At 35.7% G+C, this 64,495-nt stretch overlaps 5 protein-coding genes and 2 long non-coding RNA genes across 7 annotated transcripts; 5 read left to right on the top strand and 2 right to left on the bottom strand.

The window, feature by feature from the left end:
• Window positions 1-21,593: 21,593 nt before the first annotated feature.
• Window positions 21,594-23,858, bottom strand: LOC6643996 (glutamine synthetase 2 cytoplasmic). The gene is made up of 4 exons (XM_002066634.4): window positions 23,554-23,858; window positions 22,604-22,938; window positions 22,354-22,545; window positions 21,594-22,286 (listed from the first exon to the last, which is right to left on the bottom strand). The coding sequence occupies exons 1-4, from the start codon at window positions 23,735-23,737 to the stop codon at window positions 21,894-21,896; spliced, it is 1,104 nt and encodes a 367-aa protein (XP_002066670.1). The 5' UTR covers window positions 23,738-23,858; the 3' UTR covers window positions 21,594-21,893.
• An 89-nt stretch (window positions 23,859-23,947) lies between these two features.
• Window positions 23,948-24,684, top strand: LOC124460266. Its single transcript, XR_006954190.1, has 2 exons — window positions 23,948-24,132; window positions 24,203-24,684. It is a non-coding gene; the product is annotated as an uncharacterized LOC124460266 (long non-coding RNA).
• A 4,278-nt stretch (window positions 24,685-28,962) lies between these two features.
• Window positions 28,963-30,281, top strand: LOC124460293. Its single transcript, XR_006954223.1, has 3 exons — window positions 28,963-28,991; window positions 29,022-29,633; window positions 29,689-30,281. It is a non-coding gene; the product is annotated as an uncharacterized LOC124460293 (long non-coding RNA).
• A 4,610-nt stretch (window positions 30,282-34,891) lies between these two features.
• On the top strand, window positions 34,892-35,923 carry LOC111518816 (ficolin-2-like). The gene is made up of 3 exons (XM_023176684.2): window positions 34,892-35,019; window positions 35,082-35,615; window positions 35,683-35,923. Exons 1-3 carry the CDS (start codon window positions 34,892-34,894, stop codon window positions 35,825-35,827), a joined length of 807 nt encoding a protein of 268 aa, XP_023032452.1. The 3' UTR covers window positions 35,828-35,923.
• A 4,380-nt stretch (window positions 35,924-40,303) lies between these two features.
• LOC6643995 (phenoloxidase-activating factor 2) lies at window positions 40,304-42,797 on the bottom strand. The gene is made up of 5 exons (XM_023176734.2): window positions 42,592-42,797; window positions 42,444-42,491; window positions 41,722-41,808; window positions 41,533-41,634; window positions 40,304-41,397 (listed from the first exon to the last, which is right to left on the bottom strand). Exons 3-5 carry the CDS (start codon window positions 41,761-41,763, stop codon window positions 40,555-40,557), a joined length of 987 nt encoding a protein of 328 aa, XP_023032502.1. The 5' UTR covers window positions 41,764-41,808; window positions 42,444-42,491; window positions 42,592-42,797; the 3' UTR covers window positions 40,304-40,554.
• Window positions 42,798-43,320: 523 nt separating this feature from the next.
• LOC26529594 (phenoloxidase-activating factor 2) lies at window positions 43,321-44,378 on the top strand. The gene is given in 2 exon segments (XM_015178094.3): window positions 43,321-43,476; window positions 43,532-44,378. A coding segment is annotated over 1 exon segment (819 nt). The 5' UTR covers window positions 43,321-43,476; window positions 43,532-43,558; the 3' UTR covers window position 44,378.
• Window positions 44,379-52,424: 8,046 nt separating this feature from the next.
• LOC111518840 (ficolin-2-like) lies at window positions 52,425-53,345 on the top strand. Its single transcript, XM_023176762.2, has 3 exons — window positions 52,425-52,457; window positions 52,519-53,052; window positions 53,119-53,345. The coding sequence occupies exons 2-3, from the start codon at window positions 52,745-52,747 to the stop codon at window positions 53,261-53,263; spliced, it is 453 nt and encodes a 150-aa protein (XP_023032530.1). The 5' UTR covers window positions 52,425-52,457; window positions 52,519-52,744; the 3' UTR covers window positions 53,264-53,345.
• Window positions 53,346-64,495: the final 11,150 nt, after the last annotated feature.

Raw genomic sequence — 64,495 nt, 5'->3', positions numbered from 1 at the left:
GGGGAAAATCCTATTGAATAGCCTTTTGTCTTTTTGTATTTAGTATGGAAATGCTTTTAAAAATCAACAATAAAAAAGAAACCTCAAACATTGCTGTGGAATTACGTTTTTATTTTGTTTTTGGTACTGGCAACTCGGCAACCACTTAGTTTCGCTTATATTTTTTTATTTTCTGGGAAATATGATGGCAAAGTTTTGTTTTATATATATATTTTTTTTCTTGCTGAAATAATTAACGCACAGTCAGTGAATACGGTTTTACGAGTGGAATATTTTTCCGTCTCCAGGGAAGGAGGCAGAGTTGGAGAACTGAAAAGGAGGGCGGAAATAGGCGTCGTGTTCTGAAGTACGTGACGCATCAATAAATCGGAAGAGCAAACCTCGGGACGATAGAGAATGGAGAGAAAGATAGTAGATCATCAGCGAGCTCACAACAGAGGCAAAAAAGTATTGCATGCTTCAGGGCGCAAACAAACTTTGAAAAGTTTGCAACTCTATTATGCGTGTGTGTGTTTCTGTATGTTTGTGTGTGTGTGTGTGTGTGTGTGTGTGCAGTGTGCGTGTCTAGTTAATTAGTGGCCTATTGATAAAGTTGAATTGCAACCTAATGGTGAATTAAGTTGTATACCCTTGTAAGCAGACATATCCTTTACGGCGTGAAGTTTATGATTTTGTCTATAAATCTGGGTTCGCTTCATATACAAATACATATGAGCAAGTCTTTCAAGTTTCATACATTTTAATATGAGTTTATAGTTGATTTTTGGTTCTCAGATCCTTCTTTTCTTACAATTTAAATATTGTTTGATATATTAATAAACCTATTTTTCATTTCATTAATATATAAAAGTAACAATAAATATATATTTGGCAGTAAACTAATTGAATAATTCGTTAGGAAATTGTTTTGTAATATTTTATAGCCAGAAATAAAGTTAGGGTATTCGTTTGTTATACCCTTCTTTTGGGTATTATAAAATTATTCAGTTTTTGTGTTTTTAACGCTGCATAAGTACTTATAGTCTTGAGCGAAATGAGAAGCTGTGTATCTACTGAAATTAAAACTTCATATTTTCACTTGAGATTAATATTGAAAATTGATCGACAACATTGATCAACATTGATCGACAACCAAACTTGACTGAGAAGTATCTTATAAGAAACATATAAAAATATCATTAAGGTAAGCTTAACGACAAATAAGTGTCTCTTTATTTTAAAAAATCATATGACATAAACAAATATTAAATAAACGGAAATTATTTAAATAGATTTATCGAATGATTTCAAATTAGCTCGCAATAATATAAACAAATGGTTGTAACGATGATGTGACATAAAATATATACATTTTTGTTCAAATAATATATCATGAGAAATCGAGTCCCTTTGTCCAATATTTCTGTTAAATTAAATTTAAAGCTTTCAATTTAACAGCTAATGGGATAAGACTTGGGACTCAAGCTATTTATTATTAGCTAAGGTTGATACAACAGATAAACTGTTCGAGCCGTACTACAATAAGATAGAGCGCTGAAGGAAAAACTGTCAAAGTGTTTTACAATATTCTTTACTTGGATGGTTTTTATAGTGAAAATTCATAATTCCCAATTTCAGGAAGATCATACAAACAGAACTGAAGTAATATTAGATTATATTTATTATAGCTTCTTTAGCTTCTTTAATATTTTTTTTTAGCGTTGAAGACATGGTATGGCTATCGCAATTCTGGAGTTCTTTAGGATATACATTATCGATCCGATAAAAAGTTTCCCCTCTTAAACTGCCTACATTACGTGACTTTATCTGTTCAACTTCAACAAGATGTAAAAACTAAAAAATTTTTAGAACATACAAAAATATTACCAACGTCACATTTGCTTTTAAAACTTTAGTGGCAGTTAAAAGTAAGGATGGATTGGAGAATCTTTAAAAAACGAGTTGACGGCTTACCAAGAGAAAGTTTATTGGAAAAATTCAACCTTTGCTTTGGATGTAGTCTCAAATGAGTTTGAGTTATACAAGAAATATTTTGCTTTTATAAAATTCCCATGTTTCAATTTAATGCCATCAAAAATTCTTTTAGATAAGTATTACATGAAAGTATTTCAGTATTAATTCACATCTCTGCCTGTGAGATATAACTAAACGCAAATTTTATTAATTAAAATGCCACAAAAACGCAAAAGCAAACAAATAAACACACTACTACACACACACATGCACACACACACACATACATTTACCTACTGGGATACATAAATATGTGTATATATTGCTCTCATTACCGTTTTGTCAAGTGCTCATCAAAAACAGAAGAAGCGGCAGATAGGAAGGGGTTGAAAGGGCGAGGCCATGAATTGATGGCATAGCCCACCAATACCAATATGGTTGTTAGTTTAATTATGCATTTCAGGACAAGAGTCCTTATGTCTATCCTCTCTGTCTCCCGCTTGGCCATTGTTATCATTGGACCATTTTCCATAATAATTGAAAACAGGCCACAAAACATTAAAGCAAACAAACAAATTTGTCAAATGTTAATTTCAATTATAAATGAAAGTAGTGCAAGTAGTCCCACACAATATTTCATTAAAAATATATCCCTTTAAAAACTATTCAACTCTATTCTCAATATTTACTAATTAACTTGTGTTTTGGGTTAGTTTCCAGACAATATACAAAGTCCAAAAAATAAGTAAAATGAAATAGAAGACAGATGAAAGGCAAAACGCGTCTGCCAGACGCGTCTGAGAGCTCAAGAAAAATGAGGTCTCTGTGTGAAATCCAATCAACTTTTTCCTTTTCTCTTTATTTTATTGCGTTCTAATCAGCCAAAGTATAAAGTAAATTCAATTACGCGGCTACTTTGTAAATCCCCTAGGATCACACACGCCTAGCAAGACGACCATGTTGTCGGTACACTGAAAGAAAATGCGAAATTAGGAATCACAATGTGCCTTTGCTATTCTGTTTTAAAAGAAACTTTGCTTATTTTAAGAAGTTTTTAAAAATATACAAATATTAACCGTATTGGGTTTACTATAATTGTTTATTTCAGAGTTTGTTTTGAATTTGAAGAATATATGTACATATAGTAGGAGGATTTTTATAAACTGGTTTCATATTATAAAAACAATTATTAAACTGTTTTTTGTTTACTTATAAATTTTAAAAATTTCTGTTTTATTTTAGATATTATACAAAATAAAACATAGAACTTAAACTTTCATCCTCCCTTCCTTCTATGGGCTCATAATGTGATAATTACTTTTAACGAACTCATGAGATAATTAGACTGAATCATTTATGATTTTGCTTTAAAATTGAAGTCGATAAATGCTATCATAAGCAGCATAAAAGGGAAGCAGATTGTCTGTGTAGCGATTTCAAACACGGCTTTTACTGTTGAAACATGTTGAGAATTACAGCTAAGTGCAGCGCAAAAAACTTTTCATATTTTACAATAAACAACCTACAAAACCTGTTTAATTTTTGCTAACGAAGTTGGGAAGATATCGTACGGTAGAAGCTACAAAGTGAAAGGGATGAATGAAGTTATTTATTTACAATTTAAATTACAATTTAATTACAATTTATTTTGTATTTGTATTTAATTACAATTTCTTTTTTTAAAAAATACGCAAGTCTTTTAATATTTAACCAATTGTAATCGACAATATTTCATTGGACGCGAAATTTAAATTACTGTCGAAATTTAAATTCTTCAACACGGAAAATTAGCAAATAATTAGTAAAGCTATAAAACATCGTATAAGTAGATGAAGTCAGAATAAAACCTAAATCTTCATGAACTTTCCTAGGGAGGTTTTTCTACTTTTGTTTTTCATAATCATTTTTGTACCTCACAAAGCAATCGGGATAGATAACAGTCATAATTAATTGAAGCATGTGAAAAAGGGACCGTAAAAGAAAGTCCACATATATGTAGATTCTCCACTAAAAAGTAGAGAAAATCAGGTAAAATAGTGAAAATTCGATTTGTTTCCAAATGAGGGTATGGCCAGACCCAGGAGTGCAAAGGGGTTCAATTTAAAAGACTAAGCCATCATCTATTCGACAATACTAAAACTATTAGAAGATTCAGCAAACTTTTAATCGAATTAAATTTTTTTCCAATAGTTTTACAATTATTTATTATTTATATTACTATATTTATAACAGAATCTGTTAGCAGAATACTTTTTTATCGATAGTTTCTGACCCCGGCTGAAGTATTCTAAAACTAACAAGTAATATATTCCGAATCCACACCATAGAAAACGGGACTCAGTATCTAGAATGGTAGAGAAGTTTTATTTAAGGATCTGGCAATCCTATGATATTTTTTATTTTTGGCATAAGTATACATACATGTAAGGTCCGCGAAATAAGTAATTGCTATCTATACCAACTAAACCGATAAAGATATTAAAATAAAATAAATTGATCATTAAACTTCTTAAATTTAAAAAAATTTGTTATTCAAAGTACCAATTTCATGTGCTTATCTAACCAATGACAGCAAAGCAATCGGTCCCATTTACTTATTACGTTCGCAAAACTCAACGTTGGCTTCTAAAAATTAATGTAACTGGAAAACCCTTTGATACTTTGATACTTTTTACAATTTTTTGGTCATCGCTGAAGAACAATACAACTAAAACATAGAAGGAAAAGAGAAGAAGAAAAACTGCATATTTTGGACAAAATAATGTGAAAAAGTCTATGTATGTACATAACAGGAATAATAAACAGCTTGATTATCGATTTGCTCCAATTGGTTTTAGTTTTTATAAAATGAGAAAGGTTGTCACCAACTTAACTAATGCCAGGTTCATAAAATTGTTTGGAAAATATCAATAAAAGTGAATATAGTTTTAAAAGTTTTCTCTCAGTGTACTTATGCACATTTCGACATGCGTGTGTGTATGAGTGCTGGAGAGTGTGTGTGCTAGGGTGTGCGAAATTTTGTCCTAAAAAGTAAATTTTTTGAAAATAAATAGAATTCCGCCAAAGTCAAAGAAAAGTAAACAAGTGCGAAGTGGCGACGTCGGCGCTGGCGGCGGCGGTGGTGACAGGCAGCGCATCCATAGCAACTAATCAGAAATTCCGTCTCATGAAAAAGAAGAGGATGAACAAAAAAAGAAAAAAAAACTTGAAAAAATCCGAGTGAGAACGAGTCAGCGAGTTAGTCAGTCAGCCAGGATGGCTGACAGTCAGGCAACCCGCCCGCGCTTGGGATTATGCAAAATTCAATTTGCAACTTAAATGTGTTTATTTTGCGTTACGCTGGGGCAATTTTTATTTTCACTGAAAATGAGGGATTTACTTACCAAGTACCCAAGACTCGAGAGATTGGAACAGAAGCAGAATGTGAGCCAAAGGGGGGAACGGGTGAACCAAAGCCAATGAGGAGCAATACCGACACCATTGCCAAACACGAACAACAACATCAATTTTCCAATCTTATTGAGCGTTTAAAATGCTGTGGTGCGACAGTTTCACCCTGCACACCCTGCCTCCCTACCCACTCCTTCCACCAATATCTACTTACTCCTACACCCTCCTACTGTGACCGGCTGCAAATAGCTGATTTACAAACAAAATCAGATTTTCACAGAGCCTGAGAGAGTGCCTGTGCCCTTTCCTTTTTCCTTTCTCCTTTCTGCTTTTCTTTTTTTATGGCCAGCATAAACAGTTTGCTTTCCTTTTTGCTGGTTTCTTGCAGCAGAGACAAATTGCCAAATTCAATTTGATAGTGAATTTAGCCAGCCGTTTATTTAATTTTATAAACCCCTTAAAACACCATCCCAAAAGATCGCAATCAGAGTGTGTGCAGATGAAATTGAATTTACTACAAATTCTTAATACAAATCATTCTCTAATACTCAAAACCAGAATTCAATTCGGTCCTAAAAATGATGAGACAATTTAAAGGATAAAGATAATTGTATACCCATTCGGTAAACCATGATTACCATTACTTTCTGAATGAAGTACTCGATGAGAGAATGGAAAACATCTGAGGAATATTTTAGTAGGGGAGAGCGCCCAGTTATGAGCCGGGTTTTGAAAAAACTCAAAATTTTTTCCTCAGTTCCGGGAAATGAAAAATTAAGAAGTTTAACATTTAAATATTAACCTAACGCAACTTTTTTCTAAAGAAAGTATGTTTATTTGAGTTACTCAAAAAATTTTAGAACAGATTTAATCTGAATATCTTTTTTAGGCCGAAAAAAAAGTGGCCCAGTTGTGAGTGACCTTAAGAAATTCACTGAAAATAAGTGAATATGAAAGGAATGTCACACGAATTGTTTTGATTTAATGGTTTATTTATTATGAAGGCCTTCAATGGCAAAAACAATGAAAAACACAAAAGAAACTGGCCTCCAATGGCGATAGATGACAACGATTCTTATTTCTCGTCGTCCATGTCACTTTCGCAGTTTTCAACACGATGTTTGGTACGCGTATATATTATGCGATTGTTAACGTTGGTGTCTGTCTAAAAACTGCAGAACGTCTAACGAACATGATTTACAGGGCTCAAACTGTCATTCAATACAGCATTTCAAAAATTTTTGAGAATGTCATAACTGGGGCACAGCTGGGCCCTCTCCCCTATTAATAAATTTGCAAAAAAATGTGTGATTTCTGCCTTCTGATCAGGCGTTAAAAAATACAATTAATTTTACGTTTTTAAGTAGTTTGATTTTATTTTAAGACGATCATGGGAAATTTTAGAGTTCATAGTGAAGTTTCTGTACAAAAATAATTAAATTTCTTCAACGGAAATAAATTTTGGTTTCAAATCGATTTAATTACTTGTCAATGGGTTTAGGAAATTCTCATTTAAATGTGGCAAAATGACAAAGACCAGATATCGCATTATCATTTGGACAGCCATTTGCTAGGCAAATGACAGTTGAATAACTCTCTCTCTCTCTCTCTCTGTCTCCCTGCTCTCCTTTTGCTGCGTACACAAATTAGCCCAAAGTTTTCGAAAAGAGGTGCTGCGTAAGGAAGGAAAGCGAGGCAAAGTGTGGTGAGTGGGCCAAAGATGTCGTCTTTGAACCCTTGATAGGCCTTAGACTTGACTTAAAGTCTTGAAATGAATATTTGATGGCCAGTGTGGTAGATAGCGAAGAGTGTAAGAGTGGGAGGAATTGAGGGGGTAAAAAGAAATTAAAAGCAAAAAGCTTGTTGCATACTTTATGGCGCTAATTTAGGTAACGAAACGACATACCAAAGAAGACCTCGTTTATGTTGCAATAGTTAAGACCTAACAACCCAACCCAGCTGAACCAGCCAACCAAAAACCACACCACACCACACCCCCTTTTAGCCCGCCCACATTTTGTTTATGCACGCACATTAATTTCAAAGGGTTTTGCAATGACCAAATAATGTGAAAGGCAGAAACAGTTGGTGTGGGGCAGGCAGTTGGTTAGGAGGGGCAGGGTGAAGGCTTCGGGAAGTGAGTAAAGTGGCGGGTGAACCAGAGGGTGTGGAAAAGAGACAGCTACAGAGAGGGAAACCACATTTCAATGTTGCAAAATTTTGTCGCTACAACAAAATGCTTTTAAGTGCATTTCATTGGTCTGCCACGCCCAGGAAGACGAGTAGGAGGCTGACGACAGGCCGCAACATTTTGAATTCACACAAAAAACTTTTAGAAAGTAACGAAAAAACTATTGTTTTCATTTTTTATTTTGTTCCTTTTTTTTTTTTGGTTTTAGGTACTGGAATAAAAATTATACATACAAAAAACTTAAAAAACGGCATATATAAAAATCAAAAAACTTTAGCTTTGCCGAATTTTATATACCCTTGCAGCCATTGACCATTAAATCTTGTAAACGTTAAGTCAACATTTCTTTATCTTAAATGAGATGACGTCACGAAGGTGACTTACAGGTATAAAGTATGTTGGACAAAATCAAGCAAAATTTTGAAGCTGGCAATAAAAAGAAGTTCCGAGGTCGAAGAGAATCTTCGGTTAAATAGAGATTTCTGAATTTAAAGTTCTTTTTCTTTATTACACATTTGCTTTAAAGTATCTGACAAAAAAAATGAGCTTCCGCAGTGTCATTAGATCATATAGATCATTTTTTGACTCTGTCACTTTTAATCCACTTAAAAATTTTTGTACAATTTTTGATCAACTCTTTAGCAAAAGAACTACATTCCATCCTATTCATTTCCTAGTTTCTATTTCGTTGGTTCTAGACGACTTATATTTGGACTTCTTACGACAAAATATAGCCAAAGTTCAAAGTTTTGTTAAAATAGATTAAAATTCAAGACACTAGAATGCAGTATCCGAAATTTCCTAGAAAAGTGTTTTAGTCAATGATATAAAAATCTAAACGTATAACACTAATGAAGTCGTTGTTGTCGTATTTGAACTAAATCCGTTTTTTGTTGCCTTATATATTTTGGTTGAGATATTCGAAAACATTTTATTTGACAATAAGGAGTTGTATTTATTGATTTACATGACGAGACGTGAAGGTATACATCATTTTAAACTTAGTCTCTAGTTAGGGATTTGTTAAATTACATTAGTTAAGACGAATCACTTCCTCACTAGTCCATCCCTGGCCTCGGTTATTAAATTCGAAATTATGGGTTAACAGATTTCTTGATAGTGATTATTGCCTATTGAGGCAACTCTTATATACTCGTTGGATTAGTCATTAAATAGTGAACATCTTAGTCAGATAACATCCAAATAAAATATAAAATTGTCTAATTTTTAGTAAATAAAATAATTTTAACAATTAAAGATTTGTTTTTCCTTTGCTAAAGTGAGTATTAAAGTAAAAATGATTCGTTTGATGTGTTAACGAAAATTTATAATTTAAACAAAATATTTTCATATCTTGATTGAGGTTGGTTCTAAAGAATAACGGTTATTATGGCCAATAGTTTAAGGTTCTAGTTAATGTCTGGTATTTCGATATAATTGCTGTACTTGCTGTCTCGCTTTATTTTCTTGTTTTTTCATGGAAAATTGCTGCTTTAAGTGGCATATGGAATAACTCATTGGGTGCCCCGTTTGTTTGTTGCTGTTGGCCGTTTGGGCTGAGTGGACTCATAAATATTCATTTGCAATTTATGTAAATGCCTCCACATTGTCATTCGTCCTCCCTGGCTTCCTGCAAATACCCAACAATCTCCTGGCACTCTACGTCCCGCATACTTTTGATAATGTGTCGCGTTTTAATTATGAATTAATTGCGAATGATTTCAACATCATGCATTTTAATTGACATGCCATTGTATGGCGATCTATCTGGTGAGGTGTCACTGTCATCCACACAAAAACACACACATACACACACATACACACAGCCATATTGATATATATTTATATAAATGAATGTATATATAGACGAATATACAGCCATAATTTATCAAAGAACGGCAACTCCTCTCCATTGTGTGGTCGATGGTCACTGTCGCCGTTGTTGCTGCTGTCGCCTTTGCTGCTGCCATTTCAATCAATTTCATTTCGTTATCGTTATTGACATTTTGTAATTTAATCGTGTGCTTTGTCGCATGTGCCACGCCTACCCACTCAACCCGTCTGCCGCCCTTCTTCGTGACATGGCTGCTTTTAACTTTATCAGCTATGGTTAAAAATGGGGAAAAAAATGAAGAAAAACCAAAATGAAAGAGCAAACATCAGAAGCGCAAGAACGAAAAGGAGAAGGAGAAATTGGAGGACGGATACGAAGATATCCAATGACACCAAAATGGCAAACAGCAACATTAATAACTGTTTTACCCACAATGGAAACCACCGCCGCCAATATCATTGCCATCGCTATCACCGTCATCCTGCACATCATCCGTTTCGAGAAGAAGCACGAGCTAAAGTTAACTCGCCACTAATTAGTTGTAGCCACAGTTCAATAAGTTTCTCTCGTCGCGACGTATGCAATCGAAACAAATTTTATCTTCTGTCATTTGCAGTTTGCTGCAAGTAGTTCTCTTTTGGTGCAGTGATTTTATCAAGATTTACTTATTCATTTTTATTCAGTATTAATTAAAAATCGACAAACATTTCAGGAAAAGTACCCATAAACCCATGAGACTCAAAATGGAAACTGAATTCCGAACTAAAAATTTTAGCTTAGGGAGACTTGTCATCCAGGTCTAGAATATACACGGTATTATATATTGTTCATAAACAGAGTTGCAAACGAGTCACAATTATAATAAGTGGAAAAATAATTACCTACCTAAAAATGTCAAAAGAAAGCCACAGCAGACTCTCATGACGGTGGGATACAATTCTATTTTGGATACTAAATAGAACCAAACACTCCAAAGAACAGAATAGCTGAAACTCGTAACGAGAACGAGAAAAAGTCTTGTTCATTTCAGAATTTGTGTCCATCTTCTTTGTAGATGATCAAAATAAAGGGTTCCGAAATATTAATTGGTTCCTGTAATAACATAGAACTTTCAGAAATATTCGACGAGGATGAAATGTACATGTTTGACTTGTATTCCTTGGCTAATGTACCCCAATAAGGTAATAGCTGTTACTAGTGTTTTTTCCATATACAGTGACCGCAAAAAATTTGACATATACATTTTTTAACTTTAAATTCTGATTTCATGCGATTTTTATTTAAAGTTAGTAAAAAGTTTTGATGTATTAATTTATAACGTTGAGTTGGTCATTAAGATGATGTACCGTAGATTACGTGGGTGTATCTCTAACGGTTTTTATAAAATGAATTTTGATAAAAAGCCCCAAAATTCGGATCCAGCAAAAAAAAACATTTTCAAAATTTGTAAAAATGATTCTACGCCATTGGACCCTAAGACCCTTAAGATCTACTAAAACTAAGATAACTGTATACCAAAAATGTTCAATTTGGCTCCAGGATCCAATTTGGAGCCAATCGACAAACTCAATTTTCTATGTATTTAAGACATTTAGACATTTATTTAGACATTTGGCGTCATTTTACATAAGAAGTAGCACATTCATGATGTGCTCAAAATTCATGTGTTTACACTATGTCACATATAAACAGCAAAAAAAACACCAGTGTTTTTAAATAACATTCACATTAATGTATTGATGGCAGGAGGACATATTGATGGCAGGAGGACATATGTATATTTGTATTTGAAAAACATTTATTTGTGTGTCCATTTCTGATTCAATCCTTCGAATATGCGTAATTTATCAGTACACAAAACTGAGCTCATTACCAGACGTCTCTGACCACTAAGGTTTAAATGCCTTTCCTTCAAAACTAGAACCAAATGGGAATTAGAACTACATGAAGCAAAATTGCTTCGCTTACTCCATCAAAGTTTAATTTCTGATTTTTGGCAGTCCTCGGTAGATGAGTTGCCTAATTCTAGGCTAGTGTATGGATGTAGTTTTCGTCTAAGCCGAAGGCCTTAGTTGCCAGTTCTTGTAAAATATAGTTAGGTTGATAGTTTACAACTATATCCTATACCTTAATACAATAATACAATACAATTTCTGACTTTTAATTGTTGTAAAAAGAATCGATGAGTCCAACTAATCGTAGTTCTAACAATCGAAGTTTTTTTTGGTCCTTTGGATATTGTCCCTCAAAAACATTCGTAATAAAAAGGATAATGGAAAATAAAGCCGGGGGCGACTTAAAGACGTAACAGGAAAAAGAAGTCGTAGATCCCAAATTAAAAATCGACATTTTTTTCAACCATTTTAAGGTTGCTTGTAAAGTGCTCATATTCGAGAAAATCTGTCATTTATTAAATTAAGACTCCTATGATTAAAATATAGTAAATAAATAACTCGGGTTAGTTCAGTTAGTATCGGGACAGCCAAAAAGCATCTTTACAGATTCTAATATCGTAAATAGTATCACATCGTATAGTATCGTAACCATAAGTTATATGGTCTATAGGTTTTAGTCTTATTCGAAAATAACCAAAATTACCAAACAAATATATAAAATATTCTCTTTTCAAAATGCAATAAATAGTGTAGTTAGACTTATTGTACGAACTCTGGCAGATACTTCCAGTTTGTGTAAAAATTACAAGGAACTTGACAACAAAATTGAACAGCACATTGTAGTATACCCAACACATTAGAGGTATGACGAAGAATTAATATATTGTGACACTTTGTCATGACATAAATATGCAAATACCCAAAATACTTGAACAAATATACACATACATATATATATATATCCGCGCATAATCGGATCATCCGCATATGTACACGCCGATTGCAATGCGCGGGAGTCCTGAATCCATTATCCAGCCCACTATCTATCTAACTATCCAGTGAAAAAAAAGCATAACACATCTAATTGTAAGCCTATTGCAAGTACTAACATCCTACCATCTAAGCCATAAGCCTATGGATACCAAATGTAAAAGAATAAGAATTCAGAATAAAACCGACAGCTAAGATGAGCAGTCGCTCCATCGGCAACTTTATTCAATCTTATTACAAGATGTTTTATTTGAATTACTACTAAAACTGTACTTTAGTTCAGTTTGCTTGGGACAGTTCCTTTGAGAATTCAGGCATATAGTTTTTGTGTAGCATGTGGAAATGATTGGGTCTAAAAATTTTGTTGGTCCAGTAATGGGATAATTAAAGTTGTCCCTCTGACGGGACCCAAGGAACGTGTTGGCTATGCCACAAATTAAATGCTCACTATAAATTGTCTGGGCTGCTGGTGAAGGAGAGCAGATGCGTGGTGGTGCTGTGGTGGAGGCAGGAGTTTGTTTTTTCCTTGGTGCAAAAACCGCAGCCACATGTTGCCCTTTGCCTTGATTTTTGTGGTTTCCTACAAAACACTCGTCCACACTCACGCACATGTGACAAGGAGGCGTTTTGTGGAGTGCTTAAAATCTCATTTAGTGTTTGCAGCACAAGCTGTGTCCTCGCATTTCATATCCTTTGGCCTGGCATTAATATAAAATGTAAATTTACATAAAACTAAATTGTTTTTGTTTTTATTTTCTGTATATTTTTAAGGGATTCTGACTTTCGTGGCACATTTTTTAATCAAAAATTCTGCATCTTTTGCTTCTGTATTGCAAGGTTTTCAATTACTGAAGCAGAAACTGTGACTTTTGGTTTAAATGACCTGAAAATTGAATGTCCTTTTTGTTCTCTCTTTTAGCTAAGGTTGAGGGCGGAGGGAAACAGAGAAAAAGGGCAGATAGGCAGACATGTGTGACATTGTCGCGTTTGCCTTGGCCAAATTAGAAAAATAAAAAAGTAGCAAATTGCCGCAAATACAACGCAATGACAGCGGTAACAGTGAAGTAAAAGAAAAAGGAAAGAAAAAAGGAAAGAACACACAATTGAGGCAAGGCAACAATACAATAATGTTGCAGTAAGAAACAACTGGCAAGGACAACATCTACACGTTTTAAGCTAGGACAAGGGACCAGCTGAACATGGCAGATACGTTAAGTTTCGGTTATGCAGATACCCAAAGGACTCTACAGTCGATATATACGAACAATTTAGCAAAAAGTTCACTTATTAAAAATTAACTAAATATTTAGAATGAAGAAATCTGTGTTTTATCTAGTACAATCATTTTAAAAGTTATTTTCAAACCCGATTTTTAGACAGAACTCACACAACAACCCTTTTACTTTCTTGACTTATTTATTGCTTTCTAATTTGGTTTTCTATTAATTAGAATAACTAATTGCTAAAAAAACAATTACGACAAAAGTTCAGTGAAAAGTCCATAGGTGGATCTATGATTCTGAAATAGGAATAATCAAGAATTCTTTATTTGCAACACATTTATAACTTTTGGTATGCCTTGTACCTTAAAAATTATGTACAAGCAATGTTTGCTTCGAATTTTTCCTGTTTTGATGGAGTATTCCCTTCTTTTTACGTTTCAAAAAGGAAATTCTTGGACTCAATATTATATTCTTTTGGAGGCATATTTAGCTAATTTCCTCCGCCAAGATCCACCAATGGTAAAATCACAACTAGATCAGATATTGCTAGGAAATATATATATTTCCATACCATCAGAACCCACGTCCTTTTAAATTAAAGACTAAATTTCTGTGTGTAAGGTCCACGACAAATGTGATTAGAAGATTCCAATTTAAAGCTTTTTAATATGTATTTATAAAATATTTCTTGAAAACGTGGAAAAACACAATAAACATGGGTTATTTATTAATTTCCCTTTAATACGATTTGTAAATGTTGTTAATAATAAAACGTTTCGATAAATATATACGAAATTGCAAGGTTTGATTTAAATTTCAAATAGGTCGTAATCAAACCAGATATACGAATTTTTGATAAACAATATTGAAAAACGAACAATTTATTTAAAGTTAAAGAAAAAAAATGTTTGAAAATTCATTTGACCTTAGACTTTATTAGTTCATTACTTAAAAAAATGTAAAAACTAAAAATATGTTTTTAAGTTATTATTTTATTGTTCTGAAACCCCAAAAGCTAAGATTTTAGTCTAAAGATTTTTAAATTAACCCACCCAAAAGTAACTATTTACTTTATTAAACTAAGCTCTTAAATTTAATAGTAACGTTTAACTGGAACTGGATCTGAATCGATAGAAAGCATATTTACAGAAATTCTTTTTTAAATGAATATGGCAAAATATTGAAATACTCATAAGCTTCAATTGGAGAGGAGAATACCAACAAATGGTCAACATATTGAGTTGTTTTTTTCAGTGGTTAGTGAAAAATTCAAAAGCCAAGCGAAGCTGAAACTGTACCAAAACAAACACACAACCATACGCCGACATATACACTTACATAGAGAGTAGAGAGGGAAAAACATGGACTAGGATATATTTAGTTTGAGTACAGGACCTGAAGCTGCGGCCAAGGATCAAATGAAGCACACCAATGGCACCCAAGTGGGCTAATCAGCAATGGCAACCACACACACAAACCCACACACACACACACACACACATAAGCAGTGACTATAGCTTGTTCCGTTAGTCATTCAGTCAGTCAGTCAGTTTAGTCCTCTTCAGCTCAGCTCGACAGACTGCAAAAAGCACACAAAATTGCCATTTTTCCTTTCTGCTTTTCACATACGAAACGCAAAAAAACAAGTCTAGAAACTGGGAGAGGGGGAAAAATGGCTGGGATGGGGTGGGGAGTGTGGGAAGAAAGCGTATAAAATGAAGTGGAAAAAACGTAAACTATGAATGTGGCCCATATGTGGGGTTGGGGGTTTGGGGTTTTTGTAAGGGGTTTTTCCGCATTTTTATTTGTTTTCTGTTGTTATTACGACTCCATTGCGTTTAGATGGAGATTAAGTCGCTTTTCCACATGCCACACACCGCCCCCTCCTCCCTCTTTTAGCCCCTTTGCTTGTTTTTTGCAATTTTTGTACATTTCTTTTTGCTTTATGAGCAGTTTATTTGCTCTCTGGCTTCGTCCCAATCGTCCTCGTCTCTCCATATGCCTGCGGATGGATGCAAGATAACAAAACTCTGCGCCAACATTTGTTTATGTTTTTAGTAACAAATGAAAAACTGTGAAAAAAATCGCTAGAAAACAAAAATATGTATTTTATATTACAAGAGAACAAAAAAAGGGTAAGAGACAGAGACAGAGAGTGAAATGAAGGAGGTGGAGGAGATAGGCAGGGAAAACAAAAGAGGAAAGCCGCTGCTTGACTATTATATTGCTTTTGTGGAAATGGCTGTGTATATGTCTCGGTGTGTATACTTTTATTAGTCACTGTCATACACAAACATAGTTGCTCCCCAAAGTGCCATCGGACCAAAATGATGTTCATGTTGATCTTTCTCTATGTGCGAGTGTGTTGAAAAGAGCAGCTGATGGTAATTTTGTTTCCTTTTTTCTTTTGTCCAGTGAATATTTTGAAATTACACTGTATCACATTTGGTTTCTACCATTTAATGTAATTTTTGCCATCTAAAATGCAAATATTAGTCTTAAACCTTAAACAAAAGGTTTTTACTTAAATGAGCAAAATTTTTCTTTTCTCTATTTTACGATTAACTTAACTTAAGTTAACAAGAAGAAAAGAAATGTTGATTTTAAGACATTTGAGGTGTTTGCAAGAACCTCTCAAGAAAGAGTTTTTCCTTTGAAAGTATATACAGAGATGTCTGTATAAAATAATGATTAGTCTCTATGGAAAATAAAATAAATGATAGCCATTACTATTTAAGGATTATTGTTCTTTGTTTATTTTCATACAAACCAACCTATTCTTATAAAAATATCAAATAATTTTACCAGGAATAAAAATATCCCTGTAAGAACAGGTAAATGCAAGTAGTTGTAGCGGTCTAAATTATCGATTAAGCCAATAATGACTTGTTGCGTATCGATGAAGACTTTCTATACTATATTGCATAAACATTGTAGGTATAAAGTAAACCTTGTTACTTTTTTCCTTGCTAATTCTGTAATTCTGAAAGTGACGATAGAATAAAATTTGTCAGCATTCAAGGAAGAAGAAATGGCTGTGGCAAAAGCACATAAAAAACAATTGACTGAAAACCAGAGGGCCGGGGCTAACTTCGACCGCGTCAAAGTTTGTATACCCTTGCAATTTTATTGGTAACTCTTTCTTTACCTATAGCCATCAAAATGGAAAAACGTTTAAGCTAAAAAGGCTAATGTTTCTGAAAGAACGGCCTACAATCTTAGCATAGGAAATAACGAAGATATTGATCAAAGTCACTGTGATATAGTCACCCGATTTTGATCAAATTTGGCATAGTCGTTTATATGTATTAAAAACTCACCAATTTTAAATTTCATGACAATAGCTCAGAAAATAACGAAGTTATTAAGATAAGTCACTGTTCGTGACTTTGCCATTTGTATGGGAGCTATATGATATAGTGATCCGATCCGGCTGAATCCGAGATATACAACGCCTGCAGTATATACAAGCCTACATGCAAAATTTCAGCTCTGTAGTGCTAACGGTCTAGGAGGAGTTTGCGTTGATCCAGACGGACGGACGGACGGACATGGCTATTTGAACTCGTCTCGTCGTGCTGATCAAGAATACATATACTTTATATGGTCGGAGATGCTTCCTTCTATGCGTTGCACACTTTTGACCAAAATTAATATACCCTTTTTGCAAGGGTATAAATATTACTACGTATAAACAAATTGCATGAAAACTTATACATATTTCCGGGATATTTGAGCTGAGTTCAGTTCTTTAATCAGTGGATTAATTACAACATAAATTTCAGCTATTTAGTGGGATTGTTAGACCTGACATGTCCTTTATAATGTGGATTTTTAGCTTCTAAATTTCGCTACTAACAACGTTTTCAATTTCGTATGGACTACCTTGGTTGATAATAAACTTGAATTGAATTTTCTAGAGAAAAGTCACCAAAGATCTAAAATTTAGAAGTTAATTCGTTTAATCAATCAACGTTAACGAATAGAAATAAATTCTACATTTTGAAATAATCAAATGCAAAGTCAAACCAGATGGCCGGGGCTAACTTTGACCGCGTCAAAGTTTGTATACCCTTGCAACTTTTTTGGTAACTTTTTCCTTACTTATAGCTATTAAAGTGGAAAAACGTTTTATCTAAAAAGGCTAATGTTTGCGAAAGAACGGCCAACAATCTTTGCATAGGAAATAACGAAGATATTGATCAATGTCACTGTTTTCCACCGATCGTTCCTATGGGAGCTATATGATATAGTAACCCGATATTTATCAAGCCTACATGCTACAAATTTCAACTCTGTAGCTCTAACGGTCTAGGAGGCGTTTGCGTTGATCTAGACGGACGGACAGACGGACGGACGGACGGACGGACATTGCTATATGAACTCGTCTCGTCATGCTGATCAAGAATATATATACTTTATATTGTCGGAAATGCTTCCTGCTATGCGTTGCACACTTCTGACCAAAATTAATATACCCTTTTTGCAAGGGTATAAATATTACTACGTATAAACAAATTGCATGAAAACTTATACATATTTCCGGGATATTTGAGCTGAGTTCAGTTCTTTAATCAGTGGATTAATTACAACATAAATTTCAGCTATTTAGTGGGATTGTTAGACCTGACATGTCCTTTATAATGTGGATTTTTAGCTTCTAAATTTCGCTACTAACAACGTTTTCAATTTCGTATGGACTACCTTGGTTGATAATAAACTTGAATTGAATTTTCTAGAGAAAAGTCACCAAAGATCTAAAATTTAGAAGTTAATTCGTTTAATCAATCAACGTTAACAAATAGAAATAAATTCTACATTTTGAAATAATCAAATGCAAAGTCAAACCAGATGGCCGGGGCTAACTTCGACCGCGTCAAAGTTTGTATACCCTTGCAACTTTTTTGGTAACTTTTTCCTTACTTATAGCTATCAAAGTGGAAAAACGTTTTATCTAAAAAGGCTAATGTTTGCGAAAGAACGGCCAACAATCTTTGCATAGGAAATAACGAAGATATTGATCAAAGTCCCTGTTTTCCACCGATCGTTCCTATGGGAGCTATATGATATAGTAACCCGATATTTATCAAGCCTACATGCTACAAATTTCAACTCTGTAGCTCTAACGGTCTAGGAGGCGTTTGCGTTGATCTAGACGGACGGACAGACAGACGGACGGACGGACGGACATTGCTATATGAACTCGTCATGCTGATCAAGAATATATATACTTTATATTGTCGGAAATGCTTCCTGCTATGCGTTGCACACTTCTGACCAAAATTAATATACCCTTTTTGCAAGGGTATAATAAAGTAAATAAATCGTCTCGCCAACTTAAGATGCCATGCACCAAGTAAAATAAATATTTTAAATTTCACCCTAAGGGCCCAGTCGAGCCTAATAGTCGATATATGAGCACATTGCGTATACGTAATTATAGAGTTGCATTGGAACATTTGTTGTCGTAGCGTGCGAATTTCTTCCTTGTTTTTTTTCCAACTTCCAGTTATATAATATTATATCATTTGCGCATATAGTACTATTCGCTGTTTTAAATCGGAAATTGCTTCATTATGACTTCAATCATATTATGAAAATCTTCATAATCTTCAGAGCCCTTTCAAAAGAAGACTCTTGTATTCTTGTATTCAAATGTAATAAAGTCCTTAAGTACATACTGGTTGGTGATGCCGGATTGCTGGAAACATAAATCCGGACTCTGAGTTTACGGGGTGGTGTGGAAAAAATCGCTTGCTTCAAACAGGGTACAAACACACATTCTTTTCCATCATGATGATGCATACTCTCAGAATATGATGAATTTGTTTAACTTTAATATTTGTTTAGGTGAGAAATTATGAAACTTTTTATAGCCAAAGATATTTACGCTCTTTAAACATTGTCACGCGTCCTGTGCACACATCACTCAGGCTCACACTCACACCCCCACAAGGTATTCATTAGCTTTATGTTTTTGATGGCGGGTGTGTGTGTGTGTGTGTTGTATCTCTTTCCCATACAAACACAGATACATTCTTTTGCTGTATGTGTGTATGTAAGCCCAAAGGTGTTGTTGTCGAGCAACAGCTCGAGCATAATTTCTAATTAACTTTTTGCTGCAAGGCGGCCAGTCACAGATCCCTTTAGCACGTCATCATAAAAAAAAAAGAAAACGTACATTTATGAGACGATGCTTTGTAGGAGAGAAGAAAAAAATGCGTAACAAATGAAGTAAAGAAATATGTAACAAAAACCGAGCTCCAAATGGTAATAAAAACAAAAGAACAACAACAACAACCAACACCTGTAACAGGAGCCTCTTCTTCTTGGCCTGGTTTTGTTGGTGTTGTTGTTGTTGTCGTTGTTGCCTTTATGCGTTAAGTCATTAAAATGAAAATTTATTATGCGAGGTGTAAGAGGAATGGGCGGCTGAACAGAAGGAGAAGGACTGGGAGGATGAGGATGAGGCCCCCCTCATCCCCATGAGTAGTAATGCTATGGATGGATGTGAGCTCTGTGCACATATCTCATTAAGCCCAAACGGAATGCTGCTGCCATAATGAAGCCAATAAAGCTTTTCATCTTAAAGAAAAACAAGAGTAATGTGATTTATATCTATATCCACAAGATACATACATACTGAATGAATTATTCAAGAAACAAATTTTGAAACTGACTGAAATCATAAAGAAAAAAAAATGTCATTCATTCGCTTTAACTACTTTGAAATATGTTCTAATAAGAATGAATGTGTTTTTAGGAAAGCTCTCAAGAGCTGATTTTATATATAAATGGAATACAAGTCCACCACAGATTTCATTTGTGTAGTAATCCAACCCTTAAATTGGTCAGATGTTTGTAACGCACAGAAGGAGAAGGATTGAGGGCTGAATCGGGCTTTTTTCCTGTGCCTTTTATTACCTGGGGCAGATCAAGTATGAAAATCTTTCGGATCGGACCACTATATCATACAGTGACATACGAAAAGTAAACGAAGCAATTGGAGTATCGCTATGAAATAAACTAATGTGATAGTATTGAATACAAAACATCAGATCCCGAAATTTCAATCTGATCGACTAAATAGAAGACAATAACATTTTGTAGGTTGGTAAGAATAAGTAAGACTAATAAGTCTGTCGAATTTAATAACAATTATGGAACCAATATCTTCGTTTGTACTAAGCACCAAATTTGGTGTCTATAGATAGTATAGTCTTTTAGAAAATCGGTTTTAATTTGCGCTGTGGAAGTGGGCATGGTGGAAATTTGAAACAAACTCGATAAATGTACATACTACGAGAGTCTACATACCAAGTTTGGTGGTTTTATCTTTCATAGTCTTCGAGAACTAGGTGTTCATACAGACAAATAAACGGACGGACGCACATGGCTAGATCGACTCGGCTGTTGATGCTGTTCAAGAATATATATACTTTATGGGACCGGAATAGCTGCCTGTTACATACATTTTGGCGACTTCAAGTTTCAATTTCACCCTATGGGTACATGGTATAACAACGTTTATCTGAATAAACTCATTTGTTGGGCCGACTGTTCCGATGGTAACTCAAGTACATATATAGTCGCTCGTTTTTATTGAAATTTGGCACAGTCACTACTAAGTAAATTAGACTGCCAAATATTAATGTGGCATTTGTGCCCTTGAATTTGAATTATAATTATATTATTTATTAAATTAGTTATTTATTAACGGAACAATGGGTTTTAGGTAGAAGTAGGTCTGGCCTTACAGCGTTACCATACCATCCCCACAATAATCTTTATTACAAATTCCTGGTCCCACTAGGTTTATTCCTGCATATACAATGCCTTTAGTATGTAGAAAACTACATGAAATTTAAGCGCTGTAGGTCTAGGAGGTGTTAATATTAAGTAAGACGAACGGACGAGCGGACGAAGGAACTTGTCTCGTCGTGCTTATTAAGAATATATCTAGTTTTTATGTCTTAAAAATATTGCCGGTTTTTTTCGTCCTTGACGGGATCTTGTTTAGTTTTTAAGTCGTTTTTGAAGATAAATTGACAGCCGTTCCCCACTGTTTTTCAACTAGCTGTTCTCAAGTCTGTGTCAGATGCCAATCGTATTTGAAGTTAAGTTCAATTCATTTATTCACTTAAGGCTAATATTGCTCTCAACATATGAAGCATTTAAGAAAAATATTTAGGAGGTGTAACATACACGTATAAATTAAAAAATTGGTTTTGGAATCGAAAGTGAGAACAAGTCTCAAACTAGATTCCGATAAAAACATTTAGAGTCGGAAGAAAGCCTAAATGTAAAAGAAATGATGGTAAGGATATTGAGAGAAGGTAAATGTACTACAATTATTTTGTTGGATGTCAAGCCTCGTCTCTCTCACAGTTTAGCTAGATCCGGGGGGAAGAATCATTCTACTCGTCCAAGCAAATCGTCCGCAAAATGGCCTCCACCACGGAATATGGATCGCAATTTGAGCTAGGCCGACGGTCCTCGAAATAACCCTTCCCGTTGTTATTTACGCTACGTGGAATGCGTATGCTACTGTTCCTACTAGCCACACCGGAGCTAAATTCGGTAAAAGAGCTCGTGCAATGTTTACCAGTTAAGCGACGCGCATTGTCCAGACCTTGTTTGGGATCATAGGCACGAATGTGACGCTCGTGACATTTGGAGAGCTTGGTTATGGCTTTATGAATATCAAAAATTCCGCCATCCTCACGCATGGCCTTTGTAGAGACATTGGTGTGGGCTCCAGCGGCACTCCAGTCACCAGGCATTGGTTTAGGATCCAGAGTAACTATAACCTACAAAAAGCAGAAGAAGGAGACAATTGCAGTCAAATGAGTGGGCCGAGACAGAGTATCAACTCACGCCGCATTCTTCCGCTATGCGATGGAGTAGGAACCGAGCCATCCATAGATCGTCGGCAATGGTAATACCGGAACTTGTTCCGACTTGAAATTCCCATTGGGCTGGCATGGCTTCGGCATTAGTGCCGAACACCTTGATGCCGGCATACAAGCAGGCACGGTAATGAGCATCTGCAATATCGCGACCAAAGACCTGCAAAAAGGGAAAGGTAGTGGCACACATTTTTGAGATCAACGTGTGCGAAACTTACCTTATTGGCACCAACACCGCAGTGGTAGGATCCCTGTGGTCCAGGATAACCGTTCTTGGGCCAACCCAATGGATGGCCATCGAAATCCAGGAACGTGTATTCCTGCTCAATGCCGAACCATGGTACGAAATCCTCACACTTCTTACACACCTCCAGGCAACTCTTACGGTGATTTGTTTTGGCAGGAGCACCATCGATTTTGCATGTTTGGCACAGGACCAGAATGTTGTTGCCACGGCGTAAGGGATCCTTATAAATAGCCACTGGATAAAGATAGGTATCTATATCCGGCTTCTCGTTTTCAAAACAACCAGGATAATCCCAAACGGGTAGATCTGCCGCAAAAATATAGTAATATTATTATTAATCCAAGGTCGAGATCGGGAACTAGCTTAGTTAAAATGAAATCACTATGGAGCCACTTTAAGTCGTCATATCGCAGCATTTTGAGAAAGTAATGTGCTGTGACTCATCGATCGAGCAACAGACAGACCTCCATTAGTGTATAACTAATTCAAATTACATGTCTAAATGGCAATGGCAACGGTTACCACGTTAGATGTCGCGATTTTAAGTATGAAAAGAAAAAAACCGAGCATAAAAGAAAGAGAACAATTTGGTAGGGGTCGGCACAAAGAAGGCCAAAAAAAGATTTTATGAATTTTTGGGTTAAAAATTGAGATTCGAAGTATAAAATTCAAGTTCAAATAGCAAGCCAAGTCGTCGATGTATTGCCTCTTTCAAGGGTGAAAAACAAAGCCAATTCATGCACGTGTAATCTTCCGACAAAGCGGCTATACGGCTATAACAATGCAATTCAATTCAACTATCGTCTAAATTGGAATCTTCTGTGTGCAGTCAATAGATCAGACAATTTGTCCTGCTTACAAACTTAGTAGGAAGTTTCATAATAACAGCTTAATAGCTGCGAGACTTGTATTAGGACTTACCATTTGGACTCGTTGGCATGAAGTCTAGGGTGCGATCCTTGCTGCGCAGATCCACTCCTGTGCCATCGATCCATACATATGTAGCCTGGACAACATCCTCATGCAACGGCAATGCCATATAACGATCCAATACGTTTTTATTGCTGCCCGTATTGGGGGAGCCTTTGAGGATTACACCGGACATACTGAAATTTGTTTAAGTGCGAACACGAACGAGGCCAGTGACTAAGAGAGTGCTTTAACTTCAAAACTATCGTTGTTGGCCGCGGATCAGCAAATGTAACTGTGTTCTAGCTGAGTGTTATTATTAGTTGATACGCTGGAAGACGTCTGAGCTGGAAAGCAATATTCCAACTCAATTTATAGATGTAGTTAGTACTAGCTAGCAACAATGACGCAAGTATATCGACGCGACGACTTCGGTATACCGTGCACCATGTGACCAAACTATGACCAAATGAATGTACATACACTCTTGCAAGCACACGTGCACTTTAGAGCCGTCATCAGGCAAGGGCCAGCTCCGTTCTTATAGTGAAAAACGTTAATTCGGCATGGTGTTAGTATTTAATAACAAATGTAAGTGTGACAAATTTGATTGCAATAGTTTAAATATTAGAGGAGAAAATCAATTTTCTTGGAATTACAGTTGCTTGCTTACAACACGAGTCTATTTGAATGGAAATTTGGTAGCTCTAGCCTTTCATCCGGACGGATAGAAGGGCGGACGGATCACATAGGCTGTTGCAGCTGATTAACAATATACTTAGTGTGGTCGGAAAAGTTTCAGAAGGATAAAATTTGACCAAATGTTTGAAGTAACTCTACCAACTCACGCAAAAGAACTTGAAATCGCGCTCATACCGGGGAGAGGGGAACATTTTAAATAAACTTTATCATCGTACATACCACACGATTTTTCATACCAAATTTAATGACTCAAGATCTTATGTTTTCCGGGATCCAAAGACGAACATGGCTAAATCGACTGGACTATTTCTGCAGTTATGTTACCAACTGAATTCTATATCAAAAAATTATAATCTAGTTTTAACGTAAAAAATATTTGTAAATGAATGTTTTACATATGTGTGAGTTTTTTAATTTATAATAAATGGATTTAGTGCTTCATCTCATCTAGTTCTGACATCATGTAAAAAGGTGGAAAGCACGAATTCTGCGCCATCTTCATCGTGAATACAACGGGCTAAGCCTTGATCTCTAAGATCTGAGTTCAATACTTCGTGGCTGGCCAGCACTCGGTTTGGGGTCATTTTGGATACTTGTAAAGCTCCTGCAATAAAACTTTTAGTACGAAATTTTTACTGCATTGTCTAAAGACTACATACCTAAGCTTTCTTTTGAGAACCGAATTAAAAAGGTACCAACAGGCTAATCGCTCAGAAGATCTGCAGCCTTTTCATTACTTATAAAGCCAGAAATGAGACCAGCTTCGTACATGGCATGCACGGACGTGTTTCTGACATCGTTACGGGGAATTCTGGGCTCCAGTAACTTCAAAAGGTTATAAAACCATTCCCAATAGAAATACTATCCCTTCCATATTTTATTCAAAAAGACTTTCGATGTAATCCAATCACCTTCTGCTAGCGGCGGTACATCTTGTAGCTTTGGAAAGTAGTTTACGCAAAAGATTGTACCCGCAACAACCCGCTCTTGGTTGAGATGACAAATCTGAACCACCGGGTGGGACAATGCCCAAATGCATACTGGTTGATTATCGATTAAAATATTAGTGTAAAATAGCAAAGCGCATTTTTCTTCCAGAATGCTATGGACATCCGGGTCAAAGCGTTGGGTTCTGTTGAGTTTTAACCTATTAAAGGTGGCCCAGCAATTTTCTTCTTCGTACATCAACTTTGCTATTCCAATTCCAGGTAAACTCCTGTTTATTATTACCTTTGAGTCTACGAAGCCTTGAAGTTTTGACACTTCGCTGCCTGGGGAATTGACAAAGTACATATTTTGATAAATGAATTGTCGTTTTAAAATGCATTACTCACCAGATACAATGTCGCAATACACTTAGGACTCCTCCACATAGAGACATCGAAAAGTCGCATTGAATGGGTTACTTTTCTTTAGTATTTGCGTTTAAACATCCACATGACAAACTAGTTTCATTAAACTAAATTTGTCTTGTTTAATTTTTATTCGAGAAATTCTGATGAGGTTTGATTCCATTTCATTAGTCAGCTTGATGTAGGTATTGAAAAACTGTAGCATTAGCCTGAATGTTCTGGACTGTGAAGGATTAAAGTTCGTTCCATTCGAATTCAAAGCATCGAGGACCTCTTCGCTGAATATGGTTAGCTTATTATAACGGAGGAATATCTTAAATGAGGTATCTTCATTTTTAACAGTTTTCGATTGGCATTCAGAGAGCAACTCTTGGACTTGATCGGCAAATGGTGATATTTTATCCATGCTAGTTCATTAAGGCTGCCTACAAAATATGTTAAAAAAAAGCTGATCAATAGAGCGCAAGATTTAATGTATTTTGATTAAAAATGTGTCAAGTAAGTTGGAGAGATTGTTGATTTTATTATTGCAAAATGGCTGTCGAAAATTCATAGGTTTGCAATTTACAAAACCTACATATTTTCAATGGGTAAATGCAAAAAAAAACATACAACTTTCGGGTTTTTAAATTAAAAACCAGAGGGCCGGGGCTAACTTCGACCGTGTCAAAGTTTGTATACCCTTGCAACTTTTTCCTTACTTATAGCCATCAAAGTGGAAAAACGTTTTATCTGAAAAGTCTAATGTTTGCGAAAGAACGGCCAACAATCTATGCATAGGAAATAACGAAGATATTGATCAAAGTCACTGTTTTCCACCGATCGTTCCAATGGGAGCTATATGATATAGTAACCCGATATTTATCAAATTCGGCACAGTCATGAACAGATATACTAAACTTACAAATATTTAATTTGAAAGCAATCGCGTCAAAAGTAACGAAGTTATTGAAGAAAGTCACTGTTTTCGACCGATCGTTCCTATGGGAGGTATATGATATAGTCACCCGATCTTGATCAAATTTGGCATAGTCGTTTATATGTATAATAAACTCACCAATATTAAATTTCACGACAATAGCTCAAAAAATAACGAAGATATTGAGAAAAGTCACTGTTCGTGACTTTGCGGTTTGTATGGGAGCTATATGATATAGTGATCCGATCCGGCTGAATCCGAGATATACAACGCCTGCAGTATCTACAAGCCTACATGCAAAATTTCAACTCTGTAGCTCTAACGGTCTAGGAGGAGTTTGCGTTGATCCAGACGGACGGACAGACGGACAGACGGACAGACGGACGGACGGACGGACGGACGGACGGACGGACGGACGGACATGGCTATATGAACTCGTCTCGTCATGCTGATTAAGAATATATATACTTTATATGGTCGGAGATGCTTCCTTCTATGCGTTGCACACTTCTGACCAAAATTAATATACCCTTTTTGCAAGGGTATAAAAAGATAATTACAGAAAAAAGATACTTTTTAAGATCCGGCCACAGTTATGTTTTAGATTACACTAAGAATTTTATTGAATTTTCTTACTTCATTGTGCGTGAATGATCCGACAGTCTAATCGCAAATGAGTGTCTTTTTTGCTCCAGACATAGAATTAAACCCAGAGAGAACTGTTAGTGATAAGCAAATGCTGATTGAAAGAAAATTCTGTGGAATAGGGTCAAGGTGTTTTTGTGACATGAGTTTCGTTCAGCATTAAAAAATGATTTGTTTTTTGTAGAATTGAGAGAGAATATTGCGTTTTGAATTCTGGATTTATAAACTCTCCTCAAAGACCACCAAAAATATTTTTTGCCGTCATGGGACGGCCGAAAGTAGGGAAGCTTTAACAAAACTCGCGGGCTTTTTGTACCCTAGCAAAAAGGGTACCTATAAACGATTGTGCCAAATTTGATCTAGATTTGGCAACTATATCATATGGCTTCCATAGAAACAATCGGTGGTAAACAGTGACTTTGATCAATAACTTTGTAGGCCGTTCTTTCGAAAACATTAGACTTTTTGGATAAAACGACGCGGCAAAAGTTGGCCCCGGCCCTCTGGTTTTAATTCGCTTCAGTTTTCCGCAGTGGAATATATGTATTCTATAAGTTAAGACATAAACAGAGAGAGAAAATTCAATCAGATTTACATATAAAACGCTATTTTGGATACGCCATGGTGAATTTGGTCAAACTACGTCATCTTCTCTTTATGACACCTTCAAATTGTTTTCGACTATATTTGGTATTTGACTTCTTGAAATAGATCAAACTTTGTGGCGCCATAGTAAGGCGACTGTGAATAGGTATTTTATAAAGAGAACCCGAAAGGGATCTGTCATAAGTATTTGTAAGGACGGAGACTATTTAAATCGCTTAGAGCGACAAAAGTTTTTATTAGTTCTTATCAATTATACACGCACATGTTCTATGAGAGGGAAAGAAAAAGCGAGTGTTTTGTCTCCGATGACAGTGACGTATACGGTGACGATGTTGATGACGTCATTATAGTTTTTTCGCAAACCGTTTGCAGAATCAGCATGCTTTTTGTTTCGTTTATCAACGGAATTCTGGGTTTATTTTTATGTCTTGAAGGAAAATGACACTCATTTGCGATTAGACTGTCGGAGCATTTACGCACAATAAAGCACGAAAATTCAATAAAATTCTTATCTTATCTTATAAATCTTAAAAAGTATCTTTTTTCTGATATTATCTTTTTTTTAATTTAAAAAACCGAAAGTTGTATGTTTTTTTGCATTTACCCATTGAAAATATGTAGGTTTTGTAAATTGCAAACCTATGAATTTTCGACAGCCAATTTGCAATAATAAAATCAACAATCTCTCCAACTTACTTGACAAATTTTTAATCAAAATACCTAAAATCTTGCGCTCTATTGATCAGCTTCTTTTTAAATATTTTCTAGGCAGCCTTAATGAACTAGCATGGATAAAATATCACCATTTGCCGATCAAGTCCAAGAGTTGCTCTCTGAATGCCAATCGAAAACTGTTAAAAATGAAGATACCTCATTTAAGATATTCATCCGTTATAATAAGCTGGCCATATTCAGCGAAGAGGTCCTCAATGCTTTGAATTCGAATGGAACGAACTTTAATCCTTCACAGTCAAGAACATTCAGGCTAATGCTACAGTTTTTCAATACCTACATCAAGCTGACTAATGAAATGGAATCAAACCTCATCAGAATTTCTCGAATAAAAATTAAACAAGACAAATTTAGTTTAATGAAACTAGTTTGTCATGTGGATGTTTCAACGCAAATACTAAAGAAAAGGAAACCATTCAATGCGACTTTTCGATGTCTCTATGAGGAGGGCGCGACTATATCAGAGTCCTAAGTGTATTGCGACATTGTATCTGGTGAGTATATCTACTTTGTCAATTCCGCAGGCAGCGAAGTGTCAAAACTTCAAGGCTTCGTAGACTCAAAGGTAATAATAAACAGGAGTTTACCTGGAATTGGAACAGCAAAGTTGATGTACGAAGAAGAAAATTGCTGGGCCACCTTTAATAGGTTAAAACTCAACAGAACCCAACGCTTTGACTCGGATGTCCGTAGCATTCTGGAAGAAAAATGCGCTTTGCTCTTTTACACTAATATTTTAATCGATAATCAACCAGTATGCATTTGGGCATTGCCCCACCCGGTGGTTCAGATTTGTCATCTCAACCAAGAGCGGGTTGTTGCGGGTACAATCTTTTGCGTAAACTACTTTCCAAAGCTACAAGATGTACCGCCGCTAGCAGAAGGTGATTGGATTACATCGAAAGTCTTTTTGAATGGAATATGGAAGGGATACTATTTCTATTGGGAATGGTTTTATAACCTTTTGAAGTTACTGGAGCCCAGAATTCCCCGTAACGATGTCAGAAACACGTTCGTGCATGCCATGTACGAAGCTGGTCTCATTTCTGGCTTTATATGTAATGAAAAGGCTGCAGATCTTCTGAGCGATTAGCCTGTTGGTACTTTTTTAATTCGGTTCTCAAAAAAAAGCTTAGGTATGTAGTCTTTAGACAATGCAGTAAAAATTTCGTACTAAAAGTTTTATTGCAGGAGCTTTACAAGTATCCAAAATGACCCCAAACCGAGTGCTGGCCAGCCACGAAGTATTGAACTCAGATCTTAGAGATCAAGGCTTAGCCCGTTGTATTCACAATATAGATGGGGCAAAATTCTTGCTTTCCACCTTTTTACATGATGTCAGAACTAGAGATGAAGTCTCATATCCGAGACTTACAAATCCTGGGACCTAGGAGGATTTTGCGTTGAGGGTATATATGACTGAGGCTAATCTTGGCTTTGGCCACGAAAGTCTCGGGGTTTTTGAGAGGAAAACTGTGGTCTTCTTCTTAGAATTAAGAATGTGATTTAAGTAAGTTTTATATGATAAATCATTTTGTGATAGAGGTTTGACTTTGATAAAAAATAGCCACGCTAGTCTTTAGACTAAGATTACCCACTGAGGATATGAGTTATACATGTATGTATGTTGATTTTGTATACTTGTTAGACAGGGAATATTATTAATTTTTTTTTTTGCTTTTCGAAAAGTATTTCTATTTAATGAAAAGAGTTATAGGTAGGCAAACCTTAGCTCTATATATATGTACCCTTTCGATTCCATTCTACAAAGCTCTAACTTTATTAAGTTAGCTGCGGATAAAGCTTCTAGTCGGGTGAAATGCTACGATAAAAAACTCGATAGTGGGCGTTAAACTTTAATGTGCGACGGATAATTAGAGATTTAAATTATACATAAGTACCCATGCAAATAATAATGAACCAGTGTAAGTAGTATAAGAAATAATTTTCAATATTCATTAATTCTTGATGGTTTGAAATAAACACATTAATTATGGAGGTAGGCTTTATTAAATTAAATGATTTTGGGGAAAGGTAAGATACAAATATAACTTAAGCTTGACGTGCCAAAATGTAATGGAGCTCGTTTAAGTTAGTAGTTACTGCAGGACGATATATAATATCACAAGGGGATTGAATTTATATCTGCTCCCATATTCGCCTATTCTTATATTTACTCTCGATTACTTTCTTATATTGCATTAGTTTTTTCAAACTTCAAAAACTAAAACAGAACAGAGCATATACTTTTCGTAGTTTGTGTTGTCAAAAATGACAGCGGTATCGGAAGCACAACGAAGTAGCGTAGCGTTTTCAAGCTTTGGAACCGATCAATTTTCAAATTGGCAAAGAGTTTGACAAAACTGTTAATAGGGTTCGATTTGGTTTCGACCAGATTACCCAACTGGGCTTTTTATGCTGATAAAGAATATCCATTCTTTATGGGTTCGGAATGGTCTCTTCTGCAATGGCTTCAAATATAAAAACTTCAAATTTAAAAAAAAAATCGCTTAAAAGTGGTGACTGGATTAATGACTGCTTAGGTGGACACTTGAATAAACCACCTGAGCCGCCTTTTGGGCATGGTTTTTTGTAAAAAAGCAAAAATAGAGTCAATTATAATTAAAATTTAAAATTTAAATGTGTACCGGAAGAAATTTCGTTTTAAGGTGTTTATGAAAAATGGGATATATTTTTGAAGTATTTATAGCTTAATTTTGTTTCATTTCAGTACAAACTATTTTATAAGTATTTTGAACATTCAAGATTTTCTTATACATTATTTGAACTAACGTAAGTGCAAAGCAATCCAATTTTTTGTTTAGAAAGTGGGTGTTAAAACAAATACAACTGTCTTATTTTGTTGTAAGGGCTATTAGAGCTCAAGCCCTCATGTTTGGTTATGGCAAAATCAGGAAAATCATAAAGATATCTTAGTTATTTCAAAAGTTTGTAGTTTTGGATCCAAAACTGAGCAATTGAGCCCCTGTCAGCAACATCAAGAGTGACGGACATTTGATCAGAATCAATAATTATTTGAAACAGAATACCTAGGACACAAAGTTTGAATAATAAACCTAATTGACGTATAATAGAATTGATGCGATGTAAAATGACAACTCTATTTATGTATTAGTCTGCGAATGTGAAAATCTGATAAATAATTTCTATTTATGACTCGTTTCATATCTGAACTACAAATTTTTGTTTGAACCTTCTGCTTCTTGGTTTGAAGCGAGTGTGTTATAAAATATTCTAATCTAATCAATTACATTATCTCTTGTTTAAATACAATTATATTGCCATTTAGTTTTACAAAGGATACGAACTAATCAAAGTTCGATTTCTGGGTTAAATTTAGTTACTTAGCTATTCTACCAACATAATTTGTTTATCTATTTTCCCCAAACAACTTCTATGAAATCTTTAAAAAGTGTTTGCAAAAACTGCTCTGTAGTAACAAGAGCAGTGCAAATTTTGCTATACTCTCTGACCGTTCTCTAGATTCAACCCCCAATGTACAACAGTGGGCTAACGTTCGTGAATAGGGAATGAGAATATACGACAAATTGCTTCATTGCAGTTCACATATCTGCCAACTTGATAGCGCGTGGATACCAAAAACCGCCATGTACCTTTCGTGACATACTTGCAAATGTATTTAATAGATTTGAGCGAACTGCAATACTCAACATTACAATGTGCCTTGAATGTTTTGGAAAGAAGTGGCGAATATGGAACAATCCAACTGTTGTCAACTATGAAATCGTTTGTATTGTATTAAAACGCTTCATAGGAACGGTGCGTTTCATATATTCTTTGTAGTTGCCCAGTATTGTGTCGTGTAAGCACAATATCACGTGCTTCCAAGTTTTCACCCACAATCAGGATTGTCACTTCATCGATTGTTGGAGCATTAAAAGTGCGTTCATGTGTTCCAGCTGGTCTTTTATCTGCTCTGATTACAACTTTATAGTTATCACTTGGCATGTCTTGAACAGCCTGACCAATGCATGATGTTCAGGAAGCATTTGCTGCTAATCTTGAAGAATTGCTCTTTTCGTAGCTGTGTTGATCCCTTGACGCCGGTCAAGTTGTTCTTCCATTTTGCCCATGAAGTATATTTGCAAGAATATATGCTGTGCATCTTCAATAGGTTGCTATGATCCACTGCGATGCCAAATCTTTAAATTCAAAGCCATAGGTATAGTTAGATTTACAAACACTTTTTTTTTTTAGGTTCCGTAGCCTAATTGCATTACGGCTCCGCTGGGAAAGATTTGATCTTCTAGGACGTGGCCAGCGATGCCAAGTCTACGTATTTGTACGTAGATCTACGTATTTCAGCAAAATTGTGCTACGTAAAAATACGTAGACTTTAGAGCCTGGCTACGTATTTCTCAAATTTTGACTTGGCATCGCTGGACGTGGCATACTGATTAGATTGATAATTGGTTTGGTTTGATAATATGGGTTACTAAACACTGCAGAAAACACGATATTCGAATTTCTATTATGTTACTACACAAAACATTCAGAGTTGACTTTATTTAAATTGACGGTTAGAAAACGTTTGGATAGGGAAAAGAAATTGTCTGTTTTAAGACATTTTCCGGCAATTATTTATTGTTTTTAAGATGTATTGTCCTATTCGGGGAGGATACAAATACAACAAATCAAAAACCATGATGATTGGTTCAGCAGATCTCGAGTTATAAGTGTTTGAACACTTTGGACTTTCTTTTACATATATAGATAGAGATAGATTGAATAAACTAATAAAAAAAATAGAAACCTCTGAAAAAAAAAAATTGTTATTCATATATTTTAAATTTTTAATAACAACAATGTTTGAAGTTTTTGAAAGTTGATTAAACCTCCTCAATATGTTGTTTAAGATTCGATAAATTTTACTGATCATATCAACTGCCCTTGACATGCCTCTTTTAAGGATTACATCCTTTCTGTTTGAGGAAACAGATCTCTCCATGGTTCTATGGCCTAGATCCTCTAGACTATGTAAGTAATAACCAAAAAAATAAAAAGGAAAAATTTTAAGAATGACGTAACTATTTGATACATCATCATATAAATTGTTGAAATTTTTATTTTTAAATCAATTTTCATTGCAATAATTTTCTTAGCCTCGAGAATCATATTTTTGGTCCATGTAGAACCGCAAAATCGTTGTCAAATGCTTAACATTGGTAATAATGGTTTTTCTCTTAGTTGGTCTAACCTTGTTCTAGTCTAGAGTTTGTTGGCTTAATGATCCCAGCAATGCTGGCTTTAGCATAGAGAATCCTACAGATTTTATCCCCATTTCATATGCAGAACTAAACTTTTGTGTATAATTTATATGCTCGCTTGTTAATATCTGTTCCCTTCTCTTATCCCTCTCGTTATCTTTCCTACTGATTCTGCCATCGTAAAATAATAGAGTGTGCAATATGGTCTAGACAATGAGCGACAGGAGTGGCTGAGCAGGGGCGTGGTGGTGGTCGTGATGGTGGTGGTGGGAGGATTGCGGCTGTTTTGATGCTTGTCAAACAAATTATAAGCCACTGGCAGTACGGCAGCCGCACGCAACTCAAGTGCCTCAACGAAAAGCGGTTTAACCACTCAATAGTCTTGTTGTAGTTGTAGTTGAAGTTGAGCTTTGTTGTAAAGTTTTGCTTGTGGTGGGGGCGGGGTTCAGAGTATGGGGTAGTCGGGACGAGCTCCACTAAAGCAGCTTATGGCTAATCCCCGCATATGGCAAATGACATAATATATATATATATACATATGTATAGATGTACATATAGATATGCATGTATATGTATTTGTACGTGAGTACACATACTCAAACTTATGTGAACATATGGATATGTCTCCGGGCTAGAGACACAAATCTGACAAAGCAATTTTTACAGTGACATAAATTTCTCATACGCCCCGTTTGCATCTCTCCTTCTTGTTATTGAAAAACCAAAATCCAAACAAGGCAAATCATTTTAGTGGAATTTTTTAGTACTTTTATGGAAAAATATTTCGACAGTTGAAATTAATTAAATTAACTATTTGTAATTGTTTAGTCGACTTAACTGCAAATCGTTGGAAGTTTAAGTTTTGACTTTGATACTGTCCCAAATATTTGCCAGAGAGATAAACAGTTGATGATAAGGAAATTTATGAGAAATTTGTAAATTCTGCGATCTTTTGAAATTTTCAAACCATAATTAGTTTAGGGGATTTTTAACCGATCACTTTGATTTATGCCTCGGAGTCATAGTTTTCTTGTAAATTATATTCAATTGTCTATCTTATCAAGTCTTTGACTTTGAAGTCTTATCAAGTTTGTTGTGTATTTGGTATATAAAGCAGACTTCTTGCAGAAAGTTAGTAGTAAACAATGAAAGTTCTTTGGATTTGTTTGACAGTGCCTTGCCTGACACTTTGTCAATTGTTTGGTGTAGGGGCTCTATCGGCATTTAATTCTTCATTCGAGTTGATTGGGAACAATAATTCCACATTAATCAGGTAAAATAACAAAATTAAATAATAATATAGTGGAAATAAAACTATTTTGTAAATTCAAACAGTGAAGGAAAAGATATTAATCATGTAATATATAATACCCTAACCACGTGTCCATATGCTTATGGTGAAGAAGGCATTTACGAAATTACGGTTCCTGGTCTTGAGCCATTCCCAGTATTATGCAATGCTCAAATTGCAGGAGCTGGTTATATTGTCGTCGCCAGTCGAACAAATGCCGAAACGAATTTTTATAGAAATTGGAAGGCTTTCAAATTGGGCTTCGGAGACATGTCTGGCGACTTTTTCTTAGGACTGGATAAACTTCATGCCATAACCAAATCGCAGACATATGAGTTATATTTCCAATTGGAGGACTTCGAAGGAAGCACAAGATTTGCTCGATACGATGAATTTTATATTGAAAACGAGAATGAATCGTATAAAATGACTAAGTTGGGAACTTATACTGGAGATGCCGGAGATTCCTTGACGGAAAAATCAAAATTTGGAGAATTCTCAACATTTGATAGGGACAACCACGGAGAGTGTGCAAAAGAGCGCCTCGGCGCTTGGTGGCATACAAGATGCACTTATAGGTATTTAAGTAGAGTGAAAAGTAGATTTTCTATATTAATAACATTTTGTTTATTTTTTCGTTTTTAGCAATCTATTTGGAATGTATTATGAAGGGGCACACAATAGTAGTTTGGGTTGGACTGGCATGTCATGGGAGGCTTGGCATGGAAATAACTATTCATTTAAAGCCATGAAAATTATGATCAGGGCCAAAAACTTGTGTCCCTGTTGAAACTCTTACACAAATTAAGTCAAAAATTTCGTATTACTCATATATTTTACAAGTTATCACAAGCCAGTTTGAACTTAGTCAAAGTTTAATACAATTTTCTAAAACAATTGTCCACTTGTCGGGTATGTTTGGTATTCAGAAAACGACTTCTGGGGCAATTAAAAGTCTCCTCGGCTTTACGTCTTATGAGGAAACTAGATTAGAAATTAAAATGATCTTTAATGACTAAAGAATAAAGTAAATATCCCAAGTAAAATCCTAAATGATATGAAGGATTGTAACGTACAAAGCCTCAATGCTGTTGATGGGCAACTAAATATCCATAAATACGAAACCACAAAGGCTTACCAACCATTGCAATCGGCAACTATACGTTATTGTGTGAGGCCTATCTTGATGTTAACACGAATCATCTGCGGGACTCTTAATGCGGCTAGCATGACAATCGGCTGTGGTGGTTCTTTGATGAATGTGTTTCACCCACTTACACGTCAGCAACTTTAAATAAAGTCCCTGTGCTGAAACTCAAAATAGAATAGAGAGAAAAGAATAGAAGAAAATAGTCCTAGTGCGCTCTCTACCCACCCTACCATGATTTTCCTTTCAGCGCTAGTGCAAAATCCAAAGCAAACGTCCTTATTCACATTAGATTGCCCAAAAAAAAATATCGGAAAATTACCTTATTATAAATATCATTATTATTCACCTAAATTAAATTTCCCACAATCATTCATTTCTTAAAATGTAATATTTCATTCAGTAGTATCTCTGTGAACAAAGTTAACTCATAAAAAAAAAACCCAAAACCATTCTATAATATATAAGAAAATTTACAATTTCATAAATGATCAACATATTAATTTGTAATTTCTAAACAAAAATATAGCTCGAAACTTTACCGCATAACGATTCATATTCAAAACTGATTTTCTCGAAAACTAACAAAGCTAAAGTCACCAAATTTAGTACGTATACTGGCTTAGTATGCGCGCAGAATACATATATTTTAATATGTTGCCACGCCCACTTCCGCCTCCATAATTTAGAAAAAACCGATTGTCTCTTGCAATTTTATGACCATCGCGATCAAATTTGGCAGACTAATAAATCTTATCTATTTCTATCAAACTACCAAATTTGATTGAATTTGGTTTTCGAAATTTTAAATATTTGTTTCACCTGGTGTATGGTATACACAAGTCGGCGGAACGACTTACTTACTTCATTTTTCTGCTAATTTTGAATTTTGAGAACGTAACCCCTTATTTTGTACTGAACCCATGTTTCGCTTAACACGAGGATTTCTAGGAACGTAACGCCCGTGTTAAGCGAGGGCCAAGTGTATAATAAAATTCGCATACCATGTGCAGTTCGATCTAACTTTGGAGACAGGATAGTTTAAATCTCAGCGAAGCGTGGCAGGGTTTCTAGTATAACTATATATGCATATGCTATACACACTTGCAGTCGAATAAAATTGGTTCCGTATACGCGAATGGGAATGAGACGTATGCCTATTGGACATTATTCAGTGCATGAATATCGTGTTGTAACAGAGGTAATTATTTTGTGGTTTAATCCATGTCCATGTAGGGAATGATTGTAAAAGCTATGCTATAAATGTGTACTATGTACATATGCGCCTTTGGCTACTGCATTGGACTTGGAGTAAAACTAATTTAAGAGTTCAAGTTACTCTCGTCATTAATAAGTCACTCAAAAACGGTAACCCATTACATAAAATGCAAAACTTATCCATTTTCTGTTTTAAAGGGAAGAACCTGAAACCTAACTCATTTATTTTACGAGCATATCATGGAATGACTAATCTTAATATTAGTTTTCACTTCTGTGATTGTGGATGTGGATTGTTCAAATGAGCTTTTTTGAAAAGAATTATTTGTTGGGAATTATGTATTCTATTAGGAAAATGAATTGACTTTACTCGACTTGATTTATCCAAATCACGGAATATGACAGAAAAACTTATCTAAAGCAAAATACTATTTACAATTACAAACATCAATTAGTTATACATTTAATGTTTTTTGTTTTTTTAAATTTGGACTTTACTAACCGATGAAATTTTAGGGTATGAACGCTATACTTTCTTTTAATCGATACTTTTGTTATCGATATTAGACAAAGTTACTCACCTCCAAAACAAAGTAGCATTTTCGTATCCAACAGGGCATAGCAGTCTTTGCTTTTTACGGGTATAAAAGCAGGGCCCACTCGACAATTTTCTCATTCATTTATTGAGCTCTCTCAAGGCAACAACTAAAGTTTCCTTTTTTTTTGTTTTAAATCGCTTTAAAACGTTTCCAAACTAAAGCGACGGAACCCACTTTAAATACTTTAATGGGTTATATTTTCCTTTATATTATAATTCAAACTTAAAGTGATGAAAACTCAATTGGCAAGCTCGGTCGTGATGAATTGTTTCCATACTTCAATATTTTCCTTAATACTAACATCCGAAATTAAAATATTAACTCAATAAACATGCTGTCTCAATAAACATCTTTCTGTTGATGTTGCGAAAATTGTTTTCATACTGCGAATTGGGGCTTGGTAACATACTGGAATCGCAGATTGTTCGGACCAGGGTATGGATATACCGGATATACTTGAATGCTGTGGCATAATTCTTGGACGTATTTGTCCCTAAGGCCATCAATTGATGCATTATAAAGGTCGTCTTCTTGTTTTTAATATTACTGAAATATAATTTTTATACCATACACCCATAGGGTGAAATGGTATATTAAAGTCGCCAAAATGTATGTAACAGGCAGAAGAAATCTTCTCCGACCCCATAAAGTATATATATTCTTTATCAGGATCAACAACCGAGTCGATCTAGCCATGTCCGTCCGTTCATTTTATTTCAAATTATTACCACGCCCCTTTCTGCCCCCGCAATTTAAAAAAAGCGCTTATCTCAAAAACTATTCCAGCTAGAGAAACCATATTTAGTATGTATATTTATTTAGTAAATGCGCACATTATGTATGTGTAAAGATTTTGCCACGCCCCTATTCGCTCCCGTAATTTGAAAAAATTCGATTATTTCCTGTATTTTTCTACCTTATGCAATCAATCTTGGCACACTTGAACGTAATACTAATATCCAGCAAAAAAAATTTGATCAAAATCGGACAAAAAACAGTCAAGTTATGCATATAAACGTTTTTCCATAAGGCCGGAGTTGTCCGTTGGCTGGTGGGGGCGCTAGGGTGCTCGTATGATTGAGTGAGCGAGATACTAAGATACGCTTGTAAAAAGCATGTGAAAATGCATTTGCTTAATAAATTTGAAATGTTTGCTTTACTGGTGTATGGTATACCTAAGTCGACGAGACGACTTCATTTTTTCTAGAGCTGTATAATTACCTTCTGCTTCATCAAAGCAATACATTTTAATTTCCTTATTTTGGCATTATAAACGAACATACCGACACTTAGCAAATCTGCGTGCAAAAATTATATTTGCAAAATTACCAAATTTATTCAATCAACGAAAAATTAGCACTTACTCAAGAAGTATATCTTGAAATAGAGAACACCAACATAATTGGTTTCTTTTTATCACCGATTCAAGTCCATGAAGGATGGCTTGTATTTATTCGGATTTAAAATTTACTTGTGATATTTTAACCATGCAAAGGACTGTTTCGCTCGGTTGCCAATTTGAAAAGAGTTTATCAAGATAGTTCGCCTATGCTCTAGGCCTAGCTTTGATCTTCGTTTGGACCCGAAGTCAATTATCAAAGTGAAATTATCCGCTATTGGCATAATGGGAAAAAGAAATGTACCACTGTGGTGAACTTTCTTTCTGCAATCAAGCATTGCATTCGCGGGTCATTTAAATTCGGCCTTCCTTTGTTTCTTTTCTTTCTTTTTTTTTTTTTTTTTTGAGCTGCAAGTTTTAGTCAAGGCATCTCCACAAGTGGACGTGGCTGCCTACCTTCTGCATTGCCTATACCACGGGATCTCTTCCTCTCCCAAAGGGTGGACCAACGTTTTGCTTGTCACGCAAATGTTTCATGTCAGATTTAAGCTGCTTCTCTAGTTACTTTGTCCAGGAAATATGTATACATACATACATACAGAAGTAAATACACACACTTACAAATGTTCTTGAAAAACCGCGTGGCACGTCGGCAAAGTAGACCACTCTCCCAGGAAGTTCCTGCCTGCCAACCAACTGACCCAAGTAACAACTCATTTTTACTGAGAGAGGACCCAAAAGTCTGCATCATAGACCAAGCGATATAATGGTTCACACTTAGTATGAATTGTGATTGATTCCCAAACAGAATTTGAATATATATTTTGAAAATGTCAACTTGTTGCTACAATCTTATCCTTAATATCAATAATAGAGAAAATATTAACATCAACTATATTATGCTATATTTTTTTTTTCAAAGATAATGGTCACTAATAAGCTACCTTGAGACCTACGCTGAGATATAAAGTCGACTTTATAATCAAAAATTTCATCTCTCTCGTTTATCGTAGCACATTTTTAATAAAAATTTTTTCCCTTCCATTAAATGTAAAGCACAAGTCAACTTGAATTTACGTAAACAGTGCCCAGGGGTATCTGAATTAGGGAAAAGTTTCTTTCATCATCGTTCCATAGTTGTCCTTTAAGCCTTTTCCCATGTTCAACTACTTTATTAAATTATAAATGTGGACTTAATTCTTATCATACATATATCAGGCTGTGTAATAACTTGAATTAACTGAATGTTCCATCATCTTCTGATCGATCCATGATCTTATGTACGAAACGGACGTATAAGCAGCGGGCACATTTTCATAACCACACAGAATACCCCAATTGACAATGCCCACCTGGACATAGCGATTTTTTTGCCGTGGAATAGGACAAAAAAGGGGTGCACCGCCATCACCAATGCAGGAGCCCTTATCCTTCTCACCGCCAGCACAAATAAAACTCTCCTTAAGCTGAAAGTCGACGCCCAAAATTGTTTGTCGCAATAACGATTCACAGCGATATCTACCAACAATTGGGAGATCAATCTTCTTTTGAATTAGGGCAAATGAATTATCATCATCTTCATGGATCTTCTTGCCCCATCCAGCAACGAAGCAGCGTGAAGAATCATATGATGTCCTCTCTGGGGCCAAGCAAATCGGACTTATATTAGGACGGATTTTGAAGGAACTTTTTAAAATAAGTAACGCCGCATTATAATCTCCGTTAGTGTCATTGAATCGGCTGTGTTTCTCGATTGTGGTCACTTCCTTGTCCTCAGATGGATAGGACTCAATTTTACTTTTTGTGTGCCATTCACCAACTCTAATTATGATATCTCGTGGCGACATATTTGCAATGTGTTTAGCTTTCGTTAGCACTACATTGGGTGCTATTAGAGAGCCACCTCCCAAAATATTTTCAATAGTACGATTATATACAATTACTACCCAGGGAAATTCATTGATGTCCGCCTCATTATCTGCACTTGCCTGAGTCGCTTCGAGTCCATTTTGGTTGCTGTATCCGCAACCTTTAGGTTTGAAATAAATACTGGGCTCCTTTAAGTAAATAATAAAATTTTAAAAAAATTATCAATTCCTTAATTTTAAATATACGCAAGCATAAAAAAAATGTATTGATAATGTATTGTAACGTTTGAACGTTTAAAGTTTGAAGGTAAGTGTGTATCATACCTGAGCTTCGGAATCTTTTCTGTTTTCAGTATTAAAATCTGTTTCAATCAAGTCATTCAAAGAAATCGTAGGCTCTTCAGATATTGTTCTAAGACAAGGCAACTAAAGTTAAATAAAGAAATTGAAAATGATGAAGCCTTTCATACCTCTCAACAATCTTAGATCAATTTGTTATTGTATGGCAATTACCTTAGTTGCTAGATTGAAAATCTCATTTACTTGTTTGACCATATGAGTTGAAGGTTTTTCTGATGTAACACTTGTAACACTCGGCTCCTAAAATAAAATTTGGAAATGATTATGATTAATAAGAAAACTATAGACACTAAAACAAAAAATATTTAACAACTATGAGAAGAATGTGAATTTCACATTCAATTGCAAGTTTTTGTATTACATTTTCCCTATAACAAAGAAACAAAAAAAAATAAACTGATTAGCAATATGATCAGTATAGGATATTTGTGGTTGTGAAAAACGACGAAACGACGGTTGTGTGGTAGACGAAAAACTACATCCGTTCACTAGTCTGGGACTCAAACCCGGATTCTCGTTATCATTAATATTATGTTTCAAGGCGATAGCTTCTATTGGAGCTATGAATTTGATATAGCTGCCCGATCATAATGACAAATATTTATTTTTTTATGTACATTCATGGGCTAGGTTAGGTGCAGCCGGTGGACGCCAATCCGAAGTCTTACATAGACCTTTTGTGTCAGTTGGGCGACTGTTAATTTGGCCATGCGGCCATGCGGAAGCGAGTTCAGTAGATGGGCTGAGAGCTACATAAATTATATACGTTTTCTAGGGTGTCTAAGGTTAAAAGATTGTCTTGCTGATCATGAAAATACTCTCTGCCTATTATGTATTTAAGCGACAATATACAATTTCCCTTATAATTAACTCACCGATGTTAAAAACGCCCCATACAGATCATTTCGATAAATAGTAGATTCCTAAAATAAAATATAATGCAATAAGAACATTTTGTACAACAATTGTAATACTTATAACGCATTTGAATCGGCCTGTAATACAATTAATATGATATCTTACTTGAATTACGGGAGCACAACAGACAGTATACAAATCACATAAAGGTTTATGTCGAAACAATAATATGCCACTGTCGTAATTAACGATTGATCCATGAGGACACACAATTCGAGGTACACACTTGTTGGGCTCTGTGCAAGATGAAGAGAATCGAAGTGTGTTAAGTGAAAGTAGAGCTAAGAAATAAAAACACAATGAGCTCCACATCGTTAATGCGACGGGGTTGTATTTTGGAAGCAAACTGATGTCTGAATATGTGGACGCTGTCTTTTTATATTCGTTATCAACATTCTAGCTGATAAGTTCAAAAACAACTAAAAGCCTAAGCCTTGCCAAAGTTTGTATACCCTTAAGATTTGTTATCTTACTAGTAACTAAAGTGTTGAAAGAATATCCTAGCATACGGTTTTATCCCATGTTAGTATGGACGGACACGGATTAATAATGAATTGTAATATATTCTTTATATGGTCGGAAATGTTTTATTTTACCCGCTGCTCAATGAATATACTCCTTTCGGGTATAAGGGTATAATAAAATGCAGTGTTCGAACTGTTTGTGTTATTTAAATTGTGATAGCATTGCTTTTAGTTAGTTATTTTTAATCGAAAAGATGAGGCGAGTTTTATTTGTTCTCCTGTTCTTTTTATTCTTCATTTCATTTGTCATGCAGATGATAAAGATGACGACGACAGTTCCATGGAAATCGACTATTCATTTTTTGATAGACCAGACTCTACAACAACTTCAAAGCCAAAGAATATTTCCTGTGGTCCAAGACACATTTGTGTCAAACGAGCAGATTGCCTACATGGAAGAACTCACCACAGTTCCTCCTACTCAGCTTGTATTGCTCCACACGTCTGCTGCGACACATCCTTGGAGGTAAGTCTCTTATTTTATAGATATTCCAAGTTTCATTTGTTTAATTTTTGGACAGCAAAATCAAGCCATCCATATAAATGATATGCAGCCTCGTGGATTTGGCACTCCTGGTAACGCGTCTAGTAAACTGTCTACTTTTGGAGAATTTCCCTGGATGATAGCAATTTTGGAGCGCGATTTTAATCCTGTTGATGTTTTCACCATTTACGTTGGCGGCGGTTCATTAATAGCGCCCACTGTTGTCCTAACAACTGCCCGTATCGCGGAAAACAAAACGACTGATGTTCTCTTTGTCCGTGCTGGCGAATACGATCACACAAACAGGCAGATTCAGCATCCATACCAAGAAAGGAGAGTCAAACAGATTATCACACATGAGCATTATGATACTGATACGCTTTTAATCCTTGACACTCCATTAAGTGGTGAAGTTCATATTAGACCCATCTGTTTGCCCATTTTCAATGAGTTTGAGTTGCTCGATAAATCGCAGTGCATTGTTACAGGATGGGGATCAGTCACATTTAGACAATTTGACTATCAGATGAGATTGAAAAAACTTGTTATGCCCGTTCTCTTGCAAAGTGAATGTAATGCTAAGTTTCAAAAAACTCGTCTGGGTCCCCGCTATCAGCTGGATCAAAGTTTATTGTGCGCTGGCGGTCAGAGGAATGTTGATGCTTGCCTAGGCGATGGTGGCAGTCCCTTAATCTGTCCTGTATCAGGTTCTAAAAATCGGTATTTTCAAGTTGGCATGGTTGCTTGAGGTATTGGTTGTGGTTCACCTGATGTTCCTGGAGCTTACGTGAATGTGGTATATCTTCTTCCATGGTTAAATGAAAAACTAAATGATTTGAGTATCAATAGAAAGTACTATGCAAGTACTACTTCTTATAATTAATTAACTCAGAAACAGAATTACAAGTTCACATTTATATCGACATATGTAAACAAATATTAAACTATCTACTTCTGCCAGTGTTTTTTGCGAATGCTTTTGAATTCAAGGTCTGTTGAAAAAAATTTTAATTCCTAGTTAAATACTTTTGCAGAGAACGCTGATTTTGATTAATTTCTATACTATAAGTTTAGATTTTTACGCTCAATTCGCTCTGTGCTGATAATCTTCAATCAACATAAATACGATTTCGCCGATTTTGCTATATAAATACATAAATTCATATAGATACGTAATGAGCGTTATCAGACGTATATATTATTAGTCTGATTTGTTCGGTTGAAGCATTTGGGTGCACATCACGCGTTTCCATAAAAAGTTTTTTTCCTTCGACATAATGTATATATTAGGAGTATTTTATATTTTGATTGCTTCGAGCTCAACAGTTATTGCTAGTGGCAAAAGCACCGAAGACTTATTTGATTTCGATACAAAAGATTCTTTAACTCAAAACTTAGCAAAATGCTACTTCAGCAAAGGATTGTGTGTGAATCAGTGGAATTGTACATATCCAAGTGCCCATACATCCAAATATATGATTAACTTAGCACCAAAACACAATTGTGACTATCTCGAGATATGTTGTGGGGAAGAAAATATTGTTAAGAATTATACAAGACCAACAGCTAAAAAAGTGGAATGTGGATATGCCAATCCTAATGGAGTTTTGATGACAATTAAAGGCGACAACCAAGGAGCAGTTAATTTCGGTGCATATCCCTGGACTGTGGCTATATTTGATACGGAATATGAATATCGTTGTGCCGGCGCCTTAATACACTTCCAAGTGGTCCTAACCACAGGCTTTTGTCTGGGTCCAGTTAAAACTAAGCTAATTGCGAGAGCCGGTGAATGGGATATGAATACTATTGAAGAAATTTTACCCAATGAAGAGATTTCTGAATACACAAAAATTTATCACAGCAAATTCGATAAATACTCCGAGGAATATAATATAGGTTTACTCATTTTGAATAAGGAATTTACCGCACTACTGCATATTCAGACTGTCTGTTTACCCATTGTACATACGAAAGTTATGGAATCGGATGGGAAAAATATTCAAGAAGGCGACGAGTGTTTTTGCAGAAGAATCTTATGAATGTATCAAACGACTTATGTTCTAGTAAACCAAATTCAAATATATTTTGTGCTTCAAGCCAGGAGGAAGGCGTTGAATGGGCTCTAGGATCATCGTTGGTCTGTCCATGGCTGAACAGTGAGAATCGTTATAGTATTAGGGGCTTGTGGATTTCTGAGGCTGGTAAGGTCAATAAGCCAACATACTTTCTAAATGTGACCAAATTTACACCATGGATAATCGAAGAACTTAAAAATAAAAACATTAATGTCAGCACTTAAAATACAACTTTAGCGCAATGCGTCAACGCAGTATTATTTGTTTTATTCATTTTAGAAAATTTCTCTTGATTTTATTTGGTTGTCTTATTTCAATTCTTTTACCCCACATTGTAACGTACAAAGCCTCAATGCTGTTGATGGGCAACTAAATATCCATAAATACGAAACCACAAATGCTTACCAACCATTGCAATCGGCAACTATACGTTATTGTCATCTTACTCTTGGATCTCTTAATGCGGCTAGCATGACAATCGGCTGTGGTGGTTCTTTGATGAATGTGTTTCACTCACTCACACGTCAGCAACTTTAAATAAAGTCCCTGTGCTGAAACTCAAAATAGAATAGAGAGAAAAGAATAGAAGAAAATAGTCCTAGTGTTGGCTGCATAGGTTTTTTTACAGCCGCGCTCTCTACCCACCCTACCATGATTTTCCTTTCAGCGCTAGTGCAAAATCCAAAGCAAACGTCCTTATTCACATTAGATTGCCCAAAAAAAAATATCGGAAAATTACCTCATTATAAATATCATTATTATTCACCTAAATTAAATTTCCCACAATCATTCATTTCTTAAAATGTAATATTTCATTCAGTAGTATCTCTGTGAACAAAGTTAACTCATAAAAAAAAACCCAAAACCATTCTATAATATATAAGAAAATTTACAATTTCATAAATGATCAACATATTAATTTGTAATTTCTAAACAAAAATATAGCTCGAAACTTTACCGCATAACGATTCATATTCAAAACTGATTTTCTCGAAAACTAACAAAGCTAAAGTCACCAAATTTAGTACGTATACTGGCTTAGTATGCGCGCAGAATACATATACTTTAATATGTTGCCACGCCCACTTCCGCCTCCATAATTTAGACAAAACCGGTTGGCTCTTGCAATTTTTTGACCATCGCGATCAAATTTTGCAGACTAATAAATCTTATCTATTTCCATCAAACTACCAAATTTGATTGAAATCGAACTAGAAACATGCAAAATATACGTATGAACGTATTTTGCTACGCGATCCATAAGGGCAGAATTGGCCGTTGGCTAGTGGCGGCGCTAGAGTGCTCATATGTTTGTAGAGTGAGCGAGATAGCAAACGGTATGAGGCATGTTAAAACAATTTAGTAGACATACATTTGGTTTTCGAAATTCTAAATATTTGTTTCACATGGTGTATGGTATACACAAGTCGGCGAGACGACTTACTTACTTCATTTTTCTGCTAATTTTGAATTTTGAGAACGTAACCCCTTATTTTGTACTGAACCCATGTTTCGCTTAACACGATTTCGCTTACGCCGATTTCGCTTAACACGAGGATTTCTAGGAACGTAACCCCCGTGTTAAGCGAGGGCCAAGTGTATAATAAAATTCGCACACCATGTGCAGTTCGATTTAACTTTGGAGACAGGATAGTTTAAATCTCAAATTATGGTCGCAATTTTTATACCCTTGCAAAAAGGGTATATTAATTTTGGTCAGAAGTGTGCAACGCATAGAAGGAAGCATCTCCGACCATATAAAGTATATATATTCTTGATCAGCATGACGAGACGAGTTCATATAGCCATGTCCGTCCGTCCGTCCGTCCGTCCGTCCGTCCGTCTGTCCGTCTGTCCGTCCGTCTGGATCAACGCAAACTCCTCCTAGACCGTAAGAGCTACAGAGCTGAAATTTTGCATGTAAGCTTGTATATAGTGCAGGCGTTGTATATCTCGGATTCAGCCGGATCGGATCACTATATCATATAGCTCCCGTACAAATGACAAAGTCACGAACAGTGACTTTTCTTAATAACTTCGTTATTTTCTGAGCTATTGTCGTGAAATTTAATATTGGTTAGTTAATTACACATATAAACGACTGTGCCAAATTTGATCAAGATCGGGTGACTATATCATATAGCTCCCATAGGAACGATCTTTCGAAAACAGTGACTTTTGTCAATAACTTCGTTACTTTTGACGCGATTGCTTTCAAATTAAACATTTATTAGTTTAATACATCTGTTAATGACTGTGCCGAATTTGATCAAGATCGGGTTACGATCATATAGCTCCCATAGGAACGATCGGTTGAAAACAGTAACTTTGATCAATATCTTCGATATTTCCTATGCCAAGATTGTAGGCCGTTCTTTCGCAAACATTAGCCTTTTTAGATAAAAAGTTTTTCCACTTTGAAAATGAAAAAGTTACCAAAAAAGTTGCAAGGGTATACAAACTTTGACGCGGTCGAAGTTAGCCCCGGCCCTCTGGTTATTTTTCAAAAGCGGGCACAGCGAAGCGTGGCAGGGTTTCTAGTATAACTATATATGCATTTGCTATACACACTTGCAGTCGAATAAAATTGGTTCCGTATACGCGAATGGAAATGAGACGTATGCCTATTGGACATTATTCAGTGCATGAATATCGTGTTGTAACAGAGGTAATTATTTTGTGGTTTAATCCATGTCAATGTAGGGAATGATTGTAAAAGCCATGCTATAAATGTGTACTATGTACATACGTAATATTACTAGATATGCGCCATGCAGTTGAAATTCTTTATCGGGCGGCAACTTTTTGAAAGACTTTGGCTACTGCATTGGACTTGGAGTAAAACTAATTTAAGAGTTCAAGTTACTCTCGTCATTAATAAGTCACTCAAAAACGGTAACCCATTACATAAAATGGGAAACTTATCCATTTTCTGTTTTAAAGGGAAGAACCTGAAACCTAACTCATTTATTTTACGAGCATATCATGGAATGACTAATCTTAATATTAGTTTTCACTTCTGTGAAATGTGGATTGTTCAAATGAGCTTTTTTGAAAAGAATTGTTTGTTGGGAATTATGTATGTTATTAGGGAAATGAATTGACTTTACTCGACTTGATTTATCCAAATCACGGAATATGACAGAAAAACTTATCTAAGGCAAAATACTATTTACAATTACATACATCAATTAGTTATACATTTAATGTTTTTTGTTTTTTTTAAATTTGGACTTTACTAACCGATGAAATTTTAGGGTATGAACGCTATACTTTCTTTTAATCGATACTTTTGTTATCGATATTAGACAAAGTTACTCACCTCCAAAACAAAGTAGCATTTTCGTATTCAACAGGACATAGCAGGCTTTGCTTTTTACGGGTATAAAAGCAGGGCCCACTCGACAATTTTCTCATTCATTTATTGAGCTCTCTCAAGGCAACAACTAAAGTTTCCTTTTTTTTTTGTTTTAAATCGCTTTAAAACGTTTCCAAACTAAAGCGACGGAACCCACTTTAAATACTTTAATGGGTTATATTTTCCTTTATATTATAATTCAAACTTAAAGTGATGAAAACTCAATTGGCAAGCTCGGTCGTGATGAATTGTTTCCATACTTCAATATTTTCCTTAATACTAACATCAGAAATTAAAATATTAACTCAATAAACATGCTGTCTCAATAAACATCTTTCTGTTGATGTTGCGAAAATTGTTTTCATACTGCGAATTGGGGCTTGGTAACATACTGGAATCGCAGATTGTTCGGACCAGGGTATGGATATACCGGATATACTTGAATGCTGTGGCATAATTCTTGGCCGTATTTGTCCCTAAGGCCATCAATTGACGCATTATAAAGGTCGTCTTCTTGTTTTTAATATTACTGAAATATAATTTTTATACCATACACCCATAGGGTGAAATGGTATATTAAAGTCGCCAAAATGTATGTAACAGGCAGAAGAAATCTTCTCCGACCCCATAAAGTATATATATTCTTTATCAGGATCAACAACCGAGTCCATCTAGCCATGTCCGTCCGTTCATTTTATTTCAAATTATTGCCACGCCCCTTTCTGCCCCCTCAATTTAAAAAAAGCGCTTATCTCAAAAACTATTCCAGCTAGAGAAACCATATTTAGAATGTATATTTATTTAGTAAATGCGCACATTATGTATGTGTAAAGATTTTGCCACGCCCCTATTCGCTCCCGTAATTTGAAAAAATTCGATTATTTCCTGTATTTTTCTACCTTATGCAATCAATCTTGGCACACTTGAACGTAATACTAATATCCAGCAAAAAAAATTTGATCAAAATCGGACAAAAAACAGTCGAGTTATGCATATAAACGTTTTTCCATAAGGCCGGAGTTGGCCGTTGGCTGGTGGTGGCGCTAGGCGAGATACTAAGATACGCTTGTAAAAAGCATGTGAAACTGCATTTGCTTAATAAATTTGAAATATTTGCTTTACTGGTGTATGGTATACCTAAGTCGGCGAGACGATTTACTCCATTTTTTCTAGAGCTGTATAATTACCTTCTTAGCTTAATTGCTTAATCAAAGCAATACATTTTAATTTCCTTATTTTGGCATTATGAACGAACATACCGAGACTTAGCAAATCTGCGTGCAAACATTTTACCAAAATTACCATATTTTATTCAATCAAAGAAAAATGAGCACTTACTCAAGAAGTATATCTTGAAATAGAGAACACCAACATAATTGGTTTCTTTTTATCACCGATTCCAGTCCATGAAGGATGGCTTGTATTTATTCGGACTTAAAATTTACTAGTGATATTTTAACCACAAAAAAACTGAACTATTAATTTTTTTCACTTCCTGCAAAGGACTGTTTCGCTCGGTTGCCAATTTGAAAAGAATTTATCAAGGTAGTTCGCCTATGCTCTTTGATCTTCGTTTAGACCCGAAGTCAATTATCAAAGTGAAATTATCCGCTATTGGCATAATGGGAAAAAGAAATGTACCACTGTGGTGAACTTTCTTTCTGCAATCAAGCAGTGCATTCGCGGGTCATTTAACTTTGGCTTTCCTTTGTTTCTTTTTTTTTTTTTGTTTTTGAGATGCAAGTTTTAATCAACGCACCTCCACACATGTTTTTGACTTTGAAGTCTTATCAAGTTTGTTGTGCATTTGGTATACACTGCGAGTCATCAGGATAGCACACCTTCATAAGCGCAACATATTGCAAGTGCTTCTAAGTTTGTTGTAGTTAACATTCACTTCTATTTTTTTTTTTATTGATCTGTTTCTTCTGTGCACTGTCACTGGCGAAAAAACACGCGAATTCAAGGTACCGTTATATATTTTTATACCCTTGCAAAAAGGGTATATTAATTTTGGTCAGAAGTGTGCAACGCATAGAAGGAAGCATTTCCGACCATATAAAGTATATATATTCTTGATCAGCATGACGAGACGAGTTTATATAGCCATGTCCGTCCGTCCGTCCGTCCGTCCGTCTGTCCGTCCGTCCGTCCGTCCGTCCGTCCGTCCGTCCGTCCGTCCGTCCGTCTGGATCAACGCAAACTCCTCCTCGACCGTTGGAGCTACAGAGCTGAAATTTTGCATGTAGGCTTGTATATACTGCAGGCGTTGTATATCTCGGATTCAGCCGGATCGGATCACTATATCATATAGCTCCCATACAAAAGGCAAAGTCACGAACTGTGACTTTTCTTAATAACTTCGTTGTTTTCTGAGCTATTGTCATGAAATTTAGTATTAGTGAGTTAATTTCACATATAAACGACTGTGCCAAATTTGATCAAGATCGGGTGTCTATATCATATAGCTCCCATAGGAACGATCTTTCGAAAACAGTGACTTTTGTCAACAACTTCGTCACTTTTGACGCGATTGCTTTCAAATTAAACATTTGTTAGTTTAATATATCTGTTAATGACTGTGCCAAATTTGATAAGGATCGGGTAACTATATCATATAGCTCCCATATGAACGATCGGTGGAAAACAGTGACTTTGGTCAATATCTTCGTTATTTCCTATGCTAAGATTGTAGGCCGTTCTTTCGGACACATTAGCCTTTTTAGCTTAAACGTTTTTCCACTTTGATGGCTATAGGTAAGGAAAGAGTTACCATAAAAGTTGCAAGGGTATACAAACTTTGACGCGGTCGAAGTTAGCCCCGACCCTCTGGTTTTCTTATTTCTTTTGTTTTCCTTGGAAAAGTGCAGCTAATTTTTGCGTCATCAGGTTAGCACATTCAGTTTAGTTTTCACTTATCTTTCAAACTTAGTCGGATCACTACCAAATTTTTTTTGCTGCTCAAGTGATCCATTTTTTTTTAATATGGGTAAAGGAAAATCCCTATCTCTTGAAGAGAAAGCTAAAATTGATGCATATGAAGACTTTTCCCATGAGACAACCCCAAAGATCAAGGCTAATGCCGGTGTTAAAGCGAGCTTATCTACTGTCCAAAGGGTGATAAAGAATGGTTGTTAATTAGTTTTTCAATAATTACAAAATTTTGTTGTAATTTTAACTCTTTTAGTTTCGAAATAAATTAGGGAAAACTATTAATTACAGAAGTGTGCTATCCTGATGACGCGCAGTGTATAAAGCAGACTTTTTGAAGAAATTCATATTTTTCTTGCAAATTATTCAATTGTCAATCTTATCAAGTCTTTGACTTTGAAGTCTTATCAAGTTTGTTGTGTATTTGGTATATAAAGCAGACTTCTTGCAGAAAGTTAGTAGTAAACAATGAAAGTTCTTTGGATTTATTTGACAGCGCCTTGCCTGACACTTTGTCAATTGTTTGGTGTAGGAGCTCTATCGGCATTTAATTCTTCATTCGAGTTGTTTGGGAACAATAATTCCACATTAACCAGGTAAAATAACACAATTAAATAATAATATAGTGGAAATAATACATTTTTCAAATGCAAACAGTGAGGGAAAAGATATTAATGATGTAATATATAATACCCTAACCACGTGTCCATATGCTTATGGTGAAGAAGGCATTTACGAAATTACGGTTCCTGGTCTTGAGCCATTCCCAGTATTATGCAATGCTCAAATTGCAGGAGCTGGTTATATTGTCGTCGCCAGTCGAACAAATGCCGAAACGAATTTTTATAGAAATTGGAAGGCTTTCAAAGTGGGCTTCGGAGACATGTCTGGCGACTTTTTCTTAGGACTGGATAAACTTCATGCCATAACCAAATCGCAGACATATGAGTTATATTTCCAATTGGAGGACTTCGAAGGAAGCACAAGATTTGCTCGATACGATGAATTTTATATTGAAAACGAGAATGAATCGTATAAAATGACTAAGTTGGGAACTTATACTGGAGATGCCGGAGATTCTTTGACGGAAAAATCAAAATTTGGAGAATTCTCAACATTTGATAGGGACAACCACGGAGATTGTGCAAAAGAGCGCCTCGGCGCTTGGTGGCATACAAGATGCACTTTGAGGTATTTAAGTAGAGTGAAAAGTAGATTTTCTATATTAATAACATTTGTTTATTTTTTCGTTTTTAGCAATCTATTTGGAATGTATTATGAAGGGGCACACAATAGAAGTTTGGGTTGGACTGGCATGTCATGGGAGGCTTGGCATGGAGATAACTATTCATTTAAAGCCATGAAAATTATGATCAGGGCCAAAAACTTGTGTCCCTGTTGAAACTCTTACACAAATTAAGTCAACAATTTCGTATTATCCATATATTTTACAAGTTACCACTAGCCAGCTTGAACTTAGTTCAAGGTTAATAAAATTTTCTAAAACAATTGTCCACTTGTCGGGTATGTTTGGTATTCAGAAAACGACTTCTGGGGCAATTAAAAGTCTCCTCGGCTTTATGCCTTATGAGGAAACTAGATTAGAAATTAAAATGATCTTTAATGACTAAAGAATAAAGTAAATATCCCAAGTAAAATCCTAAATGATATGAAGGATGTACGTAATCAAGGGAAAGATGACGGTTACCTTCAGTACCACTGGCTCAAATCATTCAAGTAAGGAAGCAGCATCTAACATAGTTAGAAAATATGAAGGTTTGAGCTGGATAACTTGGACGGGTTGTCTTTTAAAATGCTTTTTTTGTACGAGAGATAGATAGAGAGATGAATAGACAAAGAGAAAGAGAGACAGAGAAAGAGCATTTGCAATTTATTTGCTGCATGTGCAAGTAAATAAATATAAACATAAATAATAAAAGCATATTAGTGCAGATTTTAATTCGTTTTTATTAAAATGCGCACATAACGGAAGAGGATGAGGGAATGGTAGGGCATGGCGTGGTGGGATGGGGTAGGGGGGGTGGACAGTAGGGGACTGCTGTCTGTTTGTTTGGTTTGTGGCTTGCCTCTGCCTTGATGGTTGTTGCTGTCAGAGACGGTCGGAGGCACTGAAGTGCGGAAGACGCACTTACATCACTGCACAATTTTTACATTAATGTGAAATGTAAAGTGGAAAAGAGACAGCTAGCGAGAAAGCGAGTAGGAGATAGGGGGTAAACCGCCGTGGGAAATTAAAATAAAAGGCAAACAACTGGCACTTCAACAGTAAAAACAAAAACTATATAGTACATATATATGTTTGTATGTAGGATTATATACATAGCTGTCTGTCTATCGCATATGGTGAGTGTTGTGTTGTGTGTGGGGGGAAAGGGGCAAAAATGGCATTTTTGTTTTATTTTTCATCTTTTCATACTTCATGTGAACAAAATTTCTTTGAGAAGCCAACAGTGAAAAATTACAGTTAAATAGATTTTTAGTTTTTCCGGAATTTTGTCGGACTTTAAATGTTGTTCCTCAAATTATTAAATAACTAGAACTGATTGAGAATCATAAGCAAGTTAATCATATTTTCAACATTTTCAAACATTTTACGACCCAGTTGGGATAATGATCAATTAAATCAATAGGAAAAGGAACTCCCCTTTTGTGTGCCACAAAAAAGGACACAATACGATTAGCTCCCCAGGGAGCTAGTTCATTGGATATGTCAATAACACAACCGGACAAAGTTCAATCAGAAGTGGAAGACAATCTGTTTTGTGGAGCGGGGAGGTGAATGTGAAATCTATTTTGTTGTCAAGTGATGAGGTGTCAATTTTTCGTGCTGAGGGTAAACTCAATAAGACGTTGCCCCAATTTGCATAAAATGAGCATTCACCATACACATCGACACATGCGGGACACACGCAGGATACATTAACATATTTTTAATGGAACCCAGCATGGAGGTCGCTGGGGGGAAGGATTCAAACATCAGAACAAACAGTAACCGGTAGAGTAACAATATGGCCGCTGGTGTCATTTTAGCCTTTTCCTCCTTCATTTTAGTTACTTTATTTTTTGGTCATGTTTTTTCTTGAAAGGGATTTTATTGATGCCAAACACGTTTTGTGTTTTAGCCTCGAATGGGGCTGGAAAATTTGAATACCGAACAACAGGTAGGCACACAATCCTTCTCCATCACAGTGGAAATATCAAGGTATGGAAGTTAACTCAGGCCACAACCGTTTATATTCATTTGCTATGCTGATTAAGATAAATGTTGGTTAACTTTCCAAGCAGATAAACGCGTGCCGACAAACCAGGTAATAAATATTCTTCAATTTCCTTTATTTTGCTCATATCAGCTAACTAAAATTTTACATCATATTTATAACAAAATTTTTATGATCGTTTGAAATGAATTAATATTTTAAGTGTAGATTCTTTTTATTAAAAGCCAACTGGAAAATATTTTTTGATCTTTTTTTGATGATTTTTTTCTCATACCTCTTGCAATGTCTTTTATCTGTGGAAATTCTTTTTGTAGATTACAATGTAGCATATCAAAACTTCCATCATCACATTTTAAAGGCTATGACATTTACTTAAAACATTGTGACACTTTGTCATAATAAAAAGAAAATACATAACAAATACCCAAAGTACTTTTAAAGACCACATAAAAATACATAAACATTCCAGCGGAAAAGTAGTACGATCTACAGGATATATCCAAGCCGATCGCAGCGCGTGAGAAATGCTGAGCATGAGCATTTCAGCTCAAGTGGTCAGACCGTACATACCATATGCATGCCTTCTATATATTTAGGTTGTCTCTTGAATAATAAACTGATGGATTCATTCTGAATTTTGACTCAAACAAAGCAAGTCAAACCAAGTGTTGTTCCTTTCAAATCAAGTGACACCTTACAGGATATAATCAATCGAAAACAATCATATTATAACTACACCAAATTGATATTAATTTCCATGTTCATAGGTTACTGAAATCTCGAAGTATTTTTTGTTGGCAACCCTGGCAAATTAGGCAACCCAGTTTTTCAATTAAAACTTTCATACATTTCATTATAAGAGCCTTTTGAAATAAACGCACACTAGTCGAAAGGAAAGGAATGCCGTTCAAGTGAATGAACCGAGTGCCCAAAAACAAACTGAAGCTTACATAAAAAATGTTAGAGCACTTACAAAACATTTTCTATTACATGAAAATATTTATGGACACGTATGTCGGGGAATGGAATGGAATGTTGTGTCGTGTGTGCCACTAGCCAAAAACCAAACCCTAAGCCAAGCCAACAACAAGTCCAAATCCAAGCCGCAACAGAAACAGCAGAAGAAGAATCTGCAGGGGCAAAAAAAAAACTTTTTCTAGGTAATAAGAACATGACAGTGAGAAGGGGAAAACGATGCGAAGAAATGGTATGGGAAGGATTGGTCTCTGGCTAGTGTAAGGAATGGAGAGAGAGAGAGTGAGAGAGAGAAGGAAAAAAATGGAGAAAAACTTTTTAATACTTGCCATAATGTTGCCAAAAGGATTATCCAAAAGAATGACTTTTAATGGAGACAGGAAGTAAGCGCATAACAGACAGAAGTATTAACTGTTTCCTTCCGTTTGCTGGCAAGGTTACCCGAGGGAGGCAAAAGGGAATCATTTCACATACACACACACACACACACACACACACACATACATATGAAACTGTCAGTTCCTAAGCGTTGTACTTGTTGGTTACAAATGCCAGAGTGTATGTGAGAGTTTTCGAGATGATATCAAATACTTCCAGACCTATCGAGTATATGTATTACCTTCCTCTTTGTTTTTAAAATAGGAATAACTTATAAATAAAGTTGCCTGATTCAACAGCATCCGATATACTTAAACCTAATTCCAACATTTCAAGCCCGGAAACTATATACCTTTGAATCAGACTATCGGGCAGTTGGAAGTGACTGCTTAGATTTGTTCTTGACTCACGTTACCATCTCTAGCCATGGTGTGTATGTGATACATAAGCTGTATGTGCGGAAATATTGCAACATGAGAGTTGAGTTCTAAAAAGCTTATGCTTATTTTTATTTTCATTTCATGCAGCCCACAGCCCAAAGCCCCAAAACATGGCCAAGAGTCTAGATAGATCGAGAGCGAGAGAGGGAGAAAAGAGTGGAGAGGGAAAGAGAGATTGGTTTGGTTTTGCTGTACATTTGCAGTAGATTTCTCGGTAAGGATTTGGGCCAAAGGCATTAGCATTAGCCGTGGCATTTCCAATAGCGGCTCCTTTTCTGCTCTCTGCTGTCTCTTTCCTTACAATTTTTTTCTTTCTTGGGTTTTTTTTTTTTTTTGTTATTTTTTATTCTATTTCAATCTATTTTCATCTCATTTTCCATTTTAATGAGTTCAGCCGGCTGTAGACATAGCTCAGGCTAAACGGAAATATGAGCCGAGGAGGGTGTCATAATTTTTCAGTTTGCTTTACTTCTTAAGAAAAAGTATGCCAAGTCTAAGGCTTGCCCGGTCTCTGTCTCTGTCCCAGTCCCGGTTCTTTCGCTGTCTGCAGGATATTGCTTTAATTGAAATTTATGCTAAATAGATTGACACTAATGAGCAATGGCTGCTCTTCTAGCATCAGCTAAAGGTGATTCCATCCAAAGACTATCTGCATAATTAAATTGCTTCCTAGAGTTTTTGTGTGTGTATTTTTCGTTCTACTCTGTAAATAGATTGGTGGGTATATTAAATTTTAAATATAAAAGAGGAAAAAAGAGACTGTTGTATATAAAATAAGATGGTATTTTAATAAAGTCCTTGGTATCACTTCTTAGGAAAATGATAGGTCTAGGTCATCATTTTTTCGTTTTTATGCGCTTTAAATTAAACTTCGATATAATAAAAATACTATAATTAGATAGCTGAACTTAAAAGTATTTTCAAGAATGTTTAAAACTAAGATAATTATCATAGCTTATACAAAAACGTAGACAGCAAAAACCATTTTGTTGTATTAACTGTAGGGTATCATTAAGTCGATGCTTAGAACTTGCTGTGCATGTTTTTTTATGCTGTCATTTTGAGGCCTTCTTGATGTCAACGAAATTATTATTATTTTTTCGCAATTCTGCAATTTGCATACAAAAATCGAGTAACTGAGAAATTGTTCAAGTTGTTGACTTCCGTTCTGGCAAAGTGTTTGGGGATTCCGCCTTTAAGAAAACTACACTGCAAAAATTGACCGAGTATTTCAAATTGAGACTAGGAAAGAAATCATATGCTTTGTTAAGAAATCTTTCAATGTGAAGTTTCCTAAAAACATATATGTTTGTGTTTGTTTCATTACAGAATATATGCAAGGACCTTTTTAGAATTGATCCCAAATGGTGTTTTTTTTAGCTCCCCTCTCGGCTCACTTTTGGATTGCCTGCATTGCGTTACTAGAATACATTCATTCCGTTGACGGAAATGAGTTTTTGTCGTAAACTTTTATGGCAATAAACGTCGCTTGTTAGTCTCCATTGCTACGTTGGCCTCTCCCGACTCACCGCATACGCACTTGGCAATTGGCTCATGGCAGGGACAGAGGCCGAGGCAGAGGCGGCAAACAGAGGACAAGCCCAACCCATAGAGCAGAATATAGTAAACATATAAATAGCTCTGGTGCCAAAGCTTTTGTCGTAACACATTTCCATGCTGCATAAAAATGGCAATAGTTGGCCAGGATGAGAAGACAGAAAACGATGGCGGTGGCATGATGAGGGGAGAGGTGGGTAGTTGGTAGGTAGTTGGTTGGCGACCATTTTCCATTACATTTGCCACGTCACGGCACATTTCTCTCACATGTAACCAGCAAGCGAAAAGCGAATTGCGAAATTCTGAGCAGAGCAAGAGAAAGAGACCTCTTTCCGTTTCCTGTTTCATCTCCATACTCTCCTTCGGCCCACGCCCCCGCCCCAATGTCCCCTACCCATCCTGCTGTTATCATTTTCAGTCTTTTGTTTCATTTTCTGTGAAGCTTTTTAATTCTTTTAAACAATTGTGCTGAAAGTTGTGCATTGAACAGAACACAAAACTTCAAACAATATCAAAAATGGGCACGGAAACGTAGCTGTAAAGTATACCGATGTGACCACGCCTTCCTCACACACTTACACAGCACCGCCTCAGTGTGTATGGCCAAAAAGATAACAGAAATATTGTTTACCGCAATGCAATTGTTGCCAAAGAAAAGCTACAAACAAGACCAAGAGCGAGAGAGCAAGAGAGATAAAGAGGGCAAAGGGAAGGAAGAGGAAATCGGTTCAGTTGGTTTGGGTTACATTGGTTTCTCCCATTTCCATTTGTTTTACTTTATTCACACCCCAGCAGAAGCAGAAGAAGAAGCAGAAGCAGCATGTACAGCTTCCGTTTCCGTTGAAAAGTTTCATTTCCCCACACACTGATGCCGCTGACAACGCCATCGTCTCGCTGTGATGATAAAGTACAAAATTAACTTTTGAAATAAACAACAAGAACAACACAAACACACATACACCTATGTATATCGATACCCACTCACACGAGGCAATGATAGGTAGCCTCACGTGGATTCACTGAACATGTAAAACAGGACAAAAGAAACACAGACAAAAATTGGTAGCAAGAGAAAATATTGGCATCATCAAGCATGTGTAAAATGAGGTAAATCCATCAGATGAACTAACCCAATCCAGACAAATCATTCACTGCTAAACAAAGGCAAAAACGAAAATTGTTAAACTTGTATCGATCTTTTAATATTAACTTTCACATCTCTTCACTTTAACTCTGTAGTGTCTAAAATTAAATTAAACCAAATTTTGAAATTTCTACTTGGATTCATTATGCTTCAGATTAATTCATAACATTACTGGAGAATGTTTTCCTAATTTAGAAAAACATTTGCATTAATTGTAATTTCGAAATAGTTACCCAAACTACGTCGTAGAGAGATTAAATTTTTCTATCGATTTTTTGATACATTTTTTAGGGGACGAAATTGGGACAAAAAAAATATTTCTGTTTTTCGATAATCGTTGTTAGATTTGAAATAATATATAGTATTATTTTGCTCAATATTCATAATAATACAAAAACAATCAAGGACCTGCGGTTTTTTTTTGGGTAACTATAGAACATAATTGCGAAGATTTTGTAAAAGAAAACAATTTGAAATGGTTTTTTTCCCATTTATTTGATATGTGCAAACGGCTAAAAGAAGGCGGAGAAAGAAAACAATTCGATATTTGCTTAGTTCAAATAAGCTATTGACATCTAAGAAAGTTTTCTAAACACCCAAATTTTCATCTAAAATCGAAGGATATAAATAGAAAACTATTTGTAATTAAAGCTTATTTTTTACCAGTTCTTTTGTTTACATTCTTTCATGTATGTAAATGATTTTCAAAACAATGCTGATCTAATACTCATTTTCCAACCTCTGGGAAAAGTGCGTGGAGCTGTATTTGGTAGGCACGTAAAAAATGTGGGGGAAAAGAAGAAGACACCACAGAATAAAAAATATAACGAAAATTTGTTACGCCTAAGCAGCAAGTTGATAACTCTGCAGAAATCGCGGAAGCGGCAGCTTCTATCATAGGCATGCATATTTAATATGGTAGGCGTGGCCACATCCTCTTTTACTGTAGCACTTCGTGACCTGTGTGCTGCTTCTGCTGCTGCTACTGGTGCTGGTGGCTGCTGCACACTCCATCAACACGAAAAGCAATCAAATTGCAAAAATTTGTTTCATTTTCTGCGATAACATGACTTGAATTTGATGAATGCCTTGGCACGAGTTGGGCTTACAGGAAGCCAACGGAACCGGGAACAGAGAAGTATCGACACGACAACGAATGAGAATGAACGGTTCGAGAGAATATTGGCAGCCCGTAAAGAGTCCAAGCCAAATGCCAATCTCAGTGTGTTGTTATACCCTGAATTCAAATAGGAGGACTTGGGTATGCTCAGATTGCCAGTCACAATAAATAATAGTGAGTTGAGCCTCTGAGTCTCTCGTTTGAATAAAAACATCTTTTAAATTTGTAAGAAGCCGTTTGCCTAACAATTGCAGAGTATTCAACAGTCTGCTCGAAGACCTTAGATAAAGGCATCTTTTTTACGATGAGCAAAGGGGAAAAAAATGTGCAGATATGGCCAAATGAAAGAGTTATGAATCCGCAACTTTGTTGCTCCCCCGGGCGCTTCTGGCGCTGAGCTTCAACCCAAAAGCGTGGCGAATGCCAATTCCGATTACTAATACGCCCCGTTGTCTGCCTTGGCCCCTTTTTGCCAATCCCTTCTGAGAGTATGTCTTGCTATAGCCACTGATGCTGCTGCTGCTGCTGCTTCCGCTGTTGGAGGCGGATTAAAATAAATGCTCGACATTTGTATGTGCTCCACACACTCAAACAAAAAAAGGGAGGAAAAGCTTAGTTCGCTTTAGTATTCGATAACCGCTATTTATGGTCAGCTGCAATGCCCGTTCACTTCCCTTGCCCCTGCCTCCGGGGCTTCCCTTACAACATCAAATGCAAATGTACTAGAGTCTCTCAGTTTTTGGAGCAACATTTTTAAAGCTTTTCGCTTTGGCCCTTAGGGTCCTCGGTGTCATCAACTTGACGAGACGTACCGAAAATTTTTGTAATTACGTTCGACGTCAAAAGCACTCACCACCAAAAACAAAAGCCGCGGCCCAAGAAATAAATGACCAAAACAACTTGCCGGCCGCGAGGGCTTAGAGAGCGAGGAAAAACGTGGAAAATTAAAATTAAATTGCTGGGCATTAGGAGCAGCTTCAATTTTTCGCACCCTCTACTCAAAACTCCACAATGGGTAGATTAAAATCATCAACATAGAAATTAAAAACCAGAAGAAGGAAAAAACTAAACAAAACTTAAACAGTTTTAGATCGGCAAACAAGAAAGTTCATATAACTAAATCTACTGAAACTAAATTAAGTATGACTACAGGGTATTATGGAATCGGCATTGCAACTGGCTTTGGTTTTTTGACAGGGAATTACACATAAAGATGGCAAAGCACAACAACATTTTAATGGGGAACTTCAACTCGGTGCTTATAATATTCCAATTTAAATGATAAAGTCAGTGAATTCGGTCGTATCGAAATTTGCATACCCTTGCATGTCTTTTGCTACTTTCCCTCTACTCAATTATCCGAATTTCAACCTATGTATATTTCCATGACTGCAATATGATATAATCTTCTAATTGTAATTGAATGTGGAAGAGTAGAGTTTATTATGGGTATTAGATAATTACCGACTTAATAATTCTGATAAAACACAAACAGTTTTTTAAACAAAAATTAGCTATGTATGTGAGTAAAACGAATTTATTTGTCTAAAATAGGATGACTGTATGCCCGGTTTTTTTTTTAATGTTGTATATATAAAGGTGTCTAACAAATTTACACATATTAAGTTTAAAAATAATACCTTAAGAAACAACCGAATTCTTGATCTAAAACTCTATATTTGTCAAATCGTGTCCAAATGGATGGGCAAATAGTCGTCGTGTTGATCAAAAATGTGATCGGAGTTCTCTTATGCGTTTCCTACTTTTGACTAAAATTAATATAACCTCTTTTTTAAGGGCATAGAAAAAAATATGTGTTTATTATATAAAGCACAGTAACAATTGCCTAAAGAAAACAATTTTTCTATATTTATTTGCAGCTTTTAAACTACCTTCTATGTGGTTCTCTTTGGTTCGGTCCGTATCTAAAACTCAGGACGACTTTAGCGAGAAAGTTTATTTGCCGTTGAGATTTTTGATACTTTTTCTGTTTTTTTTCATATAGAGTGGTTTGTAGTTGATTGAATGACCATTTGCATGTATTATTAAGTAGTTAAATATTCTGTACCTGGAATAATTTTTGGCAAGCTGGCACATAATCTGCACAACTAATCTAAAATAATGTAATATAGGATAAATTTATTTCTGCAAAGACACAGAAACTCCACTTTCTCTGTAAACTCTTTGATTGGCAATTCAATCATAAAGATCTTTTTAAAGTGCATCTACTGTATGCTTTTGCATTGGATATTGAGAAATGCTTGTTAGTTTAGTCGCAATGTTTTTATCTATCTGTAAGCTGCTTTTAGAACTTTGCCTTCCTTTTGTTCTCTCTCTCTTCCCCCCCTGTCTCTTTGCAATAGACTTAGCATATGAAGGAACATTGTTGTCATATCAACCAACCTCCCACCAACCTCCAAGGCCCCCACCCAGGACCTATACCAATCAGTAAATCCACAAACGCAAAACATAAAAGTCAATTTATGACATATAAACCGCTTTGTTGTCAGGGGAAACTCAATTACAGGTGCCTTTTCGTTTGCGTTCCTTTGCATCAATGTTGTGCTTCCTTTCCCCCATCTCTGAATGTCACAATTTGCCGAAATATTTTAATGAATCAAAGCGTTGGTAGTTCTCGTTCCTTCATTTTATGATGTTTGACTTCCCATCCCTTCCGTCTTTCATTTTTGTTTTTGGTTTTCGGCTCTATAGCATTTCAATCGTGGCACTATATAACACATCATCAAAGTTGGCATATTTCATTATAGACCCACCTAACATTATATTTGATATCGATATCGTTCGTTTGTTTCTTTGCTGAGTTGTTGGGTCGTTGCGTGTCTGTGCTCAATGTGCAAAAAAACAATAACAACAACAACAACGTTAAAAAAGAGAACACAAAGTATACTACAGAAAAATACGAAACTCAAACAACACATTCAAGTGTTACACTTTAGTTCTAGTTCGATTTCTACGGATAGGCTATGGTAGGGGTATGGAAAGAAATTTTCATTTCATTTCGCGCGTCATTTGAGGCGGCGCCGTTTGGAATTGTTGCAACAACGTTGACTACCCCTCACCGCCACCCTCTATCTTCCATGCCGCCTCTTGATTGAAATCGCATAAAAACAAAGCAAAAAGGATTCGATTCGAGAGTCGAGTTTCTACCATTTCGTTTTTATTAAAAAGTTTGTTGATTGTTTTTTCGCCCGACTCCTTTTCTGTTTCTGTGTTTTCTTTTTTTTTTTTTTTGTTTTTTCGCTCTGCATAATGACAGTGAAACATGCCAATGAAATATGAGTTGATTGGAACACCTCGCACCACAACCATCCTAGTCTCTCATGCCAATTGAAGGGCTATAAATCTAACCGAAAAAAATTGTAAATAATGTCCTGGACATGCTCGTTAGGCCTCTAGCATAGAAATGCCAATTACTTCTAATTAATGCAAAAAAAAAAAAAAGGAATCCAGAAAAAAATTCATTTTCTCTTTGTCCTTGGCACCGCCCACTTTTTAGCATTTACCTTTTCACGTTTCTTTCACGGCAATTAACTCTAAACGCTCATTACAGGGCTCGAAGGAAGCTGGTAGCTGCCTGGCTAGTTGTGTCACTTTTTGGTGCAACGGGGCGTATTAATTAGCTACTCGCAGCTCGACCTATTCAGTTTCTCAAGAATATAGAGCGGGTATATTAGTTAAATGAGTCTACAACTTATTCATAAAATATTAACATACCTAATAGTTGAACTTCTATCCGAGGAAATTTAGAATTGGCTATTTG

Source organism: Drosophila willistoni (assembly GCF_018902025.1).
Source record: "Drosophila willistoni isolate 14030-0811.24 chromosome 2R unlocalized genomic scaffold, UCI_dwil_1.1 Seg167, whole genome shotgun sequence".
NCBI classification, from domain to species: domain Eukaryota; kingdom Metazoa; phylum Arthropoda; class Insecta; order Diptera; family Drosophilidae; genus Drosophila; species Drosophila willistoni.
Note: the sequence above shows the minus strand (reverse complement) of the source record. Positions and strands in the feature narration are given on the sequence as shown.

What these genes read in the sequence shown, in the direction of transcription:
- LOC6643995 (XM_023176734.2), bottom strand. Translation starts at nt 41,763, where the DNA reads ATGGTCAAACAAGTAAATGAGATTTTCAATCTAGCAACTAAG. An exon ending in TTTTCAATCTAGCAACTAAG is followed by an intron (nt 41,635 to 41,721) that starts GTAATTGCCATA and finishes ATTTAACTTTAG; the next exon opens with TTGCCTTGTCTTAGAACAAT. An exon ending in GAAAAGATTCCGAAGCTCAG is followed by an intron (nt 41,398 to 41,532) that starts GTATGATACACA and finishes ATTTACTTAAAG; the next exon opens with GAGCCCAGTATTTATTTCAA.
- LOC111518840 (XM_023176762.2), top strand. Translation starts at nt 52,745, where the DNA reads ATGTCTGGCGACTTTTTCTTAGGACTGGATAAACTTCATGCCATAACC. An exon ending in CATACAAGATGCACTTTGAG is followed by an intron (nt 53,053 to 53,118) that starts GTATTTAAGTAG and finishes TTTCGTTTTTAG; the next exon opens with CAATCTATTTGGAATGTATT.
- LOC111518816 (XM_023176684.2), top strand. Translation starts at nt 34,892, where the DNA reads ATGAAAGTTCTTTGGATTTGTTTGACAGTGCCTTGCCTGACACTTTGT. An exon ending in AATAATTCCACATTAATCAG is followed by an intron (nt 35,020 to 35,081) that starts GTAAAATAACAA and finishes AAATTCAAACAG; the next exon opens with TGAAGGAAAAGATATTAATC. An exon ending in CATACAAGATGCACTTATAG is followed by an intron (nt 35,616 to 35,682) that starts GTATTTAAGTAG and finishes TTTCGTTTTTAG; the next exon opens with CAATCTATTTGGAATGTATT.
- LOC6643996 (XM_002066634.4), bottom strand. Translation starts at nt 23,737, where the DNA reads ATGTCCGGTGTAATCCTCAAAGGCTCCCCCAATACGGGCAGCAATAAA. An exon ending in GCGGTGTTGGTGCCAATAAG is followed by an intron (nt 22,546 to 22,603) that starts GTAAGTTTCGCA and finishes CCCTTTTTGCAG; the next exon opens with GTCTTTGGTCGCGATATTGC. An exon ending in GCATAGCGGAAGAATGCGGC is followed by an intron (nt 22,287 to 22,353) that starts GTGAGTTGATAC and finishes TGCTTTTTGTAG; the next exon opens with GTTATAGTTACTCTGGATCC.